General features: G+C 46.0%; 2 protein-coding genes and 1 pseudogene across 2 annotated transcripts; 2 read left to right on the top strand and 1 right to left on the bottom strand.

The window, feature by feature from the left end:
* LOC8030725 overlaps positions 1-6132 on the top strand; it is a 9911-nt pseudogene extending 3779 nt beyond the window's left edge.
* A 7590-nt stretch (positions 6133-13722) lies between these two features.
* Positions 13723-16716, top strand: LOC8030726 (glutathione S-transferase Mu 4-like). The gene is made up of 2 exons (XM_029970252.4): positions 13723-14064; positions 16228-16716. Exons 1-2 carry the CDS (start codon positions 13766-13768, stop codon positions 16622-16624), a joined length of 696 nt encoding a protein of 231 aa, XP_029826112.2. The 5' UTR covers positions 13723-13765; the 3' UTR covers positions 16625-16716.
* Positions 16717-25094: 8378 nt separating this feature from the next.
* LOC8034838 (glutathione S-transferase) lies at positions 25095-33744 on the bottom strand. The gene is made up of 2 exons (XM_029970262.4): positions 33458-33744; positions 25095-25574 (listed from the first exon to the last, which is right to left on the bottom strand). Exons 1-2 carry the CDS (start codon positions 33721-33723, stop codon positions 25166-25168), a joined length of 675 nt encoding a protein of 224 aa, XP_029826122.2. The 5' UTR covers positions 33724-33744; the 3' UTR covers positions 25095-25165.
* Positions 33745-72089: the final 38345 nt, after the last annotated feature.

Below are 72089 nucleotides of genomic sequence, written 5' to 3'. Positions count from 1 at the left end.
TAGCGCACCGGTGCGATGACCCCAAGCTTCCACCGTGCTTTTTAAGCACACCATAGAACTTGTCATTCGCAAGTGCTCTCATGTGCACTCATTGGCCACGAACGGGAATTCAAATATGTATGTATGTATGTATCTTTTATTTCAGACACAAAAAAGGGTCTGGGGGGCTGGGGCAAAAGAAGACGAGTTGTATCCATTGACGAATTGATTGTTGACGAGCCCATACGTCCGAGGGACGCAGTTTTCGTGTCAAATGCATGAGCTGGGGTCGGCTGACGTCATTTGGGCTTTTGTAGGCATTCCAAAGAGGATATTTAGAACCATGCACACTTGATGATAGCATCATAGCACACGGACATTAATGAGTACAAAACGGGCCCAGCTACAGAAAATAAACATTGCACTCGTAAAAAATAATTGGCTGTAACTTGTTAATTACAAAGACGAACACACCTCTGAGCATATACATTTAATAGTGTGTGATGATGCATTCTTGCATCATCACACACTATTAAATTTCATATACGTCATTTGAGCAAACGCCAGCTTGTCACTTAAAAAAACAAAACACTGCGATCAAATGCAAGCTATTGCTAAAAAAGCATGTTATATCAAAATCTTCAGAACTGTCAATTTGTAAAATCGTCGATTAGTACAAAAGGTTAAAGGTCGCGGGCGCTTCCTCGCTTAAAGTTGCTGTGATTATTCGGTGACCGAGGGCTGAGACAACTTCCCCTAAGCCCTACACACGACGTATACCTTTCGTTTCGATTTGCAGAAATTCCAACATTCAAAGGAAGCTAGAAAATGCGAAAATGTTATTCTAAAAGCTATATCGTAAGATCGTTGGTTAGCACAAAACGCAAAGATCGCAGGAGCTTCCTCGCTAAAAGTTTGGGATTACGCGGTTACCTGGGGCTGAAACAACTTCCCAAGGTCCAACATGCGACGCATTCACTTCGCATTGATTCTCAGACATTCCAACGTTCAAACAAGGCTAAAAGTGTGCGAAAATTGCATGCAAAATGTCTTATCGATCCTCGAACACATCCAGGAATATGAGCACCGATACGGCGATATGACTGATGCTGTCACACAGGTGCTAACATCCAGAGCGATCTTGCACAGAAAAGGTATAAAGTCACATTTTTACTGATCTTCACGTTATACCTGCGTCAGAGAGCACGAAGAAGTCCGAAATCGTCGGCAAGCAGCGGCACATTACGACTACCGCGCACCGAACAAACTCGAATCCACCCGGTCTGGGCGCTGCCATCTTACCGATGACATCACGGTTCTTGCGAGGTCACGTGACGAATAGTCACTCGGTTGCTAAGGAACCGAGCCAGCTCGGCTCGTTGCTATGGTACCGCGTGTGACCAATCGCGGTGAGAGGCGGCACAGGGAAAAGCGTGGCGCTACTCTGGCAGCTACGCTGCCATATCGAGTGGCTCTAGTGATACCCTGTTAGAATTAACAAGATTTATTAAAAGAACAAATAACAAGACTGAGAGGGAAATAGTTGAAGCGTATTTTATAAAGTCCTCGGGTGCCAACTGCGTCAGCACGCCTTCAATTTTACTAAATGTCAAGGCAGTTTCTTTTGTAGATGGTTTTATAGTCACGTTGAACTGATAAGAATGTTTGAATCATTGTCAGCTGTTCTTTGTGTTCATGGGTTGCTTTTATTACATATGATTGGCATGGTGGGATGAAGTGTTCACGTATGTGTGCTGAGTGGTTTGCCTCGATTAAATGAGTTTAAAGTTAGCGCCAGTCCGTGTTGTATCTGTATTTTCTTCGTCCGTGTTTCTTTTTTTTTTTTTTTGCGCTTTTTAGTCCTCTAGGTAACTTTTCTATATTTAAGGCCCAAACCTGTGTTCCACAGCAGGTTTGTACAAACCAGCGCACGATTCTAAGCAAAATAACAATCGAAAGGAATATACCGCGTGGGTCAAAGACATCGATGGCCGTCCGAAGAGACGGCATATATCGAAATCTTAGCGTATCGCGCTAGGATTTACTACAGAGGTGGCTGAAGTTAGTGGAAGCTTTCGCTAAAATTGCGAAACAATTGGCTTACCTGAGTAAATAAGAAAAAGCTATATTTTTTTCTATTCTTTGCAAGTACACTAAAAAATATGATCTGTCACTGTGGCGCTTATTTTGGGAAAAATGAACTGAAGAATAGGTAAGCTAATTCTATTTTATTAGCATTTCACACCTTTTTTAATCGTAGTAAACGCCAGAATAGCACATAACGATTTTCTGACGATTTTTTAGATAAAAGACTTAGCGATAAACTTTTCATAGACGAAACCATTTTTTTTATTTTCTTTCTTTTGGTTCCGGAGGTTTCATGTTTCATTCATACTATCATTTAATGAATGCACCCGCTGCGAACATCTCTGTAGTAAATCCCAGCGCAATAATTTATGAAACGGGTTTATGCCGTCCCTTCAAACCGCGATCGATCCATTTAACCCTCGCGGTATAGTTTGTTCAAGCTTCCCCAGCATTCCGGTGACGCTTATATCTTGCCAATATACCAGTCCTGTCACTATATGGAAATCGCCCCGTCGGTGATCTTTACAAGCGGTTAAAGACATTCAAACAGTAATGAAGAAAGTGCGTGGGCTGTTAAGGGTGTCCCTTTTTATTACTTTCTCTGCTGGGCAGCCTTTATCGAGCACTCGTTAGCAAAGATTTCGAACGTGCGGGCCATGCTTTCAACGTAGAACAAGCATAATCGCACAGAGCAAAAAGAATAAAGCTGTACTTACTTATTCAAAATCGGAATGTATTACGTGGCCTTCAATTTATTCTGATGGTACATGCACAGAGAGTTACTGATCCAGTGTTACTGCGTAGTTCTTACCGTCTCTCTTGGTTTTCTAGATGTCCTTCGTTCGCTTGGCACGTTTATCCCCCGTGCTGAAAAGCGCCGATTTCGTGTTCGCGCTAAAAATGTCCAATAGTGCGGATAAATACATGTACAAAGCCGTTTTAGCACCGTTTTTATTGCAATGAATTTGAAAGAAAAGCGCCGTAATGGACCTGTTATTTTGTCTGCCTGACTAAGAAATGTCCCACGCTACCTAGTAAGTTCGAATTATTCCGGATAATTGGTCTCACAATCTAGCGCAGAGGGAAAATGCACTCATTCTTTGCCATAGAAATCCATTACCAGAAGTCAATTTTCCACTGGTTGCTGGCTGCTTCAATTTGCGACAGCACACTAGCGCCAGTTGAACCTCTAGCCTACACTAATAATGATTGGGATTGTGTGGATATTTATGCAGCGTATAGTTGGTCAGCCATTTCAAAGTTGCGACGAACCACTCGCTGTAGATGAAAAATTTAGCCAGTTCAATAGAACCGCTAGCTTGGGGTCTTTAACGTGCAACACGCAGTAATAATGCACGACCGCACGCCGGTACGATGCTCATCCAGATCAAAACGGGCAGCGGTGGGGATTGAGCCCAGGATCCCTGGGTTCAGAAGCTTGAGCTTTCGCTTCACGTGCTCCGAGCTGGTGTGCGCTCACCCACTCGGCCACCAATCCCCCTCCCTCCCCCCCCCCCCCCCCCGCCCCCCACCTCTAGCGTAAGTTATAATAACTCTATGCTTTCCAGATGCTCTGGCTTCGCGCGTGCGCTTGAGCGTCGTTGAAGGTAGGATGCTCTTGGTCTCACCTTAGTATGGACTATTGTTAGCCGCGCGTGCTAAAAGCGCGAGCTACTTACTTCGAATGAAGCCTCGGCGGCTGCACGAGCGCTCGTGCAGCGAGTGCTCCAGTCAAGGCAATCAAGGCTAGCCGCTGGCGCTAGCACAGCATTCGTGGTGAGTCCATGCTAAGGTGAGACGAAGTATAGCGCTAGAACGGGGTAACGGCTGTTCACACCTCGTCAGTAGACAGTTTTAGTGGACCGTACGCTATAGCTTTGCGTACGCAAGGAAATTGCGGGTCGTGAGTGCGCATGCGCAGAACGCAATAGAAGGGCTAGTGTGTCGCGTACGCACGCAACGCTGGGGATTTTGCGTGGCGGGCTAGCGGTCTTTGCGGGACGCTCTCGAGAGATCTCGGACCCAACGAGAGCGCCAGTTTCAAGATGGCGGTTATTCCGACTGGCGCAGCAAGGGCGACGTGGCGTTTTCGAAGTTCTGTGTTACGTGAAATTCCGTGGTGTTCAGCTCGGCAATTCTTTCTGGGACCTACCGCGGTCGAATCAGATCGCCGTGCAGCTGAAAGAGTGCACAGTGAAAATGTTCGCCGCTCGGAATGTGCGTCAACGCTGCGATCTGCTCAACGCTAAGCCTATTCGCACAGTTCATCGCCGACGGACGAACGACTCTAAAAAAAATCGCCGAAGTTCTCGCTATGCACTGGACATCAGTAGGTCATGAATTTCGTTCCGCGACTGCATTGATAAAACGTGCCGTTTCCACGGGACGACTGACGGAGGCTCCGTGATCGAACTTGGCTACGCACTCGTACTCGTAGCCTCTGTGCCCCACAGAAAAACGCGCTTGACGAGGCAGCTGTGGCTTGGTTTAATTTGAAATAAAATTATTGGACACGTTTTCATTTTCAATATATGTTTCCAGGAGCATAGTTGCACTATAAAACGCGGAATTCTACGGCTCTAGCGAATTTAACCAAGATCACTCGAAAACGTAACGCACAACTAAATTCGGTCCGAGCAGGTCATTTTTAGCGTACGCTATACTATTGCGTAATACGTACGTAAGATCCAGCAACGCTATACTAAAACTGTCTAGTGACTGCAGTGGATCCACCAAGCGGCGCCTAAAGGCTCGTTCACACAGACCCGTTTTCTTACGTTACGTTACGAAAAGTCACCGGGAAATCTGTGCTTCGTATTTGGCGAGGCTACTAATTCAAGGAGATAGCCTTGCATGCGACATTCGAGACAGGAATGTTTCAGTGACTTAGACGTAACGTAAGGAAGCAGTGCTGTGTGAAAAGATCAACCGAGCGTTACGACGAGCCTTGTGTCCTTATTCGCCACGGTAACTCACCGTCCTAGCTCGTCGTCACCGAAGCATTCGTGTCTCGAATGTCGCCTGCCAGTCTATCCCCTTGAATTGGTAGCCACGCTTAATACGAAGCACAGATTTCCCGGTGACTTTTCGTAACGTAACGTAAGAACACGGGTCTGTGTGAACCAGCCTTATAGCTCGTGTAAACATGAGAGAGTTTTAGTAGATCGTTCCCATGACTCCAATAACGATACCCGATACTCCGCCACCGCCTCCCTTGTGCATGCATAGTATCGTTATCTGGGCTATCGGAGGTATCGGAACGATCTACTAAAACTCTCTATTGCCTTCTACAGCGGGTCTCGCAGAGTCTCATGACGAGAGAAATGCCGGCACGCGTCTGCCGCTTTGGGCTACACTATAGTTAAGCTTTGGCGGGTTTGCCTCTTGGGGCGGGTCGGATGTAAACTGGCGGTGACGTCATGCAAAGGCCTTGTCTTTTATATGCGGCATTGGCCGTATTCAGTGAAGGGCCCAGAAATGACCTGCGGGCACGGGAGTGTCTTACGAAACTATACCGCGGCGCGGACAACTGAACCGTAAAAAAGACAAGACTATTCCAGGAAGCTTCATTATGCCTAAGGTTCATTGATTTAAAATTTTTAGTTTATTTCTTGCACTGTCTACTTAGTTGTGTGACCGATCTTTTTTTTTTTTTTTCTGCTTCGTTTTTTGCTTCGTTTAACTGCGAGTCGCTCATATCGGCTCTTGTTTTCTTTGGCGTGTCCAAGGACGGAGGAAGGGACCACAGAGCTGGACATGTTTGAGCAGCAGGCGAGAGACCTTATCACGTGCGTGATAACGACAGGGTACAGTCCGAGCTTCGAGGATGCCCGAAAGACGTCCCAGGAAAATCTGATCAACGTGCTAGAACTCTGGGACAACTACCTGCAAGGGCGCAAATGGACCTTGGGCGACCGTCTCACCTACGTCGACTTCTTGCTTTAGGAGGCCCTGGACTGGAACCAAGAGCTGCAACCAGATAGGTTCGAGGTCCACTCTTACCTTCTGGACTTCCTCCGGAACTTCGAGGGACTTCCTAACACCAAAGAGCACATGACGTCGTAAAACTATCGGAAGTGGCCGATAACAAGTCCCATGTCTGGGTGGGGTTTCAGGAAGGCCTAGCGTCTCGTTTCACGTATTATATTACCATGATAATAAATCAGTTTTAGAAATCCACAAAAATATATATATGTTTTTAAAGTAGTCACTAAACTCTATTTCTTTGTCCCGACGGCGCTTGAATATCAGTTATCAAGGTAAGTGCACTACCACTTTACAAGCGAAGATTGGGATACAAAAGGATGTTGAAGTTTTTATACTTTAAGTACTGTTATGGAACTTAAGATACGACGATGGATCGAAAATTATGTTTCCGGGATGAAAGTTAAAGAATTTTTTTTTTAATTGATATCTTATTTCTTAGCCAAATTCCCTCAAACACCACCACACTTCATCCAACGTTGTTTTATGATCTCTATTCTCTCACGGTGTTAACGTCCTCCGAGGTCCACGTAACCGTCAAAGCCTCAATTACGTCTTCAATTGACCAAAACTCTTTACAGCGGGGAATGTTTTGAGTTTAGGAAAAACTTGGAAATCCGTGGGAGCCAAATGAGGCAAATTCGGTGGATGCAGAATGATTTCTAAATTCAATTACCTCAATATTCGCGGATGTTATCCGCAGCAAATTCTAAATCCGCAGCCTGTCCTCTGGATTGAGGAAATGCAGAATCCATCATGCAGAAAGCATATAAAGGTAATAACATTTCTCTGGGAAGCCCCCGCCCGGGAAAATTCCCATTTGTAACCCGATACATTTTGGCCTCCTCTCCTCCTTTCATTTTTCTCCTGTTCTTCCTTCTCGCCTTCTCCTCTCTTTGTCGCGTCCTCCATTCCCAACCGCACGCATACGCGTGCGATAGTACTTAGAGCCTAAGGCCGTAAGTTACTCTCGTGACGTCACAGATGGAGGCCTTCGGCTGCCGTCGGGCGCAGCGGCATAACGCTAAAGGAAAAGAATCTCGTGCGGATTTACCATCGTAAGAACTAAATTTTCATCACGCGCGGGTCATATAAGCCTGAATTAAAGCTGTAAACAATAATCGGGCCAAGGGACCAAGTTTCATCGTACAAAAGTTATTAGGGTGTCTTGGCAAAATGGGTTTGGTTTTAAGCAGTAAGCTTCGCATGGTGTAATTATCGCTGTCATAGATGGTTGTTTTATGTATAAAAAACTAATTCCTACAAAATGACAGTCTTCGGCGAGTTAAAATATACCTTTCACGCCCATCGGGTATCAACAGAATCCTCAATTGTGTCAAATATTGGTTCGAATTTCAACTTACTGATCGCCTCTCTAACTTAGAAAGATACCCAGCCCATGTCTCCCTGCACTCCTTCATTTGGTGTATTCCCATGTGCCCCCGGTGCCAGTCTGCGTACGCTCCACTGCCGGGTCTCTAAGTTTGACTGGGCATCAGACTGCATGCATAATACCGCACTGCCAGAAAACAACCCCAGTACCGCGACTCATTTCCATGTCCCCCTAGCAGCTTCATATCTATTGTAAGTCCATAGTGCCCTATATTTCATAATTACTGCATTTTTTTTCTTTCTTTAGCATATTTTCTTCCTGTTTTTCTAAGTATTGTTTTCCCTCGTTCAGTCATATTCCTTGGTATTTATACTTCTCTACATGCTCTATTCAACCGTCTTGAATATTTAACGGGTCCCCCTTCTCATCGTAATAAATCATTAATCCCAACTTGTCGCTACTGAATTTCAGGCCCAGACAGACGCCTTCCTCTCCACATATCTTAATCAGCTCCTGTAACGTATCCCGGCTATCTGCTAACAGTGCAATGTCGTCTGCGTAAAAAATTCCTGGTATAAGTTGGTCTACTTTTTCCCCTCTCTCGATATATGACACATAAAAACATGCACTCTTCTCATTCCTTTGCCATTCTACTCAGGTATATCATAAAATGTAGAGGTCATAGGGTACAACCTTGCCTGAGTCCTCATTTTATTTCTGCCGCTTTTGTTATTTCTGCTTTCCATGTTATAACAACCTTATTTTCTGTGTATACCTGTTGTAAAAGTCTAATCAAGTGTGCATCTCAATCATACTCTCTCAGCCGTACGGAGAGTTTCTCATGACTCACACTGTCGTATGTCACGGTTTTTTTTTCTTCCCATCCGTGCCACCTGTATACATTCAGTGATGATGAATAAGTTATCCTCCAATCTTCCATCTTTTCGGAACCTGTTCTGCACCTCACCTAAAATGTTTTTGGCCCATTCTTCCATTCTTCTTTTTACTGCCTGCATCGCTAATCTCTAGAAAACCGAAGTTACCGTTTTTTGAATGATATGATGTTATGCTATCCTTATTTCCCTTGCCTTTATATAGCAATCTTCTTCTGCTTAGTCTCCAATCATTGGGTAGCTCTCACCCCCCCCCCCTTCCCTTCCCCAGTATTGTTTGATCAGTTGTCTGTCTTAACATTAATTTGCTTTTTGTTCCTAGTGTTTTCACTAATTTCCTTCCTATGCCATCTTGGCTTGTCGCCGTTCCAGCAGGCACTTTACTTTCTGCTCTGTCTCATTCCCCCGTGGTTGTCTCAGTTGTCGCTCTAGTTTTATTTTATTGTGCCGTGTTGCTGTTTGTGCTCTGTCCAATCTCGTTCAGTTCATGTTCTGCGAGTGTTGCCTCAATTGTTCGTCGAATAAATTATCTTGTATCCTCGCCCTCTACACATATCCCCTCTTGTGTGGTCAATTAACACTGGAATCATTCTCATTTTCTTTCCTGTGCATTAATCTACTCCCAGAACCTTTTTTACTGCATTCCTATCATTTTGATTTACTTCCATCATCCACTGCACTCCAGTTCTACCTGTCTTGGCGTGGATTATAGCAGACGGTTCTCCCTCTCTTTCCTGAAACGTATTCAATTTCTATGCTACCTCAGCGGGTGTGTCCCCCCTTCGCCCATCTGTGCTCCCTGGAGGCCTCCTGTCACCCTGCTATGGCCGCCTCGACTTCACTGTCCCACCAACCTTTTGGTGTGTGTTTCCCTCTCATTCTTCCTCTTTATTTGATTTTGAAGGTCCCTGCCTGACGCCATCACCAGGTTGCCCATCACAGACAGAGACGAGGTGACACAGCTCTGCAAGGCAGCAGCCAAACACCTCTAAACCAACACCCACGAATGTCTTGCACACCTCATTATACGCCACCCACCTCACTTTTCACCCTCTGTGGGACGATGATGATGGGATGGTGAATTCACCATTCCATCATCATCGTCCCACACTTCTTGAGCCAAGAAGCCTCGCATCGTCATCATCGTCTAGCTGGCCACCGAGGCACATATGTGTACGGGCGGAAACGCCTTCTATGCGACCTGTACTTAAATGTACAAATAAATATCTATCTATCTATCTAACTCACTTTTAAAATTGTTTACTAAATCGTCATATGTGCATTCTCTCTCCAGTTGTCTGGATACTATAGTCTCAAATCGTTCTGATACTTCTTCTAGTCGAGCATCGTTTAGGGTCATTATACTTTCTCGTTCAAGAATTTGTTTCTCTGGTTCTGCTTTACCAAACTTCATTTTAAGTCGCTTAGAGTCATTGCTAAGCCGTTCGTTCCTTTCTAATTTATTTCAATGTGTCCTAATCTGTTATAGAATTTGCTAGACGTTAGTCATGTCTTCTTTTTGATTGAGACAGTGGTGGTGTGTCTCGGCGGTTTAGAGGCCCAAATCGAAAGTATTAAAAATGGTAGCCACTTCTCATTTTGTACATACTCCTCCCCTTTTTTTCCGGTTAAATTAGCCGATTCTCTCCCCCCCCCCCCCCTTCCACCGTTCTATTATTTTAGTGGTCTGTCCCGGCAAACTTTAAAAAAGGTTGTTTTCAGGCCGAAACCCCTTCTCCTCTGTAAAATGTGTAATATTTCTTGAACACATTTTCGAAGCCGCCAAAAGGTGTAACAACACCTCTCTCACACGCTCAGTAGGTATATGAAAACATTACATGCATTGCAATAACAATATCGCGCTTTGAAAAGATGCATCTGGTATAAAACACCTTCCAAACAGGAATATAGGTGTTTTGAAGTTTACCGTGTAGGGTTTTATTTCCAAAGGAATAGTAAAAAGCGAGGTTCGATGCACATTTCTTTTTTTTAATTATTATCTAGCGTAAGCACGTAGGATGCTCGCAAGCTGTTTATGTTTAGAAGCATCAAATGGAAATATTGTACGAGAAACGTGGTCACCTTTCTTCTATTCGCTTTCACGTTGGCTCGTCCGCTTCCGCGACATTTCGGCAGTTTCAGATTCCTAACCGAAGCTACTTTACAAAGCTTCTCTATCGGACGCTAAGCTCTCATCCTCTGAATTCAGTTTTCAGAAGAGTTTAACTCTGAATTGTAACAGCCGGCGCTTCCACCGCTACTACCGCCGGACCAGCCAACAGGCATATCGACCATCGCGCGCTTATCACGTGCGAGGACCGTCTAATTTCAAGAGCATAAATAGCCCCGGCAAATCGAAAGACTGTGCGAATATAACGTTTATCGGTGATTTTTATCGCTTGTTTTCGGGCCTACTTTTACGGCTTCTTATCTTGACCGTCAGGAGCTGTGAATATTTGATTCCCTCGAGAAACCGCGAGAGCGAAACCACCGTCATAGCTTTTTGCTCTAGCCGCTTAGTACTGCCGATTTCGCTGGAGTCACCTATGGACGCTTTGCAGCAGCTCTGCATGAGCGCCGCCTTAGCCGACCTTCAGTTTTTGTTTCCTCCTATTCTGTTTACTTCACTTCGTCATAACCACATCACGACCGGTATTATCGCTCATTTAGGTACTACTGTGTCCTCCCCAGCATAGGCCTTTTTGGAGGCTCGCCAACTTTTGCTTCAGTGGCTTGGCATCTCGGTAAGACAAGAGAAGGTGAGCCACGGAAGCTGTGCTCTGGTGCGTGTGTAAAGCATCTATAGTTCGCCAAAGGCATAACAAATAGCAACACCTCCCGCTGTGTGCATGGTTTCGCGTTTAGGCGGGAACCTCGAATGAGTAATCGCCGCCCTACAAATACGGCGACGACCGTCCAAGGTTTAGTACGAGAAAATGTAATGCCTACAAAAAAAACGGCTCTTTCTTTTATTCTGTACATTTGTTTTATTTTTAGCTAAAATAAACATTAAACTTACCTTAATCGGAAGGATAAAAAGACAGAGAAGAGAGACGACCACCCTTTCAAGAAGAGTCAATCACGCGCGCTTGCAGAGATTGCACTTTAAAAGTTCCACACCTATCTTCTAATTAAAGGGATACTACAACGAAATTTCGGCGCTCATTTTTTGGTCTATGTGTGTTCAAAAGAGCAGTATCACATGGAACATACCAATACCTTGTTAAAAAAGTCTCGAAAAGGAATTTTAAAACGAATTAAACGATTAGCAAAGAGCACCTGGTGGATGTCGCTAACGCCTCGTTTGTAATGCTCGTCTAGGAACCTTGACAGCTAGTGACGGACGTTGTCTCGTCTCCGGCCACGACGAGAGAAGGGGGGAAGGAGGAACTCCCCTCTTTCCGAGAATGCCTTTTGTGTGTCGCAGAAGTCGCTATTGTCCCCCTAGAAGATTATAGAAGATTAACCCGTCACTTAAAATTCGTACAAAAGCAGCCGCTTCGGTGGCTGGAACGACTAGGCCATCCTCTCGACGTCAGCCTCGCCGTAGCTTTGCTCGTCTTGAGACGACCTACGTCACGATTGCGTTGGATGTCACGTGCTCTAAGCTGGGCCTTCTCCGAGCGCTTGCCAGAGTGGGCCGTTTATAACGAAAAATACAGCCACCAGGATCAAAATGCAAACGTGCGATTGTCATTTACGGATATTGTGGATCATATTCAACCTATTTTTGAACACGACGGGAATATTTCAAATTTCGTTGACGTATCCCTTTAAAGCCTGACTATTATCCAGTCGCTTGGGAAACTTCGATGCAACTGAGTGAGAATAACGACCGAAATTATAGTTCTATTCCGCCAAGATATTCAATGTATCAATTACATCATCCTACTCATGTCCTCACGGCCAATAAAAGTAAAAATAAGGTATTTTAGCAATGATTGTATCCACACGATCCAAAACATTGATCATAACACCCTGCCACAAAACACCCAAAAACAAACAGGCCACTGGACCTCTCAAAATTATTCGAGAGGTCTAATAAACCATGTCGTCATTGCGACACTATTCGCGACTCCAGCGAACTGTAGAGGGCGCGCTGCTCATGCAAAATGTCGGACGAAAGGAGGTCGTTTTCGTCGTTCACCACGCGGACTGCCATAAATTCCTGCCTACAGCGTAAAATCAGCGTTACATTTGAAAGTAAAGTGATTTTTCGACGGTAGAAACATTCTTCTTGTCAGTGCGTAGGAATGACACGGCGGAATCATAAAAATAATCACTGGAAACGATGTTTGTTTTTATGCTGCCTACGAGAACCAAGCAGCGATAGCAGACGACAGAGTCGAAACGACCTCCTCTCCTGAGCTTCTCGACGCTGCCACTACGCGGCGTCGATTTCGCTGGAGTCACGAATGCTCACCACAATGCACGAACAGCAGGGTTGACTAACCAGTTTGTCCACGCTCTTTTCTTTTTTTTTTTCTTAGTGCGCAAAAAAAAAGCTTTTTTTTTTATCGGCATTTTGTAACCGGAAATTTAGGAATCAAAAAGTTTCCAAGTCACAAAATTTTCAAGATGAAAGTTCACTAGGTCGCTTGCGTGTCATGTTTTATGTTATTTTTATCCTTTTGTTGTTTCATTGCCCTACGCCCACGAATAGTAAGTATGATAAATTCAGTGCTTACAAAACTCGTTAGTGAAACGTTTAATTGGGCTCCGTTCACTGGATTAGTCATACCGTGCTTTTTACGGTTGTATACCCTGTGGTAATAATAACTTTAAGAGTAAGCCTCTTTATATTGCGCAGCGTTCATGTTATTTTGACCGAAATAATATTCCGACGTCGAAAGCACTTATTCTATGCAAGCTCCAATAGATAAAAAAAAAAAAAAAACGTCGTTACAGGAGAGGTTTCATATCGCCTCTGGACTGACCCAAAGAACCATAGCCAAGATCACAGGGACTTGGTCCTGCTGACAACAGCCATACTCCGGTTCACCCTACGAGAGATCGCAGACGGCACTACAATTCATTTAAGCCAATCGATTGCCATATGAGTGTCACGTGACCTTCGGGAAGGCAGCAGCGACGTGCGTCGCTCAGCGCCAGATTGGCGGGGTCGTCTCGTAGCGTTCGCTGCGCTCCATCGTAATTGAAACGGTGCATAGCAGGACTGTTCTCAGCGTCAACGACCTCGAGGTTCCTGGCAATGCACCTTCAGGTATCAATAGAACTTGTTGACACTATACTCATATCCGGACCGTTTACCTCTCGATGGCGTATTTCGAGGCGCAAACACTTCCTCTCTCCGATAAGGGATGACAGAAAGCCAGCCGCCCGCACGAGTGCCCCATACCCTGCCGTCGTCGATAGCGACTTCCGTTTACCTTCTTCGTTCCACTTGAAAGTAGCGGCACCTTTGCACTCGGTATAAAGCGAGATTCGTCACGAGACACGACGCTCATACGCTGTCCCGTCTTCAACCATGTCTAGGCTGAACGACCATAACCCGGAGAGCGGCAGGCCTACGCTGGCCTACTGGAACACCAGGGGTCTGGCGCAGAGCATCCGCAACCTACTCATCTACAAAGGCGTCGAGTTTCATGACAGGCGCTTTGAGTTCGGCCAGCCTCCGGACTTCAGGAACAAGGAGTGGCTCAAGGAGAAGTTCACTCTGGGTCTCACGTTCCCCAACTTACCGTACTACATCGACGGCAACGTGAAGCTGACGCAGAGCCTGGCAATCTTGCGGCACCTAGCCAGGAAGTACGACCTCGACGGAAGGTACATTCTTTATTTTGTATTTCTGATGGTGTTTGGAGAGCAAAATTAACGTCGCTTTTGTCGCTCGCTTCATTCGCGCTTTTCAGCGAGTACGCTAAGAAAATGCCGGGATTGGCTTGTGCTCGTCGGTGGGGACCGTTTGCCGAGTGTGTTAGCACACCGCAGCTTGAACCACGAGGAGCAAAAGCTCGCGATGAGGAACCAAAAGGCCCAGCGTTCAATTTCTACCCCTGCTCGTTTCCATCTAAACGAGTATGGGGGTTATCCATGACTATTCTCATCCACAACGGAGACACCAGACGCCCACTAGGGCTGACTAGCTTCCCGTGATCTAAACAGACAAAAACACAATTACTTTACTTATGCCCCTCGACTTATTTTAATGTTCAAATATCCCTAAGGTCTGTTGCGACTTAAGTCTTCTGGGTAAGGCTCCCTAAGATGACGCTGATCGTTCAGTACCCACTGCCCAGTGAACTCAGGTGGGTCGGGAATTCGACCAAGATTTGTTTTTAGCGAACAATAGTCTAGACAAACGACTGATGACAGACGCTAGCACCTCTTTGTGGCGTCAAAAAAATGTCGTTCGCCGAGAGGTTTTCGATGTTGCTTTTCTCTGAGAAACCAGAGGCAGTTCCTGTCCTGCAGTTCTTAAGCTAACGTTGATTGTCATTTCTGTCACAGCAATTTGTCTTGGAAGTGAATGTGAACAAAAGGTTAGTAGCAAACGAGTCAGAAACGTTCCTTAATATTCGATGCTACGTTAAATAAATATAAGTGTTCCCCCGTAGACATGGTTCATAACCTTTTGTGGTTCGGTTAATATAAACTAACTTCTGTTAACAAGCCGAAACTGTATTTTGTTGGCTTCTTCGCTTGCATAAGGAAGTGCACGTCATTTCTCCGATGTTCTGTGAACCGGTTGTTAATTTATTTCTCTTTTGAAGACGAATCCTTTTAGGAACTGAGCAAATGGCTTTCGGTCTCAATCTTTTCTCAAAAAAGTTGCACGCACGTGTGTGCTCTCTGTTATCTAACGACAGTTTGCGACCCATTATTTGATGAACACAAAGCACACCTTCCTCCCTCTCACCAATGACTGGGAGGAGCAGGGTCACTTTTTGCTTTTTGGTCGTCTTGAACAATCTGAATGACCTTATTGTGGCATTTGGCAGGCTATTCCGAAAACATTTTCTGGGAACTGTAGTCCTCAAAAATAGGTTCCATTATTTTTAGTGCGGTTGTTATACAAAAAAGGTTAACTTCGCAAAAAAATTGATTGTTTTTTTTCTCTCAACACCGATATATTGCTTTATATTTTGCGTGTTAATGTGCATTATTATTTTGAATATTTGGTACGTTCATGTTGTATCCCTGCTGCTGTGGGAGAGGCAGAGGCATGTCAAGCAACACCCGAATCGTTTTTTTCTCTGTCTCCCCTTCCTAAGTAAAAAATAAAAATGTATACAGAAATGTTTGAATTTAGGAAATTCTCTATGTTCAGAAGTGTTTTTATATATACCCAGCTCCCACGAGAACCAAATACAGGCGTCAAAGGGGCCTGTCGTGGCTGGTGAATAAAACATGTTATCGTTTAAGTGCCCTGATGGGGGCGTATAAACGGTATAGCCTACGTGTAACTGAAATTGTGGTGGCACAGTGAAGATGTACAGGTGGTATAAACTAATGATTTTCTTTTCATTTAGACGCTCAGATTCTCAAGTTTAATCTTGGGTGTAAACTTCAAACATTTCAAGTTTGCATACGCAGAAGGATTTAGCATAATATTTACAGCTCCAGAGAAATAGACAAAGTAAATTATTGACGGCAGTTTTCACTGAACCTTAGGCATTACTTTAGAGACATAAAATTTACCAATGTCCCACCCTGTGAAGTTTCCTCAGAATACCAACGGCGATGCGGCTTGTCCTGTGGCTAGAGGGACCACGGATAACTCAACCCTTAAGAGATAAAAAGATGCATAGTAAAATTATTTTCCCCAAGGTTTAATATTTTAGATATTAGGTTTCATATTGTGTTCACTTTATGACGTGAATACATTTTTTTTCTGCCCAGTTTCGTACTTTGTGTAACTGTGAATCGCGAATAATTTCTGTTGTTGTTGTTGTTGTCTTTCTTTTTTTTCTTTTTTGCACGTGCAAGGACGGAAGAAGAGACCACGGAACTGGACATGTGTGAGCAGCAGGCAAGAGACCTGATCGTGGGCTTGGTAATGACAGGATACAGTCCAAACTTTGAGGATGCACGCAAGAAGTTCGAAGAAAATTTGATCAACGTGCTAGAACTCTGGGCCAACCACCTGCAAGGGCGCAAGTGGACCTTGGGCGACCGTCTGACCTATGTCGACTTCTTGCTCTACGAGGCCCTGGACTGGAACTACGAGCTCCATCCCGACGCATTCGAGATCCACCCCGAACTCCTAGATTTCCTCAAGAACTTCGAAGAACTTCCAAACATCAAAGAGCACATGACGACAGAAAACTATCGCAAGTGGCCGATAACAAGTCCCATGTGCCGGTGGGGATACAGAAAGGCCTAGTTTTTGTACTTCACATATCACGTTGTTTTTCGCAACCAAATCAGTTTTATAAGTGCATAAATATTTTCGGACATAAATTTGCTCACCCAAAAGTTGTGACCAAACTGTGGTAATATTTCCCTAGGGTGATTGAATAACGGTACCTAGGCAGCACGCCAGAGAAACGCTTAATAAGGTACAAGCTCGGCAATCCTATGGGGTCTAACATGGGCCAATTGCGGTTTTTGCTCCAAGGCTTTAGTTAGTGGCAGTGTGCTTTTTTTTTTTTTGCCTTTTTGTGGCTCGTCCCTAACTCGCCCAACAATTGCCAAAGTGCCAGATTTTAAAGACAGAAATGCCACCGAAAGGCCAGCAGTAAAACCTAACTTTGGCACTTGTCCGGCGAATTAGGTAGGGCCAAGGCATCCAGACTCTGGCCAAAGAAGGTCAAGTTTGGCTCAACCAATTAGCTCTTTCGGGCTGTTTAAAGGGGTACTCCACAGGTTTTATGAGCTACCTCAACTAACTATATTTTCCGACTCCCCGGCTTTTACCCTTTCGAGTATGCTATTTAGTATCGCGAAATTCATAATAGTTATTGTGAAATCAGCAACTGAAAATGATGCCAAAACTAACATTCAAATATACCCGCTCTGTTCAGCGCGGTGACGTCAGTGGCAGGCAGGCCTGTCGGTCGAGCAAGCAGTCTAAAAAATAGAACATGTCAATCATTTATTCCGTGCTGAAGCGCGGGTACTGGAACGAGCTTCCAAAGCGTTCATTTGACACCACGAAACTGTTTCGAATCAGTTGGGCACAAATTCTACTGTCCAAAAAGTGAACCCCAACCCTCCACTGAGGTCACTTTTTTGTTGTTGACAGTGGAAACTTTCAGTTTGAAAAATGCGGTGAGGACCCAAAATTGTAAATTCAATACCCTCGTAAAAACACAATATTTTGACTTAATACTTGGGATAGTATTTTAGCGATGTTTGTTGGTGAGCTTAGCAAAATTTCATGCAAATCGGAGACAAATAAAAAAAAGCCTGTGAAGTACCCTTTTAAGGCCCCTAAATTTTCACACAAAAAACAATATTTGGCTTGAAAACTGTGCTACTGGGTTGCCAGCAGACTTGTACCGTACGCATTACAAGTATTCAAATTACTTGTAATCGATTACTTTTTGGAGTAATTTTGTAATCAGTCGATTACTTTTATTAGGCAGTAATCACAAGAGTAATCTGATTACTTTTTGAAGTAATAGAATTACTTGTAACCGTTACAATTTGCCCACGGGACCCCCCCCCCCCCCCCCCCCCCGGAACACGCCTTTTTTTATGAAAGGACAAAAATTAATTTTTGTCCTTTCATAAAAAGAAAGATTTTTGCGGAGCTGTAGGAAACGAGGTCAATCTCTTTCTATCTACAGTTTCTGTGGAATGTCCGTTTTTTTTGTTTTTTTTCGAGCTGGGACTGGGAGTGGGAAGCCCCAGGAAAGCCACAGTGCATGACAAAGGCCATTCAGGGCGATGTTTGAGGATGCAGAATGTAGCTTTCTGAGTCCTTCGTTCAAACTAGCCTCCTCACGCACGCACACACAGAAATAAAAAATAAAAAAAATCCTGCTTAGGGTACTTACACGCAGCCCCGGCCTAGGAGAACCAGAACCGAAGAATGCCTAAAGCGGATGCAAAATATAACAAAGGCAGTTGAAACATTTTCCCTACGTGGTCTTTGTGACAAGCAATGTTTCGAGTTGAGAAGTGGTCGGGGCGATCTTTTCCGCTAATGGATACTACACATGATCCGTTTCAAATCCTGGAGCTGCTGCTCTTTTGTATAACATGCGAGCTCATCCACATGCGAATAATAAAATGAGCGACGCAAACTTTGAGCGACAACCCTTGCTCAAACTTGACAAGATCTAGAACCCCCTCCGCCCCCCCCCCCCCCCCCCCACACACACACACACTGGCGAACGCCCAAATCATTAAACGTCTTCAAACGAATTCTATGCTTGTGTCCGCACTGTGAAGGTGCAACGACCACGAAGAGGGAGTCAGTTTTTCTTCTTCAATACTTGTGCAAATGCAATATAGCAAATGCAAATGCAGTGCAATATAGGTCGGAAGTAGTTCATTGTTATGAGCGCTAACGATGTGTCTTCACACAATAAAGTAATCGGAAAAGTAACGATTACTTCCTTAAGTAATGTCCAATTACTTTTGCCGTCGAGTAATCAAGTAATCTAATCAAATACTTTTTAGCCAAGAGTAATAGTAATTTTAATCGATTACTTTTTTTTAGTAACGTGTACAAGACTGGTTGCCAGGTTACGTGACCGCCACTTGGCAACTGGAGATTATGGTACAAATTGATGTCGAAACATTAATATTTTTCGTATTTAAATGACTATTGTCCTAGAGATAGTGAAGACACCCGTGGATAACTCGATCATAAACTATTAGGAAATTTCCTACTTTTTGCAGAAAAAGCATGTTGTCGATGAGCATGTTGTTGATGAGTATTGATGAGTATAACAGGCGAAACACTCGACTCAAAAGAAAGCTTTCGTAGATACGCTGCCACTGAGCATGCACACCGCCAGCTTTGTCTGCAGAATTCCAGGGATCATTCCCGGAGGCCGCAAGCCAGCGGGATGGCGGCTGTCGTCACAGCTTTCGGTACCTTGTCAGCTTACAGGTGAACGGAATGCACCTACACTGTTTCTCTTAAATACAATATTTTATTTTTCAAGGACTACAATAATACGGGCGCATGAGAAATGAAAAGTGTTGCAAAATATTTTTGAACAATATCGAAACTATTTATATTATTTTCCTGATACGCGTACGGAAAAAGTAATGTGAAAGTAATTTGTAACGTAACAAGTAAAGTAATCTGTAACTTTTCAGCGAAAGTAATTTGTAATGATACTCCACTACATTTGGAGCTCGGTAATTTGTAATTGTAATCCATTACATTTTTTTTCAAGTTGCGAGCACAAGTTTGCCTACATGTAGGAGAGGGAGCAAGAGAAAATGTAGAGAGAGGTTGTAATTTAATGGCAGATGCTTCCCGAAGCTGCTTAGCCAATTAATCGTAAGTGGGCATGCGTTGCGTTGTAATGGGTCAAGGAGAAAAGTGGGTGGTGGGAAGAAGAAAACGACCTTGACAGCAGTCCAGCTTTTTCAGACCTCCGCATTTTTGGTTCTTTCTCACTCAATCTTCGTCATCCCTACATCCCCAACTAACCAAGAGGCCTCTACAACGTCTTCCGCCTCGTTCCGGAGTGGGTAACCACTTCGGCCGGCGGCCGATCATGCCTAACGCCAACCAAGACGACGCTGACCAGAACACGGATCACAACAGCAACTTGAGCCCTAACATCGAAGCCACCATTTGTAAGATTCCTCCAACTACAGACAATTACTCAATCATAATGGACGCCCAGGATTCTCCGGACGGCGAGATTCTGAACTCGGATGCTGCTCTTGACGACGGCGGTGAATGGTATCCAGTCCGTGCTCCCCGAAAACGTCGGTACAAGGAAACATCCAGTCAAGACTCGGAAAAGGACGCCCCCCGCACCGAAAGCCTTACTGTGATATTTGTGCCAACAAGAGGTGACCGCATCAGCAGTCTGGGCAGCCTAAAGCTGTCAGACGGTTTAGATCTTCTGTGCCCCGAGTGCATTGTCCAAATCAGACCAAATGAGCGTCTGAACTTAATTGCCGTGGATGTGAGAAATGGATTCACCACAAGAGCACTGCTCAAACGCACACGGCTCTGCGGACTTCCAGTGAAGGCGTACGAGGGCCTTGCAGGTCCCACAATCGAAGGTGTGATCAAGAACGTCGACGTAGCACTTCCTGAAACAAAAATTGCTGGACGACTGCGGTCTGATACGGAGATCGCTCGAGTACGTCGTTTCGGCTCCTCTGAGTGCGTATGGATCACCTTTCGTGGAAGCAAGCTTCCAAGCCATGTTCTTCTTGGGCGAGTCCGGCATCCACTGATGGAATTCCACCACCAACCGACTCAATGCTACCGGTGTGGAAGCTTCGGACACTGCGCTGTCACGTGCAAGCGTTCCGTTGCTTGCAGCCGCTGCGGTGAGAAGCATCCAACAAGTGACGAAAAACACGAAACAGAAATGCACCTCCACGACTATCAAATGCGTGAACTGCGGAGGACAGCATGGGGCAACATCCCCAAAATGCCAGAAATGGAACAATGAGCGAGACATTCTTCACTACTCGAAGGTGAACTCTGTCGATCTCCGAACTGCACGAGCAGCTATACAGAAATTCAACAAAGAATTCAACAGTCGCCTCGCACTCTACCAAAGTCCCCTTCACAAAAGCAGGCTGTTACACCCGCCAACGACCCCATAACGGAGAAAATGGACTGCGATACTCACCAAGCACATCCGCCTTCTCAGGAGAACATTTGCAATCTCAAGCCTCCAACAACGAATGTCACAAATCCAAAGCCATCTTCGTTACCGACTCCAGATGTGGACTGGCTGTCCATTATCAAAACCGCTGCACAGATGGCATGCTCTTTTCTCACACCCCTACAAACACCATAGGCATGTGGTCTACAATGGGTGGTCCAAGTCGCCATTGACCAGTTCGACCGCAATTTCACCAAACAACAGTGAGCCGCGACGGAAAATGTCAAAAGCCCCAAAGTAGAAAACCTAAACTACCCACTGTGCTCCAATGCAACGTACGTGACCTTAGATCTCGTCTTCCTGACCTACGCCAGTACCTTCTGGCAAACAAAATATCCATTCTGGCCCTTCAAGAGCCACGTATTCTTCTTGGAGACTGCAGACTTGCGCCATATGTGATATGCCTAAGTGCATCAAAAAGAAACGACGGCCAGTCTCGGGCGGCAATATTTGTCCGGGCAAGAATTTATCAAGAACCCCTAGACCTATCCTCAATCACAAAAGGAGCAGCGGAATACGTCGGTGTGACAGTTCGCTCTAGAGGAGAACTCTTCTCTATCATTAGTGTCTACTTTCCTCCAAACGTCTGCTGGGATCCCGAAAAGCTACGAGAGATAAAAAATGTCTCTACGAGGCACCTTGTTGCCTGTGGAAATTTTAATGCCCATAACGAGCTATGGGGAGACAGGCAGACTACACGACGAGGAATTCAGCTGGAGATTGTAGCATCGTCCTTACAGCTTCAAGCGCTGAATGACGGAACTTAAACTTTTGTAAGACCGGGAGTTAAGCAGAGTGTCTTGGATCTCTGTTTTGTTACACCGTATATAACAGCAGAGCGGAATGTTCACCCCGACACATGGGGAAACGACTATGTTCCCATAATAATCACTTCACCAAGACCTCCGACGCCAATGTACAAAGAGGTACGCGTCACCAATTGGGATGCATTTAGGGCTCAGATGGAAGGATATGCGATTAACCTTGCAGGAGACCCATCCTCTGCAATCACTCACGCTGTATCTCTGGCTACGAAAACGATCCGTGTTTTTATCACCCGTCCTAGTCCCGACCTCACGTACCTCAAACTGCGGGCGGCCCGGAGGAGAGCCCAGCGGCGAGCTCGCAGAACGAGTGATCCCGCAGATTGGATAAGTCACCGACAACTTGATGCGGCTTTCCGCCGGCGCACATCCCGGCTCCAACGGCACCAATGGGACCAACTTCGCTCTTCCCTTGGATTAGCGTCAGGTATCTCACGTGCATGGAAGATGGCCCAGACACTATCTTCGAGAAAAATGCCAACTCATCCAATCGCAGGTCTAGCAACTGCTATTGGCCATACAATGCTGGAGACGGCTGAACTACTTGCTAAGGCCTTCGCGACACCCATTCCACTACCTGCAGGTTACCAGAGTGGTAAGGAATCCAGTGCGAATAGTAGAAGCTCGCCTCCCCTTGCTCTCGATTCAGACTTCACGATCTCAGAGCTTGAATTCGCATTGCGTCGGTGTCGACGGAAAAGTGCTCCAGGACCTGATGGGGTAACTTATCAGGCACTACGAAATCTTGACAGATCACAGTACTCGGCCATACTAGAGGCATTTAATGCTATATGGCGCACAGCCATATAGCATTATATGGCTGTGCGCCATATAGCATTTAACGTATAGCTTTTAACGTGGTTTTAGGCATTTTCCTCCCTCCAATTCTGCAACTAACTATTTGAATATCTTAATATGCCGCCACTATCAAAATCAACCTTCCCCTTCTCCTCCCTCTTCTTTCACTCCTCTCTCCCCAGCCCATGCGAGTCTTTCCCCCGTTATGGGTGGATAATATTTAAGCACGGGCTTTTCCCATTTTCACGATTGTCATTACAACAACAACAACAACAACAAAAGTGGGTGGAGAGGTAGGGATGCTTGCAGACGATCAACGCTTCGTCAGCTTCTCGCAGCTCGTATTGCTAACGTGGCCCATAAACCTCGTGGCGCCGATCTGGCAGTTCGAAGCACACTGCGGCGCTGCCACGTTCCCAATGCTTTTGCTTTTCGCGCGATGTTTACCGCATCTCACAGTGTACCAGGTTCGGTGAACTTCTCATCTACACGCCCACCGCAGAAGATGACATCCACAAATACGACATCCACAGATAACTCACGCGCTTACCGTGCACGACAGAAGGCTGCGAGGTCAGTCGTTGGTATACGGAGCCTTCGAGGAGTGCTCCAGGTCCTCAAACGAGTGGGCGAAGCTCTACAGAAACGCTAGAACCTTACGGCGGCAGAGGGTTCCTCTTCAAGCACCACATTCCGTCGTCCACACGATATTCCCCGGCCGTCTACTTCTGCCGGGTTTTCACACTCCGCCGCCAACCTCCAACAGACAGCCAACAATCGCGCGCCCACTTCACCTGGGCAAGTGCCACTTTGCGCGGATAGAAATATAGTTGGAACAACTCTGCTCGTGGGCTCCAGCGGGACCGCGTCCAGCAAGTTTTTGTACAGGTCTAGAGTCTCAGTTAGATGTCACAAGGGCGAGTCATAAACGCGAGGGATATGGAAGTACCAATTGACACTTTGCTTTCTTTGATTTTTGGTGGTGTCTATCTATTAACAATATGAACATCACTATTTCTTAGATATTTGTCACCTCCCGTCATGCTTCAGACGTGTCAGAAGCATACAATTGATATCAGGAAAATCTTTGTGTGGTTTACTCAGTTTAATGTCGTTAAACAATACAGTAATGAGCACTCCGAAAGGTATACCTGCACCCACAAGTGACGTGTAGCATCTTCGTTCAATGTAAAAATATATTTTTTTGTAGCTAATGGCAGAAACTGCAACTTTTGTTAAGCTTGCTGCATTAACGAAATGTAACTGCACTAGAAAACAATTAACGAGAGCTGCATTCAGCAAGGCAGGGACTGAGGTACCCGGAAAAGGGTGAAAGAAGCAGAAGCACAATTAAAGGGGCGATGCAACAATTTTTGTGCTCTGCGCAAATACCTCTTAGAACGGATCCCTGACGTTAATGACCTATGAAACACGCGTTCGTTTTTCACCCCAAGCAATAGAAGTCCCAGAAAAAAAAATATAAAAGCGAGCAGCGTTCACCCCCTCAACTCACAGCCAGAACAAGCGGCCACGTGATCTGGAGCCGATTATATGCCGCCAACGTTGATCATAGTCACGCGCTGGGGCTGGCAAGGCACAGCTAGGACACGCGCTGAGTTCCAGACATTGTTATGGCTCGGTCACTGTCGTCGTTGCAGCGAGTGGACACGAGCCACTACCCGAATGCATGTCGAGGTAGTAATTATCACGAACCCAAATCGAGTGCCCACGCAATGCTCGGGTCCAATCTATGAACCGTATTCAAATATCGTCATTGGAGTGTACTGCGATCCCCACGTTACGTCATCAAGTTTTGCAAAGGAGAGATTGAATGAAAAGGATCGCTTTTGTCCTTGAAATTACACCGCAACAAAGGAGTTTCTTGGCCAGTAGCGTTGCGCGTGAGTAACCTTGAGTCCCACTAGTGTCAGTAAGCTCGTGTAAAGTGAAAAACATTTCAAATGAATATCGTTGCACCGCTCCTTTAAGAGGGCTAAAAAGCTCATATTTAAAAACTAGATATTTCTAAAACCTGCGCAAAATAGTCTTGAACTACAGTGTGTTGCTTTGATTGCAGTTTTGAGCCGGACGAAGGCAGTTCGTGAGCAGACATCTGCATTTCTGAGGCTCTAAATTTCTCTCCCGTGGCTCCATTGACCTGGTGTCAACGAGAAGGATAACTTGTCTCCCATCTTATCAGGTCTTAACCCGAAGGCTCTTTATTTTGCATAAAGATACTTGTTTTGCAATGTAGTTTATTGATAACGTGGCAAAGTATATATAAACTTAGCTTACCTGTTCATTAGGCTTCGAATACCTTGTTTTGCCAGCGGAAGGCCAGGTTAACCGGTTGAAATGTTCTTGAGAAAAATGAACTCAGTAAAACTTTAATATTCAATTCTATTCTACCCGACGTTTATGAAGTTGCAAAAGACAATTCTTTCTTATTTCTGTACCAAAATATTCCAGCAGCGACGTTTCTCAAAACTGAGACGACGTTTCCTTGGCAGCCCACGTCCATTTTCTACGTAGAAAAGGATACTTGCGGTACTTCTGCGACGCCATGTACTGCTTGATGTTGGGTAACTCTTCAAACTTGTTAAGGTACTTGAGTAGAGTTGAAAAACGCTGGAAAGTATCAGGTCCGAAGTCGCGAATCCAGTCCAGGGATTCGTAGAGTATAAAGTCCACGTAGGTGAGCCTTCCGCCCAGGGCCCACGTTCGTCCGTGGAGCAACTCAGCCCAGGGTTCGAGTTCGTTGTTCAAGCTTGCTTCGTAATTCTTTCGGGCCTCCTCCAAATTCGGTTCAAACGCGGTCCGGGCCAATTTCATAAACAGGTCTAGAGACTGCTGCTCCAAGAGGTCTAGTTGAGTGACTTCCTCTTCAGTTCTAGTGATGGAAAATAGAAGAGAGTAGCAGCATCGTAGTGCTTACTTTCAAACTGCGACTTTCGTCAAAGGATCTAAAACCCGCGTTTCAGAGCAATCCGAAAAGTCTTCTCACAGCAAAACTTTTTTTTTTCGAACGCTCAGCCTTCACCAGGATGAAGCGCTAAGTGTTGGAATCAGATGCCAAAATTTCAAATGCATAAATTAGTGGCTAGTTTAAAAAACCTTTTATGGAGACACTACCAGGTGTTTATCTCATGTATTGTTGGCCTACGTCGGCCATCATTTTCTTTTTTTATCGCTTTTACTATGTCCTGGAACTTCGCCATATCATTTCATGCTGCTTGAACAACATTGAAGGAGGAAGATAGAAGGAAGAGGAGATAGGAGAAGGAAGAGCAGGAGGAGGACGAGGAGGGGGAGTAGGGAGGAGGAGGAGAGGGCGAAAGGAGAAGGAGTAGAGAAGAGAAAAGGAGGGTAGGACGAGGAGCAGAGCAGGGCGAGAGGTGGAGAGAAGGAGGAGAGGTCACTGAGGAGGAGTAGGAGGGGCATACCATTTCCTTCGTACCCTTCCATCCTCCTCCGCAAGAGCTGCGCTCTAATTTCGCGTTACAGAGGTTTGTAAAGGTATTTAATTTTTTAGAGCGCAGCTCTTAGGCGCCGGTTTCCAGCTTCAGCGGCGTCGCCTTCGCCATCGCCATTGCCGTCGCTGTCGGCATAATTCCGCGAGTTGCATTATGGAAAAATGTTCCCGCTAAATTTAGCGGAAAAGTTTCCTCGCTAGATTTGGAGCTAAATTTTCACCGCTATATCTAGCGAAAAAGCTTCTTCGCTAAAATTGGCGAAACGAATTCCCCGCAAAATTTAGCAAAAAGATTTCCCGTCTAAATTTAGAGGGAGCGTTTTCCCGCTAAATTTAGCAGAAAATTTCCCGGTACATTCAGCGGAAAAATTTCCCCGCTATATTTAGCTGAAACATTTTCCCTCCAAGATAAGCTGAAAAATTTCCACGCTAAAGTTAGCGGAACAATTTCCTCGCTAAAATTAGTGGAAACAATTCTCTGCTAGATGTAGCGGAAAAATTAAACCTCCAAATGTATCGCAAAAAAATCACCGCTAAATTTAGCGAAAAAGTTTTCCCGCTATGCTTACCGGAAAAAAATTTAGTGGAAACAATTTTCTGTTGATGAATTATGCGGAAACTATTTCCCGCTAAAGTTCGAGGAAAATTTCGCAAAAATGTCCATGCTAAATGGAGAGGAAGCAGAAGAGGAGGAGGGGAGGGGGAGGGGGATCATACCCTTTCTTCTGTACCGTCCTCTCCTCCTCCTCAAGAACTGCGCTCTAATCCGGTATTGCAGAGAATTAGAAGCGTCTTTAATTTTTTATCGCTTTTTATTAACTCCTGGAACTTCGACATCTCATCCCAACTGCTTGAACAACATTCTTGGAGGAGAATGAAAGGAGGAGGAGAAAACGATGAGAAGGATGGGAGGAGGAGGAGGAGAGAAGAGGATGGGATGGGGAAGAGGAGGAGAGCGTAAGGAAGAGAGGGAAGTGTATACCCTCCCCATCGTACCCTCCCCTCCTCCCCCTCAGGAGCTTCGCTTTAAATTAACGGCACAGAGATTTGTAAAGTCTTTCACTTTTTATCGCTTTTATTAAGTCCTGAAACTTATACATTTTATCCCAGCTTGCACAACATTTCGGCGGAAGCTGAGCTTTATAAAAGGAGTAGTTTATTTTTGCGGTGAGAAAAATGATGTTCAGATTCCTCTGAAACACCGGATACTAAGATATTTCGAAACAACGACATAACGCTATCAGCTAGAGCAAACTTTCAGCATGAAGTGTCCGCTGTGCGTTATGGCTCTGCGTGATACGGTCCAGCGTGTGCTTGCGGCGATCTTGCACCGTGTTTACTTTAGGGCATAGCAATTGTTGTTCTAGATCTGTGGTTCTCAAATGGGAGTCCGCGGATCTTTTCGGGTCCGCGAAGCCCTGCCTCAGTTAAGCCCGTAATATAAGTTGCATTTATTTTTACAGCGCAGCTGTTAAGGGCTAGGTTCCCCAGGATCGTGTCCGGTATGCCGACACAAACCTACCAAAGCAGCTACCGCCACCTATAAGCAGTGGCCGCAAGCTCGCAACCAGTATGATTGCCGCCGTCGCTGGTAGACGGCACCAAGCTTTCCAGCTATCATAGAAGAATGGATAGTTGGGTGGCGCGTTGGTGGGAATTTATTGTGGGAAACAGCGCGACAAACAGGCGACGACGAAGAAGCAGCACACGTAACGAGCGCAGCACTCGTCACGTGTGTTTCTTCGTCCTCGTCTGTTTTTCGCGCTGTTTCCTACGCTCTTATCAGTTTCGGTTTGGACTCAGGATGGGTCAGCCGCGTGCCCTTTCCGGGAAGAAGACTGGCTGCGGAAGAAGCGGCGACGTACGCAGCAGCGCGATTGGGTCCGTAACCGCCGCAAAGCCGCTGTCGCCTCCACTTCCACTGCGTCGAGCGCTTCAGATTCCCTTGCCAAAGAAGAGCACATCGCTCGCCTGGAAAGCCGCCGCCGAGAACAGAACCAGCGATGTTAAGGGCGCTGGCGGGCCAACGCCACGGACGACGTTCATGCCACGGACGCCAAGCGCAAGCGCGAGGCTCAGCGACGACTGCACTCCACGCCGGCTGAACAGTTCCCGGGCGCGACGCGACGTTCCGAACCCTGGGTCGCCGGAGACGTATCCACGATCGGCGGCGTGTCGGACGAGAAGCGGGAAATGGGCGCGTGCGCGTAGCGGCAGTGCATCGAGTACAGCTCCGCTGGTCTTCCTTCTTCACGAGAGTGGAAAGGCTGAACTTTTTTAGACTGAGATCAGGGATGGGCAAAATACATGCAAATATGTATCGAAATACAAATACAAAATACTTGGTCAAAAATGTATTTAATTACAAATCTAAATACATTTCCAGAAAAGCATTTAAGTACAAGATACAAATACAACCAACTGTATTTGGTCTCCTTCAAATACTTTTCCAAATACATTCCTCAGAATTTGCATCAGCGACTTCAGGGCACCTGCAACGGGTTTCTGGATATCTCATTTTAATTTTGCATCGCACGCTCGGGGGTTAGTGTGCGAGACTCCAGTAACGTAATAGAAATATAGTCACAAAAAATTTATATAATCAGCTTGGACGCAATAGGTGAAAAAAGTAGAGCTTCAAGCAGCTTTTTTTGTCCATTACATTTTGGTATAGACCAACAAAGAACCGAGACGACCAAGACGCGCAGCACTAGCTGGAAAATTTTTCATTGTTGCAACTCGCATCAGTTACGAAAATCTGGACGACCCGTGCATTTAGAATGTTCCAGGCAAAAATATGGATGGGAATCAGGCTAGAAAGCATCCCAAGTTGTCACAGGCACTTATTTAGCCGGTCTGCCTGTGAACGTCGATTTCATCACTATTCTTGCCCTGGACTAGCACCGTAATCACAAAGTCACTAAACGCTTGTGCTTGATTGAGACACTGCATTCGGTGCAAAAAGTAGTTTTCTTCCTGCTCTGGACAGTGCCTTTAAAATAAAGCCGGAGGAAAAAAAAAAAAAGAAAAAAAAGCCCCATGGCCGAATAAAGGATGGACACTATATCTTACAACCACATGCATAAAAACAAGAATTGTAATTAAAAGGATAAAACAGCGCAAAAAAACGACGGACAGTGTAAAGAAGGACACAGACAGAGTGCTGACTCGCAACTAAATTTTTATTGAACCCAACGGTGCAATATGTACGCATAATTGCTGTGACTGTGTCCTTCTTTACCCTGTCCGTCGTTTTTTGTGCTATTTTAGCCTTTTAAATATTTCATACCAACTCGCCCAAGCTTCAACTTTAGCGAGAATTGTAACTTTGGTAATAATATTTATTTATCGTAGTAGAGGCAAGTGCCGCGGGCGCCCGGCGTGCCCGGGCGCCCGCGATGAGAGAGACGCGAACTGCCGCAGGACTGGTGTATGAAGTGGTGAAGAGATTCTTGGTTTGTCGTTGCCGTTGGCATTGAGATGAAGAAAGAGCAGCTTTGGGCACCTCTTCGGATGAGCAAAATGAGTCGTTACAATAAATTTGAGGGATGTATTTTCGCCCACAAAATTGTATTTAAATACACTTGTATTTGAAATACCCATGTTTTAGTATTTAAATACACACGTCAAATACATTACCCAATTTGTAATTAAATACAAATGCAAAATACACAAAGTATTTGAAATACGTATTTCAAATACTTGTATTTGAAATACTGCCCATCCCTGACTGAGATGAAACGTCAAAATTTTCGGGTGAGTTTTCTGGTCTGTATGTCAATTAGAAACGTCTACTTCAAACTAGCCTTTCGTTGTATTCATTTATTAAATCATTATTATAATTAACCTATACCTTTCCCTTCCCCTCGCCACGAACGGGGTCCTCCATCATCTCCGCCGATCCACAAGGGGTCCGCGAAACATCAATAGATGAGAACCACTGCTCCAGGTGAACGACTTTTTTTGTAAAAGACACAGATCAGAAATTTTCATACGTGAGTTGCCCTTACTCCGTTCATGGAGCCGGTGTAACTGTGCTCGAGACGAGCCAGAGCGCTGGGATCCCGCGGTCACGATAATGCAATCGAATGCACAAACGAATGCTGTTACTCGCGCAAAAGAAAGCGAGCCCAGACCTCCAACACCGCAAAACGGAACGTTTGGCGTTTTCATTTGTTTGTGCTGTTTTGATGGTCATTTTCTTGAAGCTTTCATCCGTTTTCCATGGGAATATCTGACAAAAGCTTAATGGTCGCTTTAATATTCCTATTGCACAAGTAGGGGCATTGATACAAGGTCCGAAAAAACAACCGAGTCGGGGACAAATTTTGCTCATCTAAGTGATAGCGCTAATCGTTGGTTCTCTACTGAAAAAAAGTGACGTTGAACTAACTAAAGGTCACAGCAATGTCAGCTTGGATCGTCACAGTTTCAAGTTGTCCACCATTGTTCCCCTCCCAGCCCATTCAATATTGCAGCCCGTTGGTGGTGATTATTTGCGTGGATTATTTCTTCATCTTCTCAAACAATGGAGGAAATCAAGACCTGGACAAATAGCTGTCGGAACGCCCATTCTTTTGTCAAGCTGACTTGCAAGGGGCTTGTTTGGTTGGTTGCTTCAGAGACGAAGCCAAAGTCCCTAACACTTTCAAACCATCTGCATATATCGAGCCTGCTTCTATCCTCTGAATGTATTCGTTAATTTCACTCACCAATGGACCTTTTCCAAATACCGACGGCACCAGGCGGTGGCTGCACGAACTAAAAATCAAGGAAGTGACCTACCTGCGCTACCATCGATAATGGGAGCTACGTTACCAGTTGCTTCGCTCTCTGAGCAGCGTCGCGTGCCCAACGCAACGAGGTAGGCCTAGCGCGACTTTAAAGAAGGAAATCCGTAGCGTCCACCCAAACGTCGTGTTTTTCTTTCCGTCCACTTTCTTTTTTTGTGTAACACAATTATATATATGCTGCAATTACGTGTTCTACTCGTCGATTTACAGCCTCATTCCGAATTTCCTCGATTTTTTCGTGCCGACTTCCACAGCTTGGCATCGGGCGCTCGCGCGTGCGCAGAACGCTTCTCGGAAAAGGTCCATTCTTCTAAAGACGACCAAGCACTTCGTTTTACTTTTCAATAAAATTACTCATGCACAAAGAAAGCTTTTCGGAAATTAAAAGAATACATATTCCCCGTGACGCTTTCACTGCTAATTTATTTCTCTAAATATGCCTTTGAGAGAAAACCACGGTTGTTTGATTTAAATGATAAACATGGACAGTCTCTAATTTCACCGCTACAGCAAAAACCGACTCGGCTTGACAGTCACAGCCGGTGCAAAGCTGCGAACAGAAAGCAGCCGTAGAATTCACCGAGCATCTGCTCCAACCGTCCCCGCAATCATCACCAGAAAGCGATACTACATATGTGGAAGTATACACTTCATAAAATGGAGGTGTGTTTACTTTCCCGTAAAGTTCTCAACGATCCAATTATTTGCGATATACGGAGGGTGTCCAACAAAGGTCGAGTCCGAAGGTTTTTCTGAAGCCAATGTTGAAGTCTGCGGTACGACACTGCGCATGACGTGACCACGTGAAAAGCGATCTTCAGTGTCCCATCGGTCTTTATTTTTAGCTTTATACATATTTACCGCCTCGTCATCCGCTGAACTCCTACATAGATTGCAGTGATTGGCTATGCGGGATCCCTAGACAAGGGGAATGTGAACGCACAGTCATGTTTTAAAGGTAAATACATCCGAAGTGCACGTCTGCACGTATACGCATTTGTAGTGTCGTGAATTATGTAAGCCAAAACGATCGAGCGACGACCAAAATATACCGGTGGCGCTGCCTCGACGCGAGAAGCCAAAGCATCAAAGAGAGGTGGCCATTGAACGCAGCCTGTTCCTTTTTTGTGTTTGATGAGCACTTCAGTGCGACTCGACTTTCATTTCATTCATTGTCATTCCTAACCAGGTGGATGTCCACCGAAAGGTTTACGTTCGACTCAACTTTATTCTTTGTTACTCCCTACCCGGGCTAGTCGCCGCCTTCGTAGGTTGGCCGTGCGGTCCCTGTGTCACTCAAATCATTTTCCTACGTACGAACAGGCAAAAATTGTGATAACTAAAAAACCTCCCGGCAGAAGCATGGGCTCGGCAATAGCGCGCAGTATGCAGCATAATCATGATGAGTGCGATAGTATGCCACCCTCGTACGCATACCTTTTGTCGATAGTTCAACTTCTCGCGTCGGGGCAGTGCCACCAGACTCTTTCTGTTGTAGCTCGGTTGTTTCGGCTTAGTTAATTTCCAATAATACATGTGGGTTTGTGACACCCAACCATCGTGAAAAGGAAATAAAGATTAGGAACCTTTAGCAGACCGTTGCCGTGCTCCGCGCACCGAACTACCGGAGCCTCTTTGAAGCATGCTTCTAAGCGCGCGCCCGGGTGGTACCGTGACCGCGGGGGGCGCGCTTAAAAGCATGCTTCAAAGGCTCCGGTAGTGCGGCACGCGGAGCACGGCAACGGTCTGCTAAAGGTCCCTATCATCTTGCATCCTCCTGTACGGATTACCGGCTAGACCTTCGTTGTCCGCGTTTCTTAGAGACACAGTAAATAAGATAAGTTACGCGATGAGCCCATCGTATTTTAAAATTTTCGTATATCTTTAGTGGTTGGTATTCCGTCCGTCTCCCCACAACAATGCATCGGTACAACGAGTTTATGCAGTAGCATGCAGGATTAGTGCGATAAACAAAACTAACTAAATGTTTAACATAGCCGGAAGAGACACAGCCCGGGCCGGGCCCAAGCTGTGTCTCTTCCGGGCCGGTCGGGACGGGCCTAGAAATGAAATATTCTGTTGGGCTCGGGCCGGGCCCGGGCCGTGCCTCTACCGGGCCGGGTCGGGCCGGGCCTAGAAATTCCGGCCCGTGCAGAACTCTACACGAGAGAGCTCGTGCTAAAAAGCCTAGATTGAAGAGAGAATCGAACTCAAACCTTGGGGAGCGTTTGCAATTTAATGGTGGGCGCCTCCTCCAAAGATTGGTCGGAATTGCGCATTTCAGCTTGTTGCGGGTAGGGGGTTCACCAATGATAGCGTGATGAACCAGCCTTGTCTACTAGGTGATGTGGCTTGCGCTCTGCTGGCCCTGACCTCTAGCGGGGTTGTCGTGCAAGCAGTAACGCCTGAGTTCCTACGATGTACGTCGCTGCAACGAAACTGGCTGGCGAGATCGGCCTATTGGCAAGATTATTCGGGTCTTACATTCCAGGTCTTAAGTAACCTTACCTGCCAGCTAGGTCATGCTTCCTGCTGAGGTAGCGCATGATGGCGAGGCTCTGAGTCAGCTTCAAGTCTCCGTCAATGTAGTACGGCAAGTTGGGAAACTTTAGACCCAGAGAGAACTTATCGGCTTCCCACTCGGTGCCGGTATAGTACGGTGGTGGGCCGTACGAATATCGCTTGTCCACGAAAGCGACGTTCTTGTAGACCAGCAGGTTGCGGATCATTTGGGCCCTGCCCCGGGTGTCCCAGTAGCCCAGCACGGGTGCCATGCTTGTCTTTCTGGAAGTGTCTTCCTGAGAAAAGGAAGTCACGTTTCTTCACTCGTGTTGGTGGTTCGTTGACGAAATAAACGACTCCAAATCCCCTTGTCCCTCCTCCGATTGTGGTTTATTGGCAATCACTGCGCTTTCTAGAGCCGGGGTCACACAGCTTATACATCATACAAAAGACAGTCTGCAAACAAATTTGAACGCAAATCACCAGGCGGCGTCCGTGCTTCGGATGCCACATAGCAACGATTTCAGAAAGAAACTTGGAACGCAGCATCCGAACGACGAGTATCACGGTGACTGATGTATGGAGACTGTATGTTTAATGTGTATAAGCAGTGTAATTCCGGCGTAAACCAGAAGGAGCAAAGGAAGTAAGATAGCAAACTTTTGTGTCGTGAAGTGGGCCAACAAATTGGTCTTATCTAATGGGGCTTCTTTACCGGAAACATCTGAAAGAAATGAGTTATTCTACACGTAACTGCGTTCGTGTAAGTCATCCAGATGTTGATATTTCGACAGTCTGCTCAAAGAGTGCTCTATTGAACAAGCTGGTTTGATTAACAGTCCTCTTTGTATATTTATGTGCTTGCTTCCAAAATGAAAGCAGCGCAATTCTTGGCATTTTTGGGCTCCAATAAAATTGTGATCTGCATAATAAAACCGTATACAGTCATGTCTTGTTAACATGGATCCCGTTAATATGAATACCCCACTATATGGACACCACTAGCGGGGAAAAACTGGGAAAATGCATGCATTTTTGTCTCGTTATCGTGGACGACTCACATCACGGACAATTTTTTACGGGAACGGAGGTGTCCATATTAACGAGACATCACTGTACACGCACTATTCTGACCAGAAGGAACCTCCGTTCCTTGAATCTGTCATAATTAAAATCTATTTATTACAATGTATTTATTATAGCATCCGAAAACTTAATTTGAATCCACTGACCCTGAACATGACTCGCAGTAATTTTACACAAGTATCACAAGTGCTTTCCAAGCCTCTATACGTTCGAATTGCAGGGATAGTTAAAATATTGATATACAAAGCACGCCAAACGAGAAAGAAACACTAGGTTTCATATTAAGTCATGCAAAGTGAAGTCAATGGCTGCTTAGGCGAAATTAGCAGATGTAATACACTGCTAAAATTCGTATCATTGGAGCAGGGGCAGTTTCAGTTTACAGTTTAACGACTCCAGCATCTCCCCCCAAAACAAAGGTACGGTGCTTTATTTTTATAATTGTTTAGCTTCGCATTGCCGAGTTTCCGCTGAAATGCAGTAGGCCGTGCTTGATGGCAAAGTTTTGGGACTACCCGTTATCCAACGTTACTAAAACACTCAGTTGGGAAACTCACCCTTAAAACCTGAACCGCTGGGGTCCATCCAAACTAAACTAAATACGATAAAAGCGCCACCCTTTAGCTGCAAGTCAAGCATAAAATTCGCTTTACCTAGCTACTGCGAGATGGCCTGCGATATGGCGCCGCCTGTGCCACCGGCCCTCGCGCGACTCGAAATGAAGCAATACGTGGAGCATACATGGGTGAATTACTTCCAAAATGTAATTTAAGTACAATTACAATTACTTTGCTTCAAAAGCAGTTTAACTACAAACACAATTACTACTACATGAAAAGTAATTACAATTACAAATTACTTTTAAAAAGTCATGCAATTACTTTACAATTACTTTTGAGAGCGACCCGACTTGGGCCATATAACTTTAAACGAGTTGTGTAGAATGCAACCTATTTATTTGTTCATTCGTTGCCCCAATGTATGAGGAGGCTTAAGCATCGCTCCATAAATGCCACGTATTGTACTTTTTTTATGAATTTTGTTAAATTTATGATAGAACTTAACAGTTTGGGGCGATGAAGTACTACGTTCTTATATTTTTAATAAATAATAATAAATTACTCCATTTGCTGGAAGACGCCAGATCGCTAAAGAAAAAAATGGGTGGACAGACAGACTTCTGTTTGCCAGGCAAATAAAAATGCGACAATTAGTCACGTATGAATATTTTACAAGTGTTCAAATAAAACTAAAACCCACACGCGCTAATATCACCTTAATCGCATACGAATATCATGGTATTGTAAATTATTTACACTGAGTTGAAATTAGAATCGCTCAAAAATACATAAAAAACGAATCGGGGCTCCGGAATCATTGGTGACAATATTCGCAGGTGCAAAGTCAGTCTCCAAAATGATTATGCAAATAACATCCGAAGTAAAACCAACTCGAAATAAACTTTAAAATAATACAAAAATACAAATATGCGACAGTACTGGAAGAGCGACGTAAAAAATTGGCAAAAAGGAAAGAAAAATAACTTCATAGACAATGAAAATTCCCGATTTTGGCAAAAAACTGAAGCTCATTTTTTTTTCTTTCTTACATTTTGGCATGTTTACGCTACTCTTTGCTGCTCGCTCCGCAGACGGCGCTACACGGCGCCGTTGTGATAGCCTCCAAAGACTGTTGTCTCTCAGCCCTCAGGGTAAGCAGTAAAACAACAAACAATGCGACGCTATTTATGTTGTGCGTGTGTGTGAATGCGTGTCTGTGTGCGAGTGTTTCACCGAGAGCTAGGCCGCTTGTGCTGGCTTTCAGAGAGGTTCCGTCGGCGCCGCGAAGTTTTGCAAAAGTAATTGTAATTGTGCCTGAGATTTCGCAATTACTGACGCTAGAATGTAAATAATAGCATCCTCGATCATCCGCACCGGTGCGCACCGGTGCTCGGCGGTGCGCCCCGTTGTTTTCGATCAAGTGCACCGGTGCGCACCGGACGTCCTCGATAAACGGAGCGCACCCTCCCGGTGCAGCTGTTCGTTGCCCCAACGCGCACCGAGAAAATCGACGGTGCGCCGGGGTGCAGCCCCATCAGGCATTGCGGCCAGGAGCGGGAATCGAGAAGATGGCGGGGAATAGCAGACGCGCAGTCTATCAAGGTGGCGACCTTGCAAAATCGAACATGCTTCGCATCTGCACTCGATGAATTCCTCAGCTTTTCTGAGAGCGAAACGGCGAGCTTCTTATCATTGCCGAGGTTACCGGCGATTGCTGCGGTGGCAAGGAGCGCTCGAAAGGTATGAACTTCGTGGAAAGCGTTGCGAGGTGTTTCGATGACACCGAGGTACGGCCATTATGTGGTGGTTCTCTTTCTCGAACCAGCTATGATGGGCAGCATATATCTGTGGAATTGTCACCCGCTTCGTGACCCCATCGACAATCACGTCCACGATGTTCATTCGCGTGGGACCGCCAAATCCGCGAGTAAAAAAAACACGAGAAATTGACAGCAGACGGGCACCGCGCGCGGACCTACGCAAAAAAAAAAAAAACGAATAAAATGCGAGGTGACGCATGGTGGAGCTCGCCGCAGTGCACCACAGCGGCGCAGTTTGTCCTCGATATCGCACCGACTTCGTGCTGCACGACCGAGGAGCGCTGTGCACTGCCCAGGTTTCAGGGCGATTCCGGTGCGAGTTGATCGAAGATGCTATAAATTACAATTACAATTCCTTTTAGCCGAAAGTAATTAATTACAATTATAAATTACCAAGAAAAGTAATTAAATTAAAGTAATTCAATCACTGCAATTGAATTACGACCCAAGTATGACGTGGAGCATGGCCTCTGAGATCCCGAAGGCTTCGCGCGCGCGCTTCGGGATCTTGGAGGCCATGCGTGCAGCCTTGCAGTTCCAGGAGTGGGCGCTGGGGGAGAAATGACGGCGTTGCGGTCGCATTTAGTTTGGCTCTCTATTACGGCTCGGAGCCACTTTTTCAAACCAGGTTCCTATTGCAGTTTCCACACTGAGCATTCTAGTAACGTTGCCGTTATCTTGTTCGAAAGTTAAGATTTTCTGAACATCACTTGTTCGTAACATGTTTCTGAACATCAGACGAAGAGACGTAAAACTACCTTCCCCGATATCCACGCGTCCTCCAGTGTTCTGCCATTCTGGGAGCGCGAGTTCGACTCAAAACGTCTAAAAGGACTCACTGCTTTTTCGACGTAAGCCTGCCAAATCATTTCAAATATCTCTGTTTTAGACTTTCCAATTTGACGCACCAATGATGCTTACTCTTCGCTCTGGTTTGCAGACAATTCTGAAAACACTAATGTGCTCGTTTACGTGACTCCAAACACCCGAGTGGCGCAGCTACAAACGTTCAAGGAACGGCGTCCTTGGGCATGGTGGCGCGTGAAGGCTTTCGATAGCCGCGCACCATCACCACCGTGTCGCCGTCTCGTTTTAGGCTACAAAAGTAGCCCCGAAACTTTTTTCATCTTACCTGGTATTTCTGTCAGTGTATACTTTGGGGATGCTACCATTGTTTTTGAATGCGAGCTTGAACACCAGTGCGCAGACGACGAACAGGCTGATGTAAGAGAATAAGAAATGCACGGCCGCCATTTTTGCTTTATTTTTAATATTTCACCACATTTGTGCTTAGCTCTAAAAATTAAGCTCGGGAAACAACTTGTTTGAAATTCAAATTATTCAAGGCGTAACAAATGTAAAACAAATGTGCTGGTGCTTACGGCCGCTCCCTATATTATTGGGCACGAATGATTTGCGAACAGCGAAACGTATGTCCTTCGACACATGCTATGCCACCTGGAGTTCTTTTGAAGTGCTAAAACTGAGAGGGTTTGAGCTTCGACCACACTGCCACTGACGGGCTCAGGCCACACACTATCTGTCAGTGTTGCTCGCTTCATCATTTTTCTGACACGCTGTGATAGCAGCGTCACTCCACTCTTTCCCCTCGTAATTGTAAATGCCACACCAAAGTGTTTCTATTTGACGACATAGTCTTGCAAGTACTTGGCGCTTGGCGTGATCGCGTTGGGCGGCCTGCTAATGCCCCATTATCGCCAGGTGCTTCTATTGTAAAAGTGGCGACGTCCTCCTGGGCCGACGCTTCCAAAGGATCATTTTTCTGTAACTCTCTGCCAGAACTGTGTTGCGATGTCAGCTGTGAGAAGTCTTACAACTGCGTGTCTCGGTAGTCGTGGAGACCTCTTCCGCATTCAGAGGTTGCAGGTGTACCTGCAGACTCTCCCCAACGTCGGTGGAGGTGATCAACATGTCGCTTGAACGTACGACCACTTTCCAATTCAATCACACAAGAAAATGAATCACACTATCTTATTATTGTACCAGGTAGCCAATTTGTATTTGGAGACAATATATTTCTCGCCCCAACAAGGTCAACGTGCTGGAAAGACACTGCTGTTCTTTGTTCTTTGAACACCTTCTTTTGATGTTTTATTATACAATTTCCCGCCTCTAGATTTAACTTCGTACCCGCAGCGGCCGGATGCAGCTGCGAAGATAAACAGCTAGGAAAGTGGAGAGACGGAAAACGAAAGCTGGAACGCAAGCGAGCGGAGTAGGAGAAACTGGCTCGTCTGTTTGGAACGAGTGTATGTGGTTCAAAATAAAAGTGTTGGGTTTCTTGAGACTGATCGATATTTTGGAACGCCAAGAAGTAACGATTCCCCCAACAATTGAAGCCCTTCCACCGTATCTGTTTCGGCGCCAGCCAAAATGGCCGTTTAAAGCCAAAATATATGGTGGTTCAAGTCAACAGGCTCGATCTAAAATGGACTGTAAAATTCGACGCCTGCACGTAGCCATCTAAACTTTTCGTAAAAGGTGTAATTCACAGATCGTTTTTTTCTTGTAAAATTACAAAGCGTAGCTCTCTTTCTGTCAACAATAAGGCCAAGAAACTTGCAGAGTCTACGGTGGGCAGCAACGCAGACGACAGGGATCCATTAGTGTCCAGTGTTTGGCGTTCGTATTGATAGATACGAACGCCTTATCGCGACTAATCGCGACGGCTCGCGACCACCGTGGTTTATCGAAATGAATATAATGTTTTCGAAATGTACCTTCGCTTAAAAAATAAATGCGAACAATAAAAGCAAAACTTAAAGAAAAAAACGCGTCTGCATAACGGCGGCGCTTTTTCTGCCAACGGATTTCGTCTGCGTGTCGTCTGCTATCTTTCGCTGGTCGGCTGCACCTTCAGACGCTGCTGCCGACGTCATCTATCAATATGAACGCCAAACACACCCCGCTACTGGACTTGGTCGTCTGGCTCACCGCCCGCCGTAGACCCTGGCAAGTTTCTTGGCCCTATTTTTTTACTAAAATAGAACTACGCTTTGCAATTTTACAAGAAAAAACCTGCAAAATACACCTTTGACGAAAAGTTTAGATGACTACGTGCAGGCGTAGATTTTTACGGTTCATTTTAGATCAAGCCTGGTGACTTGAACCACCCTATAGAAGTCACGTGCAATTCTTCGAGTGGCCGGTGCGGGAGAAATGGCGGCGTTGCGATCTCTATTAGCTCGGTTCTCGAGTACGGATCGGTGCCACGTTTATGGAGCAGGCTCTATGGCAGTTTCTCAACTGATCAGTTAATTCTATAGTAACATTGGCTTGGCATAAGTCCGCTGACACCGCAGCGGCCGCGGCCATGTTAACCGATATTCGCCCATCTCTGCCCAGAACTCGAATGATATCGCCGATTCTGGCCCATTTTTAGAACGATCGTTAGCCTATATTGGTCCAACACTGGGCCGGGATGCAAAACATGAAACTGGGCCAATATTGTGAACAATATTCCCCCCAACGCTGGCTCAGTGTCGGCGTGCTGCCTCGGACACTGTCGCTCACGTGCTAAGGTCACTCACCGTCTGTCAGTGTTGCTTGCTTCATTGTCTTCGAACAGGTGGCAATAGCAGCGCCATTACAGTAATTGTAAAAAACACGAAGCGTGAATTTAATCAGGGTAATTTACGTTGCTGCCATCGCGCTCGCTTCGCTCATGTCACGAGACGAAGCCAAAAACTCAAAAGAGGACGACAGCGAACGGCACCCCATTTCGAGTTTTTGCCTTTCTCGCGCGGCGCTTCAATCGGAACGACGAAACTACCAGCGTGCACCACCGGCGCAACGCTATTGTGAGCTAAGAGTGGAGGCGTGGCCATTGCTTTTTTCCCCCAGCAGCCGAGGGCTCTCCCGCGATTCATTCATGGTGTGTCCGTTTCACCATGGCAACATCAGTAAGCCCGCAGCTGCGCCAGAACGGTAGAAACAAGTTAATTCTTTGTGAATTGAGTTCTCCATAAAACTAAACACTCAAAAATATTTAAGAAAATTATAAACGGTCGTGTTCTCACTTGTGGCCGAACATTACCTCTAGGGAGTGGGATAAAACGCTAAACCTGCACATTCTTGGAATTCTCTTTTCTAATCTTGGAGTGCCTGGTGGCGTTCTTTCCAGCACACCCGTATGATGCTCTTTATTCATGAATAGCATGTCCCTTCTTGCCCGTGTGATAAGGGAGACTTTTAGTAGATCGTATTCTAGAGCTCCACTTCCCTAGCGGGAACTGGTGCCGTCACTTCAAGCCAACGTTACTAAAACACTCAGTTGGGAAACTCTCATAGAGACAGCTTTGAAAGAGTGGCCCCAATCTGTCTCCGAGCACCGAACTAATGACGAACACAACGCCACCATTTCTCCCGCAGCGGCCACTCGAGGAACTGCTCGTGACTTCTACTTTGGCTTTAAGAACAGATACAGCGGAAGGGGTTACAGGGGTGCCACCCCTGTCTCCCCGGCGGACGTGCCGCGTCAAACTACCGAAGTTAAAATGCACCTAGGTCGGGACGCGCTACCTGAAAGGACCGCTGAGGCATGGTGTTATAAAAACAATATTAATTGTGCCGTAAACCCCTGCAAACTAAAGATTTTAAAAACATAACTCGCCCCTCTTTTTGTACTAAACTCCAATAAATTTTATACAAAACGAGTCTTTTCCGTTTGTTTTTACGCAAAAGACAGGCTTTCAAAAAGCTCAAGGTGACCACAGTACAGACAAACGATAAAGAGTGGCGCTGTCGTCGCATTTAGCTCGGTCTCGGTGGACGCCAGCGGCCCAGGTTTCGACGGCGAGTTTCCCAACCGAGTGTTTTAGTAACGTTGCTTCAAGCATACCAAGTGATTCAAGGAGACGGCAGGCTCTTTGAATCGACCGGAAAATTCGGTTTCCTAACCTATCGTGCTACGACTTTCTGCATCGTTGCCCACAGATGGTGCTTTTTTTTTTTTTTTTTGTAAAATTTGCAAAGAGCGAATTTACTCGAGGAAAGAGTAAAGAAAGAAAAAGGCTTAGATCCTATGGAAACGCAGCGACGCCACCGGTCTGCAAACAACACGGCGCCGTTTCGAACGGGAGACAAGAGATGGCGCAAGCGGTCGCGACGCAAACTGCCGCCAACGAACGACCAGGCGACGCCGAGAGCCGGCGTATTTAGCAGACAAGGAACTGCAGTTCCTTGTTACCGCGCCTGTTTTTGTTTCTCCGACTGTCGCCGCCCGCGGAACGCGCTCAGCTTTTGAGTCGAAGAGATTGTCTGCTAAAGACGCCAGCTCTCGGCGCCCTATGCTCGTTCGTTGGCGTAAAGCCCCTTGATAAAGGTGTTTTCACAAGTACCGCCAACCATTGTTGTGGAAATGCGCAAGACGCGTGCCACGAGCGGGTGCTTCGCCGCCATTCACTTCCAAGGGCCGCTCATTTCAGTGCTGCGCCGCCATTTGCTTCCAAGGGCCGCTCGAGACCTGGGCCACGTGCGCTCGCGCATTTGACGCTACTTGCAAAGACAAACGAAAACATATCGAGGGGCTTTACATTGGCGGCATTCGTTGCGCCATATCTTGTGTCCCGTGCGAAACGGTGCCGTGTTGTTTGAAGACTGGTGGCGTCGCTGCGTTTCCATAGGAGCTAAGCCTTTTTCTTTCTTTACTTTTTCCTCAGGTAAGTTCGCTCTTTGCAAATTTTACAAAAAAATTCAGCATCTTTGGGCAACGCTGCACAAAGTCGTAGCGCGATAGGTTAGGAAACCGAATTTTCCGGTCGATTTAAAGAGCCTGCCGTCTCCTTGAATCACCCGGTAGGTTGAGCACGCGCCCGCTGGGCTCACTCTTCACAGCGTACGATTTACTAAAACCCTATAATAACACCTCCCATTTTAGCCCGCCATACTAGCGCCGAATGCTGTGCTATAGGCCGAGCAAGGGAGGGTAAAACACATCGGTTCCGTGGAGTAGAACGTACGCCCTCGTAGTTTTATCAATTTCCAGGAGCCTCCAGGTGGCGCAGCGTGTATCGAATACCACCCGCTCCGCTGTACGCCTTTTATTTGTGCCGGTTAGCGCACATTTCGCTTCATTTCATGTATTATACCTTCAGAACCATCGCTCACCCGCAAGAAAGACCAACGAAGCAGATATCGAAAAAAACACACCATTACTGCCATCGGCTGTCCCGCTGACTGACTGGCACGCTGCTGACTGGCCGGACGCCGAGCTCCGCATCGCTAGCGCCTCTAGCCCTACGCGCCCCGAGCTCGTGAGCCCAGGCCCCCGCTTTTCTTGATTGCGGCGCAACGCCGCTACAGCGGCACAAAAACCCTCAACACCACCAGTGGGCTATTAAACAAGGGGGGGGGGGGGGGTAATATAGAAACACGTTGGACACATAGTATAAGGTTAAAATAGAGGTAAACAAACAATTTATCAAGCTATGTTCGCCTTCATTAATTATTTGGAATATTCCAGTGAGAAAACGCATGTCGAGTGACCTGTGTTGAAAATAAGGAATGATAAATTATTGTTACAAGAGACTCCGGTATTACATTCCGATCACTTAGACATAAAATGAGGGGTGAATTTTTAAAAGTGTTAGTTCTGGCAAAAGGCGATTCGGGATTATGACAATGGTCACGACGAAGGGAGATCTAATTAGCTGGTGGGAAGAATTCGCGATCAGTTTATGGTTTGGAAAACATGTTATGAAACAAAAACGATAGTCTGTCGACAACGCGCATATCTTTAAGAAAAGGTAATGTGATTGAATATTTTCAGTATTGAAATGCTTGAGGTTGAACAGTCGGGAAGAATGAAGAATGAAGCCTGGTTTTGAATTGTTTCTAACATGTCGGAGGGTTAAGTTTCGTGAGGGTTCCAGATGGTTGAGACATATTCCAGTTTGGATCTGACGAGGGTGAGGTATGACAGCTGTTTGACTGTTGGTGAAGTTTAATAAAGATGACGTCATGAGATTCTTAAGGTTCTATTCGCACTGGGAGCTATATGTTCAATATGATTTTTCCTTGACAGGTCGGAACTTAAACGAACGCCAAGGAATTTAAAATAACATTTTCTAATGGCTGGAGAACAAGTTGATAAGAAAAAAAGATTGGATTACGCGATTTCGAAACCAATATGTATTTAGGTTAAAAGTTATTAATAGACATGAGTCCCTCAGCACACCACACCTAAATCAAACATATATAGGTCTTCTTGCAATGCCATGCAATCAGCTTTACTGGTAATAGCGCGATAAATGACGTCGTCGACAAACAAACGAACACTGCTTCTAAGTTGTCAACCAATATCGTTAATATATAATATAAGGAAAAGCAAAGGACCCATTATGTTTCCCCTGGGTCTCCTGAAATAACTTCTAAAAAAAAGAAGTTGCCCCACCAAGTTTGACATACCGGCTTCTTGTAATAAAATTGGTTATCCAAATAATTGGTACTGAATTAATTTTAAAGTGGTTTATTTTTAAAGTAGTTCAGTACCCAACCAAATGCTCTCGAAAGGTCAATGAACATATGCGTCTGCTTGTGTAAGTGTAATAAGGCTTTTATGAGTGTCAGTAACCAGCTCAAAAAGCTGTGATCTACAATACTTTTTTTATATAAAATATATGCTGGTTACAATATAAAACATTGTTTGAATTAAAAAAAAATTATAACGTTTGTACCAATAATATTCTCCAGGAGTCTACAACACACACTCGTTAAATAAATAGGCCTATAGTTGCTAAGTTAGTCAGAAGATCCTCGCATAACTATAGGAATTCCGTAAGCATGTCTCCAGTAAGTGGGAAGGCTACCCGTGGTGGAGGGATTGATTAAAAATTTTACTCAGTACAAAAGATAAGGTGTGCTTGGTCATCTTTAAGATTGTGTCCTTATGCCGTCACAACTAGGAGATGAGATGGTTTGGAAGGGTTTCTATTAAGCTCAAAATTCCTTCGGGAGATATGGTTATAACCTCCATTTCACTGAAGGCATTCTGGGAAGGTAATAGTGCTCTGGGGTAACTTTCAAGGGATGAAAAGACTATTGAATTATTTATTGAAGTTATCACACACTTTATTGTCACAAAGTTGTTTTCCATTCCACCCTAGTATACCCGGGTATCTTTCCTTTGTAGAAGGGTTAATAATTTTCCTTTCCGTTTTATTAGAGATCAGGACATTGTCAAGGTCGTTTAAAAAATCGTTTCGCATTTATTTATTTTATTTTTACAAATTTAGCGTAACCCACAAAAGCAGGGACATAGAGCATCGCCATTGTCTTTTCTGTCGGACTGGAAGAGTCTCCTCTTTTATCTAAGCATTCTTTTTATATTTAAATTCAGCCATCGTGATCAAGTATTAAAAATAATCCGAGCTTTAGGAATGTATCAAGCAGTAAGGCCAGGAATCATTTCTTTAAACATACACCAGTTCTATTCCACCAGTTCTATTCAAAGCAGGGGTCTCAAACTCGAGTGTGGGGACCAGACAACCCACCACAGGAGGTCGAGTGCCAACGTAAAGCGTGGCAGGGGGGAGGGGGTTCAAGATTTTAAAGAGAAGGTACTTCGTGCTCTATGTTTTTTTGTAAATTCACGGTTTTGCCAGTGACATATTAAGACTGGATTTGTTTATAGGACTATTTTAAGCCCAGATCTCACCTGATAACAACAAAATGGCACAGCCCGCCAACAAATTAGCATATCGAATAGGACAACAGAGGAAGCACACAATCGTCCCGCTTGCTCAATTTATTCAGGAATAAAACAAGCTATACTATCTTTAAAAAAATACTAATACGACAGTTCTTGCTTTCCTGACACTTTCTATAACAGTCTGAGAAAATATGTGCACTTTAGTGGAAATATCTTTTTTTTGTTTTTTGCGACGATCCCAAGCTCATAGCTTTGCCTTTGGCAGTTGCCACTGCAGATCGAGAGTTCGCGGAGCCGAGACGCGTCCGTCATTGAAGAGCTCGCGCTTGCAGCCTAGTCGCAGAAGTGTTGTAGATTTGATTAACATGGCAAAAAGCTGGGAAGCAAACAGTAAAGCCAAACCAGGGGCAGATGAACATATATAAGTACAAACTATGTGAATACGTTAAAAAAAAAAAAAAAAAAAAAAACGCAGAGCTTCGTTTTCAGCGGAAAAAAATCGCCGAGATGAAATCACTATGGCACGTGCCATTTCTAGCGTCCGGGGCGTGGGAAAGGGGACATGGAGCCGGATGGCTATGGGCCGCGTCCCAGCGAGTCGCGGGCCGCGTTTTCGAAACCCCTGCTCGAAAGTATTAGCGCTGATCACTGACGGCGTCGGCTCTGGCAAAGTTTCGAATGATTTTTCCTGGCGTTTTAGAAACAAGACCGTTTTTTACGAAATCCATGCTGATTACCAAATAAAGCATCATTTGAATCTAAGAATTGCATAACGCTTCTAAGAAAATAAAAACCAGTTGTTCACGTCACTTACGCAATAAGGATACGTAGAAAAATATTCAGAGCTGAGTCACCTCTTGTAGGTACTTTTACAATTTGGTGGAGGGCGAAACTGCTCATTACATTTATAATTCAAGACACTTTTTTATCATTACATAAGGGAGTTCATAATTTCAGATACCCAGTCAATGCCTGGATAATTAAAATCCCCGGCGGGAACCACTATTGCATCAGGGTAATCCGAAAACACCTTGTCAAGAGTCGCATTTAATTCTGATAAAAAAGAACAATAAAAACTACGAAGGCGGTAACATATGCCTATAACAATATTCCTGTGCATCATTTATAATTTGATTCAAACTATTTTCATTTCAGCCTCAATTGCAACTGCAGATGCCGAAAGATAGCTTTTGACAGCTACCAGAACACCACGCCTATTTGCGCGAATTTGTCTTTACGGTAGATAGAAAAACTGTTCTTCCTAAGTTCATTTTTTAGAGTGCTTGGTGATAACCACATCTTCGTGCCTAGGAAGACTTGACGTTCACACATGGTGGCGTTATTAAATAAAATATCTTGTTTCATTATCTCACTTTGAAAGGTGGTAACCAAGAAAGAAAGGCGGGAAGCAATGCGCCTGGTCGTTCCTTGCTATCTGATAGAAGTCATTCGCGCGGTGCCTCATTAGATTTCAGTTTAACAACACGGTCTTCCGCAAAGTTGCATACTTAAAGCTCTTCTTGTCAAGGTGCGACTTATCAACCTGAAGCATTTTTTTTTTTAGATTTTACGACCATAATTCGCGACCACATTTCCAAAAGTTAGAACGCGGAAGTCTGGTTCGAGGTGAAAAGTCCTCGTCGAGCCACATCTTATCCGATCCGTGTTTCTTAAGTTAGGCAGAGTTCGTTAGTAGAGAAACCTTTTCACGATAAGCAAGTAGTTTAACTAAGGCAGGTCGTATATATTTCGGACGGCTGCCGTAATCAATGCTGTGACCGCATTCAAAAGCACCTACAAGAACACCGAGTACATTAAAAAAATGTTCTTCGCACGAGATTCAAACCGACCTTGAAACTCCTCCTTAGTTTCACCGTAACATCAGTTATCAGTGTTGGCGGGGCGTGAGCGGTGGAGTTCAGTCTTAACGTTTTCAACCTCTACTTTGAGCTGGTTGACATCCTCGCGAATATATGCGAGATCTTGGAAATTGGCTTTTAAGGCGATCACTCTTGAACGTATCTCAGTAATTACATTAGCAATTTTATCAAATCGGCTGGCATTTTCACCCTGGTGTTTACTCTTAGTAGCAATCAGTACTTCAACTCGTTTTTTTTTTTTTTTTTAAGTTTTGAGATTTCGCCATCGCCAGTAAGGTCATCAGCTCCGAGATTATTATCTGTATGCCCTGCACACGAAGGCAAGACTAAACAAAACACAAGCACTTTGCCTAACAAGGCGCACTGGGGTGAACCAGAAAACTGATTCAGATTTGACTTTGTTAGACGCTTTAGGCATGCCAAAAACACCAATCCGTCACGATAAATGCACAATTCAATACCCATGGTTTCGAATCTGCATTCAACATGCAAAAAAAGACAAAGTTGTTTTATGTTACCTGGGTAAACGCAGGTTAGAGTTGGCACCTTGTGAAGATATGGCTGCAGATCCCACGTTGCGCTTCTGTTTGGCTGGTTATATAGCTGCGTCACATGTATAAGTTCATAGTACGTGAGCCCAGGCTCCGAACGAATGACGTGACCTCAGGAAGCACCTTGCGCATGCGTTGAGTTGAAGCTAATTGCGTCGTCAAGCACCTGCGACAGCGAGGCACTGATTTGAAGATAGCTGGATTCGGGGCAGGGATGTGAGTTATCTGAGTAAACGCAGGTCAATGCACCTTGTGAAGGTTGGGCTCCAGATAATATGACGTTTACTCTCGGTTTTTTCTGTACAGCCGTAGCTGTCGAGGCTTGATGAATATAGAGTTATTATAATGTACGCTACAGGTTCAACTGACGCTAGCGGATGTGAGACTTCCGATTTCAAATTGAAGCAGACAGCAATTAGTTCATTTTAGCTGTGCTCCTGTGCTTGCCTTTGAAAAAAACATTCATAAATTTTGCCTCTTTGGCGCAAAGCAAATAGTTGTGTGTGTGTTTATACAGGCGGAAGTTAGTCTGCCTCAGTGGGCGTCTGGTGTTTCAGCCGTAAATGAGCAATTTAGCCAGTGGGGAACAACCGCTAACCTGGGGCCTTTAACGTGTAACACGCAGTAGTGATACACGACCGCACGCCGGTATGATGCTCATCCAGATCGAAACGGGCAGAGGCGGGGATTGAGCCCAGGACCCTAGGTTCTGCAGCGTGAGCTTTCGCTACACGTGCTCCGAGCTGGTGTGCGCTAGACCACTCGGCCACCAATTCCCCTTCTCTTCGGAGGAGAATGACAAGAATTACCATTTTTTACTTGGGTAGGTAACTTTATTAACTTAAGAAAAGTAGTTAACTTTATAAAAATTATATCAGCACAATTTATTTGGTAAAGTATTTTTTTCATCAGTTAGCAATGTAACTTCCGAGTATTCTGGGTTCAATCCTATGCTCCACGGCAAGTATGTAAAGACAAGCTGTGAATCTAAGCAAGAATCACAGCCGAAAAAAACGTAGGACTTGTTCAAAGAGTGCCATCATCCCGATGACGCTATAGTCGGATGCAACCTGAGAACAATCTTTTAGCTCCACCCACAAGCGCATTGCGCCCATCTGAAGTGCCTCCGCCGTCGAGAAAGTAGTTCGCTAGCAACGTTGCTTTTTCTTCCTCCAGGAAACGTGTCTTAAACTACTACAATATTTATTTAATTCATTCAGGACATTTAAATAAGTTAGAATACGTTTTTGTCAACGAAATAGCTGTTTAGTAAAGAAAAAAAGTCATGTCCAATGTACCGTCATCCCAATTCATTTTCTGTCCAAGATACTGTCTAACATACCGTCTTCCAGCGCTAAGCCTCGCGCCCGCTTCGAAATTTTCGTTGGCGAGAGCGTCGCTGGATTCTCACGTTGTCGTGCAAAAACTGCTGCAAACGCAAGCCGATACCATTAAGATTTCGGGGCGTAACTTCGGGCACGTAAAACACGGTGCAAAAAAGCAGAATAATTGTCACGAGAAACTAGCGTCGCGTTGCTAAGGCCAGCAGCCATGTTGAGCTTTCTTTTTTTCAAAAGGATCGCGATTGGTCCACGGAATCGTGACGTCATGAAAACGATTGGCTGGCGTTTCTCGGCGTAGGATTACATTTTCCTCTGAGAGGCATTTCCGGTTTTTTCTTAGCTTGCAACCGACTATAATATCGGTAATCTGCGATATTTATATGAAACTAAAGTGACGTGTAAAAAGGTGAAAAGAGGAGGAGAAAGAAGTGTTGCAGGTAGCATCAATTCTGGGCTCTGCAGCGATCCGCACTGCAGGTATTGGCATTCTTCAAAGGGTCCACCACCACCCCAACCATACGTAGCCCCGGAAACCGTTTAAATTCTGTTCGCTGCCAGGCGTCAGGTGTCGTGCGCCATGCACCACCGCAATTCGTCGTTTTACTGCACCCAGGCATGCACCCATAAATGAGCAATAGAGTAAGTAAAACGATTGTAATTTATTGCAACTCACACTCATTACTTGGTTTTACTTTATTTTGGTCGTCTATACGCACAAATAGGCACGCAGTATTAGTATGTTGTGCTTGATGTCTCTTGAATCTTTAGGATGCTCTTCATTGCTTTGGTACGTAAACCCCTGCAGAAAAGCGCCAATGCAGTGTTCGCGCTAATAGTGCCGGACAGTGAACAGAAATGCATGTACCAAGCCCTTTTAGCGCAATTGCTGATGCCTTGAATTTTAAAAGAAAAACGCCGTAACTGACCAATAGTTTCATCTGCGGAACTGAGAAATGTCCCAAGCTATCTACAGGGTGTCACAAAAGAAAATTTACACGTTTTTTTTTGCCGCAAGAATAAACTAGGCATCGCCCAAAGGTAGCGCTAGAGGTCACAACCAGATGGCAAAGTTTCAGCCCGATCCGATAACTTAATCAAGAGTAATAACTGGTTTTCTTAAAATTTCAATGGGAAAATGGCGGTCGACGGAGTTTTAGAACACATGGGGTCTATGGCACTAGAAACCGAGAACGTGCGAAAATGAGCTCCATTTTCCCATTGAAATTTTCAGAAAATCACTTGTAACTTTTGATTAAGTTATCAATTCGGGCTGAAACTTTGGCATCTGGTTGTGACCTCTAGCTCTACCTTTGTGCGGAGAATGAGCGTTCGGCGATGCCTAGTTTATTTTTGCGGTAAAAAAGACCGTGTAAATTTTTTTTGTGACACCCAGTAGTACCTACGAATTATTTGTGATATGCATCCTTATAATTAAGCGCAGAGTGAAAATGCCCCCACCTTTCCTCATGGAAACACCTAATCGGAAGACAGTTTGAGACTGGTCGCTGCCTGCTTCCAGAAATTTCTGCATCCAACACTGCGCGCTTTGCATTATGGAATCTCTTTAACCAAGGAGAGGAGTGGCACGGTTTTGATTTCCATTGCTTCCTTAACGGAGTCGTGCACCTCAGCACTGCTTTAAAAGTAAGTCAATGCTCATTTGTGCTGCGCCCACTAATCTTCGTGAGAATCCTTGTTCAAAAACGAACCCCCGCGGCCTTAAGGACCTGCCTAGATTTAGCGAGGAGCAGGAGAAGCGCCGGCCTCATCCCACATTTTTCTGGCGGCCTGGCTCGTTCCAGAAAGCGGCATGACTTTTCTGGGTAACAGATCATTTAAAAATCCTATAAATCATTGAGACGACGGAACAGAATGATTAGCCCAATACACTTTTTTTTTTCTTTCTTTGTTTACCTGTGCACAAACTCTGGTACGTTAGGAGCCCCAAAAACGTGCCATTCTATCCGTATTGCTAGGCAATACAATATATTTAAGAAAACTGACATACACGAAAATGCGTGCACTGTATTTGATTGTGACGGGATGTCGTAAATTGATGCTGGCATATCGAAACCGACACGGTAACCAAAACTTACCCAGGGTGCTTAGCGCGGCACTACGCCGCTATGGCTGCTTGAATTTCACAAGAGGCATATTTGATACCGCACACTACCGCCAGTTGAAACTCCATCGTTGATTATAATAACGTCATGTCCATAACCACAGCTGGTGCAAACGTCGGCTGATGCGAAGCCGGAAATAAGGCGCAGCTGGAGACTTCGCGAGAGCGCCTGCCTCCATCCCCGCTGCCATCGTAAATTTCTAGCGGCACTGCACACGCTGCAAACCACTTATTTTCCGCATGTTCAATATTTCGCGATTTAAGTCAAAGCTGAAGTTTTGGAAGAATCCGCGGGTTATAATTTTCGCGACGCGGTGGGATCTCGATATAGATTCTAATGTGTTTACATTTTACCGGAATTGTTCGCGGGACCTATTTTTCGCTAATTGTCGCGAAAGTCTGGAAAATTAGGTCCTCGCGAGAATGGAGTGGTTTAGAATATATCCTCGGTTGAGTACAGGTCCTTGAATAACTCTGTGGCAGTATCGTTGAAGATGCAGTAGCGTACTCGTTCGCTATGCTATAAAACGCAAATAAAATATCGTGTTTTTTTTTTTGTTTGTTTTTTGTTTGTTTGTTTTTGTTTTTTTACTCGAGATGAGTAATAAAGAACACCAAACTATACCGTTTGAGTTGGTGCTCCGAATTAGAGAGTACTAGAAAGGACGAGTGGGGAGACCGGAGTGCTATTTCGGTACCTCCGCATGTGGAAAACAACGGCTAATCCAAGCCACTTCGATCGTAGCTCCCTCTCGGGCGCTACGAGCGAAGTGGTTCGGATTACCCGCTTTTTATGAAAAACGGGTTTCGTTCCAACGCCAAGCCCGACCGGCACACTGGTCAAGAGCATAGAAACGATAGAACGCCGGACTATGTTTTTTTTACAACCTAGACGTCAGGCGTCACGTACATAAAGTCATCGCGACCTGATCTTGTCGTCACAATGGCATGCGATATCAGGACGACTTCTTGACGTGAACGTCGTCATCAACGTTGACAACGTGCGTTACACGACATCAAGACTGCGTTCTGACGTCAATATTGCGTTGACAACGACGACGATGTGAATGGTGAGGTTGATGACGACGACGACAACGTCACGGGACGTCAAGATGACGGCGCCCTTGTCAATGCAACGTCATAAGGACGATTGGTGTCAGTTCGTTGACGTAGTTGTAGACATGACGCAACTTGACGTTACGACGACGTCCCGACTGCTTTACGACGTCGACGTCATCGTCGACGACGTTACACAACGTCAAGACTTCGTCGTGACTGAGCGTCGACGTTGATGCAAGCGAAGGCGACGACGTTACACACCGTCAAGACTTTGTGACGTTGACGTTCACGATGACGTCAGGACGACGTTTACGTGTCGTCATAGCAATGTTTGACATTGCGTGGGGCGTCGACGTCAACGTCGGCATCGACGACCACGTCCACGTCGCCCTCAATATGGCGCGCGACCTCATAATCGCGTTAGAATGGCGACTTGGTGTCGCGTAACGGCGTCGTCCTCAACGCGACGTCACGACCTCGTAACAACGGCGACTTCATGTCGCCGAACGGCGTCGTCCTCGACGCTGCGCGATGTCGCGACGGCCTAACGACACCACCTTGGCGTCGCATTACGTCGTCGTCGTGTCGTGGTGCTGTGACGCTGCCTTTAACGTCAATATCATAAAAAATACAATATAGCCCTTTAGGGGCTATATTGTATTTTAGCAATATAGCCCATATGACCTCGACCTGTGACGTTGCTTGATCGCAGCGAAGGTGGCGCTGCGATCGAAGTGGCTTGGTTCCACCTGATCGCTTTCCACATTTTGAGGTGCAACTGAAAGCATGAGCGGAGCCTATAGCTCGTCCCAATCGTACCTTCTAGTACACTCTACCCGAATGAACACTTTCCACTGCGGTCGTAGTTTTCGTTACAGTTGTTCATTTTTACTAGAAAATTATTTTTAAAAAAAGCCTCGAAATCATGTGTTCGTGCTGACATCTTGGTGCCATGTACATCCCTGACGATGTCGCATGCTATACCAGTGGATTGTAAAGATTCTCTTAATCTAGTATACTAATATCTTTTAAAATCAAAGCTGCAAACTGGCACATAAAACAATAATTAAGAAGCAACGAGCTACTTGGCGCTTTAAAGTTAATTACCCTCCTAATCTTGATGGCCATTCCTCAAATCTGGCATTTTGAGCTATCGCCTCCGAAAATTGGAGCCATGTACCTTATGAGATATTTACATCACATCTTTAAAACCTTTATAAACAAAAACAAAATAAAAATATGACAATTTTTTTGACAATGTAGCCCAGCCTATTATTAAAGTATGACGACCAACCAATCCCCGAATCAACGTCTCGAACGTTGATTTAGGGACTGGTTGGTCGTCATATTTTAAAAATTATGTCCCCAACCAGACAGACTTCTGTCTAATGTTTATTTTTAAGCCCAGCCTATTGGCGCGAGAACACGGGATCAACACTCAAAACCAAAAACTTTGACGGTGATTAATTTGCGCCCTTTTTTGTTTGTTTGCTTCAGGGGTGCTTTACTAAACCATTATTTTTTTTTTTTTTTTAATTTCCCCAACACCTGCTGATGTCAGTCGTTTCCATGCGTTAGGGCTGTGGGTCGCCATTTAATACCGCCCGATCAGGCCGAGTTCCATTCGCCCCGAGGAAGTCACACGAGGGAGTGCTATCATCAAGAGAGGTTTAATTGGTACTCATGGGCTCGCTGTGTTCCGGGTCTTTCGTCTCTGATCTGCCTCACGCACCTAACCCCGCCACGATCCTTCCTCAACCGTTCTTCTTTCTCATCTTCTCCCGAGGACCTTGCCGAGCCGTCACTCCACACTCCCCTCTCCTCAAGCCTCAGGTTCCGGGGGGCCGGAACCTGTGGAGGTACCGGGTTGTCGTTGAGGTAGTCTTCCAATTCGGCCATTTCTACGTCACTGATGGTGATAGGGGCTGATGGGGTGGCACCTGTTGAGCGGGAAGCCGGTAGAGGTAGAGCCAGTGGGTATTCGTTGGAGGGGTCGGGGGCCGAGTTTTCGGCAACGGACCTGACGCCCTCAGCTTGACCAGGGCTAGGACTCACCGCAATGGCTTGGCTCTCTGCGACTTGTTCGACCCCAAGGGCCGCTAGACCCAGGAGGACTTGGCGATCTCGGCGAAGTAATTGTACCACCGCCGCAATGCTACTGGGGCGGCCCAGCCTCTCAAAGTAGTCTAGATGTAGGCGGCTGGCCTCGTGCATGTCCTGGTGGACGACCGGGACCTGGCACAGCCAGCAGGCGTCTGGGTGGTCGTCGGGAAGTGAGAAGCGAGGAAGAGTATGCCCCTGAAAGGACTGCGGGACTTGGCTGTCCAGTTGGTACCAATTCGGTCGGGGCTTGTTCCGCCAGCGCACCCTCGGCACAAAGTGGACGGCTTCTTGGCCCTCTCGGGTCGTTCAGGTGGCTACCGTGTGTCGAGGGGCTTGCGTCGAACAGGTTCTCCAGGTACAGACAGGTCCACGCCGCTCCGTGGGGTGGAGCTTCCTGTGCCCGCCCGGTCCCTGGGACTGCCCCGGTACTTCGCTTCTCCGCCACCCTGCCTCCGTTGACGTGGTCGACTTCGGGATTGCTCACCCCGCCTCTGCCAACCAGGCTGACCACCCTGACGGTTGACCGGGTTGACCACCCTGTCGGCTGGTCTGGCCGTTTCTCTGCCAACCGGGTTGACCACCCTGATGGTTGGTCTGGTTGGTCTCCTGCCGAAAGGGTTGACCACCCTGTCGGCTGGTCTGGCCGGTCTCCTTGGTCTGCCTAGCGGGTTGGCCACTCTGCCTCGAACTGGGCCGGTTGGCACCGCCGGTGTCCCAGGAGGTGGAGAGTCGCCCTCCTGGATGGCGCCGACTATTCTGGTCCCTCCCCGGGGGGGGGACCGGGCAGACTCTTTGCTTGCATTTTGCCGAGCGAGCCTGAAGGTAAGACGTGACAGTCGTGCCTTTACCACGTAGGGCCCTTCCCACTTCGGAGCAAGTGAGGCTGCGAACCCGCTCGCTGCATTGCTCATGAGATGGGTTCTCCTGAAGACCAGGTCCCCCACCTTGTACTCCAGGTGACGATCACTCTTATCGCACTGGGCCGTCTGTTCGATCCTTGCGGCATCGAGCTTCTCTCTGGCGTCGTGCAACGCATTCGAAAGGCGAACTTTCAACTCCGCCGCGTATTTAGTGAGTGGGCGCTCTTTTGAACCATGGTTATTTCGTAACCCGTTCTCCAGCGGAGACGATAGCTCCTTACCCAAGTTTAGAAGCGCAGGCGTTAACCCAGTCGATCTGTTCACGCTCGTCCGGATCGCAAAACGCATCTCGACAATGTGTTCGTCCCAGTACCTGTATCTCCTTGTTTGTGTGATCAGCATGCTTTTCAAGTTTCGGTTCACTCTCTCGGTGATATTAGCCTGAGGATGGTGCGGTGTTGTCGTCTTGTGCTTATCGCCAAGCAGGAGTCAGTGAACACTCTGCTGGTGAAATGGCTAGCATTATGGCTGATGAGACATGTGGGTGAGCCGAAGCGCATGAGAGTTTCCAACAACTTCTTCCAGATGCGCTCCGAAACCAGCTTCCTCAGCGGGTGTAACTCCACCCATTTTGAGAAATTACCGGTTATTAGTTTATTACTATGGCTCCGTGTTTTGGGAGAAATCCAAAAAACTCCGATAAACACCCGCCGGTAAAATGTTGGTCAATTCGGATTTATCCGATAAACTCCGAATATTTACGTGTCAATGCCACTCTCTCCCCCCCCCCCCCCCCCCCCTCCACGGCCAAAAAAAAAAAGAGAAATACTTTTTTTTTTTTTTTTTACAGCTTGATCAGCACAGAGCCAATGGTCCTGGGAAACTTCCACCATAATTATCATTCAAATCTCGGAGCGTTGTCAAAAGGGGTCTTGCCGCTTGTCTCTTCAAGGTTGATTCAGGGCAACAGGTCGTTGGTTGTACATTCGGGCCACGACAAAAGCCACTCTTTTGGTTTCCAGTTTGGGCCATGCGATTTGTGATTTAGAAAAGGAAAGGGTATGTCTTAATAACAGTGAAAGCTTAGGGATTGTATAAAATTGGGAAGAGGGGCAGTTCAAACTCTCTATTACCTCCTTAACCACACCTCCTCGCGCGGTCGCGAGCTAGATTGATGGAATAGGATGGGATGACTACGAGCTTCCTAGCGACTACCTCCAGGAGTTTATTGATTTTAAGGTATCGGCGTTTATTGAAGCGCCACTTGTGTGTCATTTTGTCGTGGATAAATTAGTATTGCCAATGGCAATGGCACCAACGTCAAATTCAACTGAAGATATTTCAATTGATACAAGCGTGTTTTATTTTTTATCTGGCATACGTTTACATTCGGTTTATATTTATTTATTTATTTATTTAAAAGAAACAGCGAAATTGAACTCCAAATTTCGGAGAATTGATATAAAAAAATATAAACTCCGGTAAACTCCGTCGGCAAAAAATAAACTCCGAAAAACACCCGCCGAATTTGGCGAAAAATAAACTCCGAAAACACGGAACCCTGGTTATTAGCAATAAATACTGGTTCCCACGAGGACCTTCTTTTTCGCATTTCGGCGCCTGTTAATACCGCCCCATCAGATCGAGTTCCACTCGCTCTGAGGAAGTCACCACCACTCTTTGGTAGTGGGCCGACGACTCGGTAGTGGGGACGCCGCAATAATTCTTGCACGTCCAATCACCCTTTCACCAACCAAGACCTTTCTTGTGGCTGTGGTGTTCATGAGTTGTCTTCCCGCACTGTGGTGTACATGACCACACCACAGTGCGTGAAGGCAACTCCAAACGGCCCTCTGCGAGCCCAGAACTTCGTCACTTCTACGCCGAAGCCTTCTCGAGCAGGACCATATGTCTTTGTCACTGTCATGCCTTGAGTTAATAAAGCTGGTGGAGCTTCACGCGAGGCCTATCACGGTGTTCTGTCTAGATTTGTATGCAACAGCGGTGTAAAAATCTTTATCGCGGTAGCAAACGTCAATTTCTCTCTTAGACAACGGTGCCACTGTGTGATGTTGGAGTTCGCGGCACTGAAGAATGGAGAATAGGTCCGGTCCGTCCTCGCTGGCGTCTGCTCGTCGTCTCCCTCATGTGGATGCGCTTGGGAGACGGACGAACCGCGGACATGTCGTCACGTGATCAATCCGTCCGCGGATCAGTCTGTCGTGTGGATCGGCTATAAGGATCGGTGGTGATACCGTGGAGCGGGCCATCTGTCTTAAGTGTCAGAGGCGCTGGCGGAGAGCTGCTCCAGCAGAGGCATCATCCTGTTGTTTCTGAATGTGGCCAAGTTGGGCAAATACCGTGTGGTGTCCATGGCAGTGTAGACACCAGGGTGTGTAGGGATGATGTTCGTCCGGGCGGGCCGGGGTGGTGGAACACGTGGGGCAGCGTCACTGGTTGCCCGGGCAGGCCAGCGTCGGTGCAAATACTCAAGACCGCTGCTGCAATAATGGGCTCGAGGTTGGTGGAGACGACAGCGAAATTTGAGGCGGCAGTAGTACACTGTATAAGGAACAAGGGTTCCGATGAAGGTAATGAAGACTAAATTTGTTGTGCCCATTCGCCTGGCGTGTAGGATGTAAGCTTGATAAGACTCCAGATCATTGATGATCTCGTCGGGGGTGGCTCTCCGGGGCTATTCCATGTATAGCTCCCCGGCAGGAGTTAGTTGACGCGGCTAGGTAGGAGTTAACGCGGAGGATAGTGTTCTGTAAGGTGATGTTGGTTACTCGAAGTAGCCGGTTGACGATTCCTTCGTGATGGATGCGAAGGACGGCGAGACGGTTATTATGACGGAGGTGAAGCGACATGTCGGCACATGTTTAAGCAGGTAGCTGCTCACATGTGCCGCAACAACGCAGGCAAAATTTGAAGGGGCCGCGCAGCTGCGCCAGTGGGAAGGACTGGGGGATGCAATCTAACTGTGTGAAGTTCTAGGTTGGAGTGGGCCGGAGGACGAGATTTGCGGGGCTTTCCAGGAGAGATCCATTCCACACCTATACCCGTTTTCACCTCAAGAAAAGAGCAAGTTTTGCGCATTATTCATACGCGGTGCGAAGTAGTTCTCACGAGATTTGGTTGTCGGAGGAAAAAGCGATATTTTCGTCGTTTGGAACGTGTACGTCTTGATGCGACACCGTGTATCTAATTTATAATCCACCTGCATATCTCTTGGCACTCTACATAAAGCGGGAAATCAGCAATGCTCCGCGAGAAGCCGGACTTCTTTTACTACGGTTCTTGAGGTGAAAACGGGTATAGGTCGTCTACCTCTACGTGGGTTTCCATATATCCTGGCTCGGGATTGGCGCAGAGATATTGGTGAGCTGCGAAACGGCGGTGTCGGCTGTCGCCATGTTGGCTCCGCACTGCTGTGGCGGATCCAGGCCTAGCAGGGGTGTCTTCGCATCAAAAGTTTAAACGGCCTGGAATTGGCAAAACAAAGGACGAGCGGGCAATAAATGGTACTGTACTTCGTTTCAGCTAATGTCCGAGCGCGGCCGATGTTATGAGCCGAAGGGCCAATCAAACAGCGAAAGAGACACAACGTCATGGCGTGCTTTCTGCAGTTGATAGGACCAGCCGGTATTCGCCGTTTCTCTGTGCGTGCTCCTCTGCCGGATAGTTCTATAAAGCGCAGAGAGCACGCCATGACGCTGCGCTTTGTGCGCTGTATGATTGGCCCTTCGGCTCATAACATAGGCTGCGGTAGGATCTAAGCTGAAACGAAGTATAGAAGAGAGCTGTGCACTTGCCGAGGAAGGATGCAGTGAGATACTCAGGTGTATAGGGAGTATTCACTGGACGCCATATTTGTGGGTGCTGTTTAGAGCGCATGCTCAGAACAAGCTCACATCAATAGGCTGCTAAGACCGGCACTCTCGATGGTGCGGAATGCACGTTGCAAAATAATTGGGGAAGCTCGCTATCAGCACGCGCTCATAATTTGCGCACACAGATATGGCCGCCAGTGAATTCTCTCTATAAGGAGTATTCACTGGCTGCCATATCTGTGTGCGCTGCTGCTGAGCGTGTGCTGACGGCGAGCTTCCGCAGTCCTTTTGAAGCGTGCACTTAGCACCATCAGGGTTGTCGGTCTTAGCAGGCTATTAATGTGAGCATGCGCTCTAAACATCGCCCTCAAATATGGCGTCCAGTGAATACCTCCTATAGTGAGGATATTCGCGGGATTCTAATAGAATTTGGAGAGCGCGACACGGGCACTGCGTTCGAATGAGCTCGCGCGGCGTTTTTTCTTTCAGTGGGATGCGCGCGCCATGACGAGAAACATTTTTCTGCTTTATGCAAAGCCGCCGATGCAAGCAAACTTGCGGATGGCAAAGCTCTACTCCTTATGGGAGACTTTAATGGGCACTTACACGAGTTGGATGGATGAAAAGACGACATGGGCCGCCTCTTGCGAAAGGTGGTAGAGGATAGGTCCGGAAACTGACAACCTGTGTTCCACTTGTGAGGGCCAGCATACGTAGAGTGCACCGGAAAGCTGATCGTGCATCGACTACGTCCTTACATTACACCGATTGATACACACTCAAATAGATGAAACGTGAGAGAAAAGTCTGAGCAGTGGCCACAGCAGAATAATGCTGATGCTACCGTATAAAGCAAGGGTATCGACACTTTTTGGCTAAGGGGTGCGATTGGGGGTCATCGCAGTCTCGTGCGCTGGTATATACATATAGAAATTCTCAATAAAAAAAAAAAAACTAAATTATTTGTTTGCGTTTTTTTTGCTATCTTCATGTGCGCGTCTGGTGCGTGCCGTGGCGCCGTTTTACTACACTCGCTTATTTTCTGCGTCGGTAGCAGCAGGCTTGCTGGAAGCGGGCCGCCGGCAGGACGTCACTGGAAGGACCACGGCCAGCCGCTGGCCGATCGGAAGGCCTCCTCTGGACGGATTGGGCATGAGGGCCGGGGTTGGGAGACTCTTGGTCTAAAGAACGTTGAGGACGAATTGGCGAGACACGAGTCAAACCGGTCTCTGACAAATAGCTGTGATTTCCCTCACCATAAAATCTTGAGTTGCAACAAACTATACACTTTAATATCACATAGTTTGGCCCGTTATCTTGTCAAAGTACAGAGCGATGAAACTGGTTTACGCAGTGTTGGGAGTGGCCACAACCGATTGAGTTTAACGTTCTCGAAGGCAACACAAAAAAAATGAAAACACAAAAGCCCCATCCGACACGCCGCTCCCGAATCTCCCCCAATGCAGCAGACAAGGATGTGGAGGAGTTTAAGATCAGCGCCAAGAGGAGGAAGGAGTGCATCTGGTGATGCGGAATATGCGGAAAAGTTTAAGGTGACTCATCCGACAAATCCACAAAGAACTGTGGTGGACGCCGAAAAAGAAGGCGTTGGTGGGAGGGGGAAGTACTCGTAATACAATATTAAGCAAATAAAAAATTGAAATTTTTAGATGATCGATTCTGAATTTGCTAGATTTTAGAAACATTCATTTATTCTAATAATGCGTGTAACAAAATATGTTTTTTTATATATATTCCTGAAATTGTGTTCAATAAAAAGGCCGAAACTCAAGATTTCAGGTGACATCAAGCTTATTAAAATTAAAATCAATGTTATTAAAATAAGAAGAAGGGACATAGCGCTCTGTCTGTGTCCCTTCTTTTACTTGTCTTGGTGTTCGTTTGCGTTGTTCTAATTCTTTGTTTGCTATTATATTACCTTCAAAAGATTTTTCGGTAAACTTTCGTCTTGCAGAAAAAAAAACAATTATATTGTCACAGCTTTTAGGAACATCATCAACACAATATTCGAATTTTCAATCCTCTTCCGCTCAAGTAATTCAATTTTAAACAGAGCCCAACTACTCGATTGCACTCGCAAAACACTCAGCATTATCGTTGGCCACAGCAGAAGCTGTGACGCAACATCATGCAAACAGAGCCACCACGACAGCCCTTGGCTGCTGTCTCAGTCAAATAACTTCGTTCTAAGTACACGATTTACGGTGTTGAGGGTGGATCAATTCTTCGAGGATGATCGTTTTTGTCGACCAAAACCGGGAATACGTCAACGCCCGCGACTATGACGTTGCCATGCCTGTTGTGACGTCAAGACACGACCAGCCATGCATTCTTGCGAAATTTTTCGTGACGTTTCGCATTGATGTTCATAATTGATTTAACGAATATTAGGGCGTCTTTTATACAAATGAATATCTCATCTGACTATATTTAGTCCCCCTCTACGTGACCAGCGCAGAAACTAATACCCCTGTCAGACGGGCTAGTTTAGTGTCACTACCAGTACCAGCGAGTGCACTTCAACCCGTCGAAACACACTCCAAGTGTGTTGGTGCTACACGGGAAAACTTATGGCGAATTCCACTGGGCGTTTTGGAGCTCGCCGGGATCGACTTTTCTGGAGCGAGCCTATTTCACTGGGCGATCGGGATCGAGACCGACGTGTTTCACTGGTCGTTTTGGATTCACTCCCGCTCCAGATCTCGATCTGGATCCGAGAAAAGTCGCTCTCACGATTTCGGCGGATTCAACCGGAAGCCAGCCGGGCCAGCCCTCGGCGCACACACGTGACTTCCTTTCTCGCGGGGCATCTCGCCTGATCTCGCCCGTCTTGCCTCAGAAGAAGAAGAAGCACGTCGCGGGCTGGGCTCCTAGATTGTCTCGACGTCAGAAGAATTCGTAATGGCCGCTTGCTTACCGCTTGGCTCGGCAGTCGGTTCGTTTTCCAGGAAGAAGAGAAGGTATTTGCCGCGCTACGGGCATTCCGGCAATCTTTGCTAGAAGCGCCTGAGCCATTCCTGCCGCACGTGCGTCGAACACGTGTTAGCGCCGCGATTGCGAAAACGTCTTTGAAACGACCGTGGCGGCCGCGGAAAGGAGATTCCCGGCAGTTGAATGACGGGATGGCATCCGCCGATCCCGGAGCAGTGGTCATGTTCCACTGGGGATTCGTAGGCGGCGCGACCCCGCTTGGATCGTGGGCTCCAGTCCGGATCTGGTCAACTGATCCCGGCGCGCTCCAAAACGCCAAGTGGAATTCGCCATTAGTGTCACTCCAAATTGATGGCAATGACGATGGGTAAGTAAAGGTCACGCAAAATATTACAGTGCATACGGATTTTTTTTTTTTTTCATAAATAACTTTGTCGTTTTATTAGAAACACGTTACCACACATTGTTGAGCTAGGTCCCAAGCTTTAATCCAAATTTAAATCCAATTTGATCATTACGATCAGCCATTACAAGCGAGTGATCCACGTCCGCACGCCGGTACAATGCTCATCCAGATCGAAACAAGCATGGGTCGGGATTGAACCCAGTTTTCCTGGGTTCTGCAGCGCGAGCTTTCGCTCCGCGTGCTCCGAGCTGGTGTGCGTGAGTCCACTCGGCCACTCGCCACTCGCCAAAACGAAACATCATGGAGTGTGTGGAGGACGAGCTTGGAGAGCGATATCCGCGATGTTGGAGAGTGGAAGCGCATGTTTGGGGCACTTTTCTCTGTGAGAGCCCAACGCCTTTCAGATGAGAGGCAGCTGGACCTGGATGCCGACGCACAGGCAAGAATTTCAAGTGACATCGATCAGCAGCTACAGGCCAATGCCTTCACCATTGCCGCTCTCATGACTGACAACCTACCCGTGATCAGTCAAGAATGGTGGAATTTCCAGAAGAACGAACGGTGGTTCGAAGACACTTTGCTCCATTTGGGCGAGTTCCATTTCAAGGAAGCCTTTCGCGTCTCTCCTGCCAGCTTCAGATTCCTGGTGGAGTCTTGCAGGTGCCTCCTCGCCGTCGCTGGCAGTCGCGCAGGGGCCAAGGCTAGAAACTAGATTAGCCGCTTGTTTTTCTACAATGCACTACTTTCCTGCCAACAAAACACAAGTGCGCCTCTAATATTACTCCTATCAAAATAATACTAATCTTACGCAGCATTAATTTCCACTATTATTTGTACTCCTTGAGCACTGCTATCGAGATTACACACTCGGTCTACCGGAGCGAGCGTAGTGTGCTCTCCGAACTCACTTCATTGGAAGTGTGTGCTTCGGGCAGGGCTGGGGATTGAGCTCAGGATCACTGGGTTCACCCAGCGCGAGCTCTCTCTCCACGTAGTCCGATCTGGTGGGCGCTAGCCCCAGTCGGCCACCGATACCCTTTAATAAAGACACGTTAAAAAAATTAGACGTTTGCAATTATCTGTAAGGCCGAATTGGAGCGCAGCTCTTGAGGAGGCGGGGAAAAGGGTACGAGGGGGAGGGTATGCAGCTGGTCCCCCTCCGTACCCTCCCATCCTCCTCTCCTGTTCTTAACCCACTTAGCGTAAAGATTTCGCTAAATTTCCCGCTAAATTTAGCCGGGAAATTTTCCCGCTGAATGGAGGTGTAACGTCACATGACACGTCACCAGACATTTTACGTGTGACGTCACGTGACGTCACACGGATAAAATTCTCCCTCTAAATTTAGCATAAAAATTTTCCGCCAAACTTAGCAAAACCTTTTACCGCAAAATTTAGCGGCAAAATTTTACCCTCGTGACGTCACACGTGACGTCACGTGTGACGTCATTTTGGGAAACAGCCGTCAATGCAACGCGCGGTTACGCCGACGCTGCTCAACTCAGAAACGGGTTCCTAGGAGCTGTGCTCTAAAACAACGTTACATTAATGAACGATTTTAACGCCAATGGGATGATTCTGATCGATCATCACAAGCCAAGATAAAGAACGATGCATATCCAACTTCGGCGTTCCGCTTTGTTCCACGGAAGTCTACGAGGAAGCCCTGAAACTGCCTAATTAGATTATAATGATCCTGTTGTCTCGAATAGTTACATGCTGAAACAGAAAAAGACCCTATCATTCTCTGCTAACCAACCTAGCCGTTAAGTGACTGACTTTGTCGTCGTCTCTTATCAATTCACCGCTGCGCTAATCTTGGTTCAGATCAGCCTAAACTCCAAGTCCATCCCACTATTTCTTGGCAATGCCACTCTTCTACATGTCCTCTCTTTCACGAATTTCTTTTTCTTTATAAAATAAAACTTACTCAACGATTTTGGTTTCTGTGTTGTTATGTTTTACTGTTGAAACACTCCTATTGATGCTGCGCTCTCGAGGGAGCTAAGTGAGTTCGTCAAACTCACTCCAAGCCAAGTGTGTTTCTCAGGAAGGAGCCGTGTGGCACACTACAGAAATGACACTAAGGGCGAAGTGCACTCGCTTGTAGTGATACTAAACTAGCCCGTCTGACAGGGGTATTAGTAACTTCCGGATATCACCGGACAATCCCTTTAAATAGGTGACACGTATCTTGCCGGACTTCGCCAAAAATCATCAAAGGAACACAGTTTGACTTTTCTTTTTCAAGCTATTCCAAAATATAAGAAATTTCTCAATTCGTAAAGCATAATAAAGTCTATTTCGAGAGTGTCACAAGAAGTCCTAATGCGGGGCAAAATTGCGAGCGGTCAAACATGCGATCCCCGACAGGTGGGAAAAACGTCATTTTTTGTCTTGGGCGCTTCAATTGTCGATAGCTGAAGAACGAAAAATCCGCATAGCTTGCCGTTTGTCACTCTTTTTCATTCTAAGAATGCTACGAAAACATGATGACTTTTACGATCATGTCGGATTAATACCCAATACGAAGAAAGCAAAACACAAACAGGGGACAGGGGCACACATGTACTCTGCGCGAGTCACGCGGTACTCAGGATTTCCAGTTCAAGCTGTACATGTACTATCGGGGAAAAAGTGAAATGCGAGCAGAGGAGCGCGTGGCTCGCAATACAGCCTGCGCAGCCTGTACCGCGAGCCGCGCGCTCCTCTGTTTGCATTTCACTTTTTCCCCGATAGCACTTGTACATGTTTGTACATAACCGTGTTTGAATTGAGATGAAAACGCCTATATATATTAAAGAATCCTCAACTGGCAATTAATATATATATCTGTTAGTTTAAGAACGGCTCTGTCACGTCGACGTATGCTGCCTTCTTTTTATTTTCTGCAAACAAAAAAAGCTTATTTTTTAACAAACATTGCCATAAGGTCGTTTCACGCAGAACCTCGCCATTCCATTTTCGGCTGCTCATTAAATTGTACCGAAGTTTCGCCTGGCAGTTGTCACCAAAAAACCACAACAAAAAGAAACGTTCTCATAAAGTAAATAAGACGCATTGGTTTCACATACACTTTCGAATGCATATGAGCTATTGTTAGCACTTCAGGCATAAGACGTCAATCTACATGGGTTACGTTTCGATCAAGCTATTCGAGGTTTAACACGCATCAAATTTTGTGCGGTTCGTTTTCCGTCGATATAACCTCCCAAGTAGGCGCAGTTCTTGCTTGTCGGTGGACGCATGATTTATGCAATCGAGAACCACCGTGACTACCCTTGCAGGCCTGGAACACTGCGCAGCTGATGTAGCAAACAACGGTTACAACCGTATAATTTTTGTTTTTTGTTGCACCGGATGGTCTGCTAACGTTCTCCGACACTTGCTTTCATTTTCTTTTTGACATTTTCAGGGCATACAACGGCTAAATAGTGCCAGGCCAAGAAAACAGAGCAACTACTCCCTAGCTAAATTTTATGGGATCATTGCTGGAGGCTAGAGGCACGTGGCATGACAACTGCCGCCTCGCTGTTCACGCAGGGATCGACATCCTTTGTTTGATTAGAACGGCAGAGAGATCCTTCAGTTCTACTGGCTGATCATAGTACTTAAATGACGCTTCTATGCTCACATGTTCGGCCAAAGTAAATATGTAAATGAAATATTTTGCTAAATACATTTTCGTACTGAACTCACATCATATATCGCAAAATATAGCATATATTACAAAACTGTGCAGTTTAGAGTATTATTTGTAAATGTAATTTCCAAGTCTGATCTGAAGCCTGTACCGATAATATAACCATCGGATTTTTGCTTCTGCTATGCACGTGTCCACTGTCTACAGAAATCACAGTCCACATGTGCTAAATCACAGTCCAGCCAGCTATTGGTCGAAATAGGCCTATTGCTAAATTATCTAAGCATCAAAGAGAATGCAGGGAATGATGTTCCACGCGGCGCACGTGCTGGCCTCAAAGTAGAAACTTTCCTAAAGCAAATGCTTAGAACAAATAGCATCTTGCACGCGCGTTCGTCAATGCTTTAGTTTGGTTATTTACCTCGAATCTTTTATATGGGGACGGCGTGCGCGTGCAGTGCGCGGAGCACCAATTCCTGCATTTTCTTTGGTGCTTGGGTAATTCAGCAATAGGTCTATTGCGACCAGCAAGAAAGTGCACGTGCAAAACACACAAACAGAGCAATAAACGCGCCCTCATTCGCTTTTATGGGAAGGTGTCTTGGCAGTATTCAATAAAAAAAACCTCTATCCAGAGAAAAGTGGCGCCATTCATTGTTGTGGAAATGCTCGAGACACCTGCCCCGCCCCACTTCTGGGAAGAACATGGCGTCTGAAATCTAGCTCAGGGCTGCGCATAGAGTTATTATCATGTACGCTAGAGGTTCAACTCGTGCTAGTGTGCTGACGCAAATTTAATTAGACAGCAACCAGTCAAAAATTGACTTCCGGTAATCCATTTCTATGGGAAAAAGTGAGTGCATTCTCTCCTTGTGCTTGAGCATAAAAGCAAATATCACGTATGATGTGTACGTACTCGGTAGCTTGGAACATTTCTCAGTCAGCCAGACGAAATAATTGGTCAGTTACGGCGTTTTTCTTTAAAATTCATCGCATTAAAATCAGGGCTAAAACGGCTTCGCACGTGTATTTTTGTGCACTGTCGGGCACTGTTTCTGCGAACACGGCGTCGGCGCTTTCAGTATGGTGGATATACGTGCCAAACAAACGAAGGGCATATGAAAAACTAACAAAGACGGCAAAAACTACGCAGTAACCCTAGATCAGTAACTACCCGTGCATGTACGAACAAAATAAATTGAAGACCACGTAATATATTTCGACTTTATATAACTGCCGCTTTATTCTTTCTGCTCTGTGCGAAGATGCCTGTTCTGCTTTCAAAACATCACCCGCACGCTCGAAATATTTGAGAACAAGTACCCGATAAAAGCTGCCCGGCAGAGAAAACAACTAAAAGAGACACCTCTCATAGCCCACGTACTTTATTCTTTACGTTTTGAATGTTTTTATCCGCTCATAAGGATGCACGATGGGGTCATTTTGCTATAGAGACAGGACCGGCATAATAGCACACACTAAAAATTTCAACACCCATGTTCGTGTTAAAAGGGTGTTTTTCCGAGCTCACACCCTTCCTACACCATTTTTACATGATTTTTGAATATTCAAGGGTGTACGGAAAGGCCTACACCCTTCGTACATCCTTTTTACACCCTACGGCTACCGAAATCGTGTTAAGAGGGTGTTGCGGTGGTACACCCATGATTTCCGAATCGTCGAACTCGGAAACCGCCGAATTGCAGACATAAGCGCCGACAGCAGAAGTCAAGAAGCAGCCTGCTCAATTTAGAGGATTTCGTGAAGTTCAAGTAAGCACAATGGGCAGCTGACATCCAAGCCAAGCCAACGCTCAAGTTGTTTACGTGCAAGCGACCACGAAAATATCATCGGTTACTCACGCACTTCTGCTCAGAATGGTGAGACCACATCGGTTCTATTATGATACATTCCGCCTCATCCTGAGATGTACTAAAGCGAAGGCTAGACGTGCGAGACGGTTCGGGCTCACAGCTTTACTGTGAGCCTGTACCGTAAAGGTCGGTTCCGACACTTGCGTTTGAGTGTGTTTGTCTGCGTTGCGTTTAGAACCGAAAACGAGTCACCGGCACATCTGTGCTTCGTATGAAGCGTGGATTCCAATTCAAAGAATCATCTTGGCACGCGATATAAGCAGCAGGGATGTCCTGGTTTCTCGCAGCCGCAACGCGGTCAAACGCAACTGTTTGAACCAGGCTTTACGTGGTTGTCCTGGGCTTGTCCCTCGCGCTTTATTCTTTCGATTTTAAGTATTCATTTTCAACTCGCTCGCTTTTACCAGTACTAGTAGATGCTCAGGCTGCACGAGGGTTCGTGCAGTGCGACCATCTAGCGATGCTATGAGCTTGTGCTCGAGCCTTGGCTTTAATGCATCTTAGTGGGGAAGGCAATCATCGGGGATATATGACACACGATGATGCCAAGTCTGTTCACGGCGGACTCTCGTGCTGTTCTGATTGGAGGAGAAGGGGCGTGTAAAAAATTGGCAAATGGAACATGGTTAGCGACAGCGCAAATATATGTTGGAAAAAGTTCAGAACGTTAAAGTGCAGCAGCCTGAAACTTTGAAGTTAAGCAATTAGAGAATCATTTGAAGACATCTTTAGAGGTTCAGCCTTCTCTCCCCCCACACCAATATCGAAGGCTGCTAGGATATTGGTTCAGGCTAAGCCCTCTGTCTTTCAGTCAGCGAACTCGAGCCGTTCCACCTGACCTTGTTATTTCATAACAGATATGTTAGAAAATGGAATGCAGATTTTCTTTACACGGCCAAAACATAAAGTGTTATCAAATAATACCTGCCATATTCATATTCTACATTTACAGACCGGGGCTGCCCCGCTTGTGGAGGGTGAAGATGCGAGCAGCCTCGAAGCCCACCAACAGTGGCTGTGTGCTGAGAGCGAAAGCTGGTGCCTGACGAAGGCCAGATTGATCTTCGAAAGGATGCGACTGCCTGCAAATGGCTACATGTGTTGATATTGATGGGCATATAGACTGCAAAGAATGCTTATCCCTACCTGATGGATGCTAGGAGGGTATGCATTCCATATTTTTTTACTGATCTCTACAACAATTGCTAAATTGCGCTTCCCCGCTCCGTGATTGCGGCTGCCGGACGACCATCTTGGGACACGGAAAATTAACCTTTTGGAGCGTTGCAGAGGCTGGCCGGCAGCGTGCTGCAGACATGTTTTTTGCTCGCTTGTCGTCATTGGGAGCGTTAAAGTGGCCCTGCAATAACTTTTGGACTGGTTTTTAATTTGGACCGAACCTGAGCGCACTGAACGTAGTAATTTAAAGAAACTTTTCTCCAATTTCGCTTTATTTTAAAAGTTATAGGCAAATTAGACTTACAAAAATAAGCAAAAAATAACATCCTTCATGACGTCGTAGGTCCTGGTTTGAGTGGCCGTGAAGTAGTGAGCTCATCGAGCGCTCACGGCTGCCGCACTCAGTGTCGACGGCTCGAGAGGGTGCCACTAAAGCACGTGTTGACTAGGCTGTATGAAGTGGGCGGCCAGGGCAGCTCGCATTGCATTTGCCGCGCGATTAAAGACTAATTCGGCATAACACTTCATTGGCCACAAACGACGGTAAACACGGGGTAAAGATCAGTTCAGAACGGGAGCCACTTCGCGCTGCCATACCGCCAAAGGGTCAAATCGCCAGCCAAGCCCGCGCCGAAAGCCTTGGGAACGCTCGGAACCGGTCGGATCCTCGAGCCAGTATACGACCGCAGCGCCACCGCGTACATCCGGGACCTTTCTAAGCCCATTGTTCGTCGGAGCCTCATCCCACTACGCCTTTCTAGTACAGTAAAACCTTGTTATAACAAAACGGGATATAACAAAGCAATCATAATTCCCCTTGCTTGCTAATAGTGGGAAGAAATGGACATTGGCTATAACAAACTAATGGTTATAACGAAATAATTACGACCGCTCCTTCAACTTTGTTATAACGAGGTTTTACTGTATGCGCCGTTTTTTTCACCGCTTGGTGGCGGGTTTGTCGACGGGTCTTTTCTTGTTTCCGTACTTTATAAACTGCATTTGTTTCTTTTCTGATCTAAAATACTGAACAAAAACTACTTTTATAAATAATTGAAACGGTTCGCGATACTTATATTTTGTATCGACTAAAAAAAAGCTTTTAGCGGCTCTGACCAGTAGTAAGCCCAGGACCAAAGACGTCACATATTCCGCGCTTTCGGCAACGCGGGTCGCCCTCGTAGGTGGAGGAGGTTTCCGCGTCGTCCGGTTGAAATATGACTCACTGATATTTAGTTATTCTCGCCCGCTGGCTTACCCGAACCCAAAGAGACGTGGAAACCGCAAAAGAGGTAGACGCTTAAGTATGATTGCAGCTCCCCTTTAAGTCCACACTCCTTTACCCCTACTCTGACGCTCCGAGTTTCATACTCCAGGCACAGCAACTAAACGGCGCATGGCGTACAGGAGCGCGACACACCGAATCTATTGACAAGCCGCACAAGCTCCTTCCCACCGCACGGTTATGACGAACCTGGCATCCCGTGGATACGGGTGGGAGAAGCCAAAATTATTTCGGTGGTAAATTAATTAAAGCCAGTGTAGAGCGGCAGGGTACAAAGTAAAAGAGACGGCGACGTTATGAAGTTTCTACGAACGTTTAAGTATTTCTTAGAGGTTTGGAGACTCGCTTCGAGCACGTGCGGGGAAAGGCACCTTGGCTGATCTATTTATTGACCGTGCAAGCTGTTTATATTTGAATTAAAGACAACATTCTTGAACTTGTTTGTCGACGCACGAAACCCTCACACTTGCCATATATTTCGTGGTTCCATATTGCAGCGAGACGGAATGCGATGGAAGCTGTTGATGTGCTATGCCGATACCGGAACACTGTCGTTCAATAGATAGCACGTCAATTCGTTTCAGGCGAGACATGAACATGATGTTTCGGCTTTCCATTCGAAGTATCTTGATTCTCTGGGCAAAGCATCCTAGAAAGGGCAGCGCTCCGACTGTCTTCTCATCTCAACAACTTTTCTGTCGCTGTGCTGTCGGTAACCTTCCGTTCAATACATGAATTCGTTTTCAGGCGAGATGCACGAACAAACCTTTCCCGCAATGCTAACTGATGCTTCGGCTTTTCAATCTAGGTATCTTTATTCGCTGCAGTTTATATTTGTTTATATTTGTTTATTTGATGTTTATATTTGAATTAAAGACAACATTCTTGAACTTGTTTGTCGACGCACGAAACCCTCACACTTGCCATATATTTCGTGGTTCCATATTGCAGCGAGACGGAATGCGATGGAAGCTGTTGATGTGCTATGCCGATACCGGAACACTGTCGTTCAATAGATAGCACGTCAATTCGTTTCAGGCGAGACATGAACATGATGTTTCGGCTTTCCATTCGAAGTATCTTGATTCTCTGGGCAAAGCATCCTAGAAAGGGCAGCGCTCCGACTGTCTTCTCATCTCAACAACTTTTCTGTCGCTGTGCTGTCGGTAACCTTCCGTTCAATACATGAATTCGTTTTCAGGCGAGATGCACGAACAAACCTTTCCCGCAATGCTAACTGATGCTTCGGCTTTCCAATCTAGGTATCTTTATTCGCTGCAGCTGGACTAAGCAGTTTAAAAAGGGCAGCCGTCCCACTGTCTTCTCGGCCGGCAACTTTTCTCTCGCCGAGTTATCAGCACGCTCGTTCGATAGATCACTTTGTTCTCAGGCAAGGCGCATGAACAAACCT

This window comes from Ixodes scapularis, unplaced genomic scaffold (genome assembly GCF_016920785.2).
Source record: "Ixodes scapularis isolate PalLabHiFi unplaced genomic scaffold, ASM1692078v2 PGA_scaffold1__304_contigs__length_218370807, whole genome shotgun sequence".
Classification (NCBI taxonomy): Eukaryota; Metazoa; Arthropoda; class Arachnida; order Ixodida; family Ixodidae; genus Ixodes; species Ixodes scapularis.
This window is presented reverse-complemented; position numbering and strand designations above follow the sequence as displayed.

Bases quoted from the DNA above. Each gene is read 5' to 3' on its own strand.
- LOC8030726 (XM_029970252.4), top strand. From the start codon at position 13,766: ATGTCTAGGCTGAACGACCATAACCCGGAGAGCGGCAGGCCTACGCTG. The intron at 14,065-16,227 runs GTACATTCTTTA...TGCACGTGCAAG, and splicing joins AAGTACGACCTCGACGGAAG to GACGGAAGAAGAGACCACGG.
- LOC8034838 (XM_029970262.4), bottom strand. From the start codon at position 33,723: ATGGCACCCGTGCTGGGCTACTGGGACACCCGGGGCAGGGCCCAAATG. The intron at 25,575-33,457 runs GTAAGGTTACTT...TTCCATCACTAG, and splicing joins AAGCATGACCTAGCTGGCAG to AACTGAAGAGGAAGTCACTC.